The following is a 72,089-nucleotide window of genomic DNA, read 5'->3' as shown; positions in this document are numbered from 1 at the left end:
ACTTGTATTACAGATCGTGTTGGCTGAAAAGAGCCTTGAAATAGAAACTGAGTCCTATTTACTGTCCATGCTGAGTTCAGGGAAACAGGGCTCATGACGTCCTCATTCAATAATCAGCCTTGCACAAAGCACCCAGCTCCAGCACCAGTTTCTTTTCCCAATGCAAACAACCCTCAAGGCATTCAATATTGTCTAACTGCTGCAGTTGCTTTCATAAAAAAAAAAAATAATAAAAAGTACTGCTTTCTCTCAGAAGAAAACAAAGGCAAAGCAGCAGGGTTTTACCTGTTCCCCATTACCACCCAATGACAGACTGCAGTGTCCTGGACTTTGAAAAGTCCTCCCAGAAACTGATGAGAGCAAAAGCAGCCTTGGCCCTTACTTCAACTTACTCCTAATTTACACCAGGGAAAGAAGAAACAGTATGCAAGAGGATGGGGATAGAGCGTGCAAAGAGGAAGAATGTTCACCAGAGGGAGAGTGAAAATACACCAGAAATGGAGACATGGGTGACAACTGGTGACAAGGATCATATTGTCAAGTGCTATATTCACATGGGTTTCTCCCACCAGAACATCTGATTACAGACACTTGAGAATAAGTGTTAGAGCAGGAGGTTTCTGTTCCCCCAGAAACCCAAACAGTGGCCTTGGATTTGTGGCTGTCCTTCCCAGTATGTATTTCCTCACGTTTGTGACATTGATTTACATAACCACAGTGTGCCAGTCAGCTTATGAATTTATTTCTAATAGAATGCTTACTGATAAACCAGTTTCAGGCAATCAGGAAAATCACATCTGTGTCTTAGCAACAGAAAATATTGCTAACCTGAAAAACAGTCACCAACAACTTCATGCTGTTGTCCTTCCACTATCACAGGAAAAGTGAATTATTTTAAAATAAGTTCAGATTTGTGAAATGGCATAATTTTTTTTTTGAAATGCCGTAAGTCTAGTAACTGTTGACCCAACTTGATTTTTTTTTAACTTTTTTTTTTTTTAAATCGTCTTCCTTCTTTCCATGCTTTTTTACAGCCTTTCTTCTCAACTTGTAGCTATACGCCTGGCTTTCTGAGTGCGGTCTTCAGTATCATTCCCAAGAGATGTATTTTCTGGTGTTTGAGTCTGCTGCTTTTCTTCTATTGCAATTACAGGGTGCATTTTACAGAATTCCCTGGTATTTATATGCTTTGCCTGCAAGTCACCCAGATTTCCTCAGCTCTTTTTTTTTTATTATTATTTTTTATTTTTAACAACTCACTTCAGAGCACTCATGTCCCTTTTTGTCTTCTACCACAAAACAACCAACATGTTGATTTTTTCAGTATATTTGTGTTTCCATGGTGAAGAGAATATTATAATCTTTTCTTGTGGCTTACCAGCTTTGAATGGTGTACACTACAGATTTACTTTTTAATCTTTTGGCATAGTTTTCTGCTTTGAACCCTTTGTATTCAAGAGAAACACATTTAAAACCAGGTGATTAGTAGATATCTGCACTTCAAGGCCAAACAAACTGGTAGTCTGACTTCCAGAAAATTTCACCCAGCTACCCTTATCCTGGGTTCAACATCTTGTATTTGTCTAAAGCATGTCTCCCAGAAAGGCACCTGGGCTTGAGTTAAAGGATTCACATCTTCATGTGGTAGTTTGCACAAATAATTAATAATTATCATGAAACGTTGTTCCTTATTTCTCATTTGAATTTCTCCAGATATAACTTCCAGATACTGATTCATGTTTGGCTTCTGCTAGATTAAAGTACATAAGGTACTTATAATAAAATGCTATTCAATCTTCTCTTTGACAGGCTAAACATATGGAGCTCTTCAAGTCTCTCACTTGATGCTCTTCCTGAACTGAATCATGGAAACGAATTACGTTGCACCCAGCATGCCATGGGGGGAAACAAGGGGAATATGTTTTGCACAGAAACATTGTGCTTCAGCAGGGCTTGGGAGAGAAAGAAGAAGAGGAGGAGAGGGAAGACTAGGAAGGGCAGGAGACAGATAGCTCCTTAGGCAAACTGCAAAGAAAATCATCTGGGGATGAAAACAGGACTGTGTGTGTCCCATAGCTCTGTAGTTACTTAACTGTTGTTTTGAAAAAAAAAGACATGGGGCAGAGACTGCTTAGAACATAATTAATCTCCAACTGCATCTGCTGGTGGTTTGACCCTAGCAGATCCAGAAACTTACCTGGCATGGACAGGCAGCATGGTTCTCTGCGACTTGCCCAAGTTATCAGACAGAGGCATTTGGTCATCATCATAACGTTCTGGAACAAAGAGGCTGTGCTGGGAAGAAAAATAAAATAGTTTTTATTTCATTCTCTGGAAAGGAATATCCTGTCAGTCATGTATCAAAAAGCATAAAACTTATCTGGAAGAGCATTAAAATTGTACCTGTACTCTCATACCAATACAGTGTCATCAAATAAATAAATTGATAATAATAAAAAATCCTCAAATGAAAGTATTATTTCATTTCTATATAGGTTGGCGTTTTTCATCTGCTTGGACATTTTGCTTCATTTTTTTAATACATAATTGGGTTATATATTATGCATAAACAAGTAGAAATATCACTTATTTTTAGCTTTTTAAAAATTGTATAGAAAACACAAGGTTAAGGACAAGATTTGTGCACAGCAAAAAAGCAGTTCCCAAAGATTATTATAAAAGATGGCTCCAAGAAAACAGTATTAGGGTGAGCAGGCCCAGGTTACAGGTTTAAGATTACAATATTAAACTTTTAAATACCACGTTGCCTCGTCTGAAATAGCTAGTGTGTGGTTAGTTCTGCATCCTTGTAGAATTTTAAAGCAAAACCAAAAATGAGCATGGTGAGCCTAGACAAATACCTTGAAGCATATGAGATTTTTCCAAGCTAGGCCAACTTGTTTTTTCTGGGTTGTATAGTAAGTTGTTTGCACACACGAAAAGTTTAAATTCTTGGAAAATTGTAAGTATTGCCGAGACTGTTTGATGTGATAATCTATCCCTCTTGACTGTTTCGAACACTTCTTATGTCTTCTATTTTACTAAAGTGGCGTTTGATACTTATTATCGTAAACTCAGTGACTCAGAGATTGAGAGGCAGAGAGCTCTTTATGACAGAATCATAGAATCATGGAGCGGTTTGGGTCAGAAGGCACCTTAAGGACCACCTGGCTCCACCCCCCTGCCACGGGCAGGGACACCTCCCACCAGACCAGGTTGCCCAAAGCCCCATCCAGCCTGGCCTTGAGCACCTCCAGGGATGGGGCATCCACAGCTTCTCTGGGCAACCTGGGTCAGTGCCTCACCTCCCTCTGAGTAAAGAATTTCTCTTTTTCTCTTTTCACTCCCATCCCTAGGAAAAAAGGTAAAAAAAAAAAAAAAAAAAGAAAGAACAATTGTAGCACCCCTTTTCATCTAACTGTCAGCAAAAAGATGCTTTCTCCTAAGAAGGCTTTCAAAAAGGGGAGGAGGAGACAAGGAAAACTCAGCAGCTTCACCAAGGGTCCTCCATGTACGGTATCTGATAAAATGCCTCAGAGCAGGCTTGGCCCTGGGGGCTCAGAGGATAGCACAGTACCTTAGGTGTCAAAGGATCTGGATGCCAAATGAGGAAGAAATCCCAGACAGATCCCAGACTGCTTGTAAGTCCTGCAGCCAAGAGCTCCAGGGAGAAAGGTGTCCTTTCCTCCCTTAACTGGTGAATGAAAGGAAAGCCCCAACACAGACTTCACACAGGCATATGGCAGCAAACTTCAGGCTGACTGGGAAATCCTCAACAGCTAGAAGTGAGACCCTGATGGATGGCAGTGGGGTCCAAAATACCTGCCAGAATGGAAGAGTTTATTTCTAAGCAACAGGGAGTCCGTGCAACATGCTCTGGGGCCTGTCCCTGGGTGACACGGAGAGCACACGACTCTTGAAGCTGAGGAGCAGCAGCAGCAAAAGGGACCCTCCAGCTACTGCTGAGCTAAAGGCTGCAGACCGGAGACTCAGCAGCACTTCCCAAAGGTACCTGGGGCTTGTGCTGCTGGCTGGCACCAGGGCACTGGGACAAATGACCACCGGGAAGGTGGACCCGAGCAGTGAAGGGCCTGCCGAGCACTGATGTGTGGAAGGTAGGAAGATGCGCATGAACGATGTGTGGAAGATGGGCACCCACACATGGGAAGTGTGAAATTAAGTTAACAGACTGCTATACAGACAGTGGCTACACTTGAGATGATGCTATGTTCCTTTTCTCCCCCTCTTAAAGCTTTATTCCTTGTTTCATGCTCAGACTTATGAGAGGAAAAGTGCTGCCTCTTCAGGACACAGTAGGAGGAGTATCTTCTGCTTGCAAGGTTCAACTGCAAATATTGTTTTTAGAAGGGACCGCCATATCTTACACGGCCAGGTGCTGCCTCTCACGATTTTCTGTACCTTCATATCCTCCTAGGCATGTGGGACCTTACAGATGGTCTTCGCATTTATGAACTTATTTTGCATTACAGTGTGCTGAGTTTAACAAGACCTTAAATAGATACTTTATTGCTGAGTATTTTTGATACCAGATCAGATAGATGTCTTTTAGACAGAGAGAAAGAATTATGTCCCCAGGAAAATAATAGACCCACGATTTCTGAGAAACCATCCAGCCTTCTTTTCTGCCTTTCTTTGCCAGCCTCTTCAGACAGCAAAATATAGAAATGGTGGTAGTATTTAATTTTGCACAACAAATGTTTGATACAGTGCTTTACACACATTGCACAACATTTCAGGACTGCTAGCTAATCTACTACTGCTATCTGAGGAAATTTAGGGTTACCTCATTATCTCAGGCTTCTTTTATGTAATACCTCATATATTCTGTTGAAATAAAACTGAATGCATGTATACCAAAGAGCAGAAATCAGGCTGTTGTCATTCATTCATTCATTCATTCATTCATTCAGTTCTCAGTGTCAACTGACTCTTGTGATGAAAGCCCAGATTTGATGCTTTGGTCTTTTCATTACCTCAAATGACATGGAGTCTGGTCTCTCTCCTAGTTCATTAAGAAACATGCAAAATTCCCTCTAATTAATTTTCTTTTTCTCCCTTTTCTTTCCCCTTACTTCAACCCTGAAAAAGGGCTGAAATCTAACAAACAGAAACAGCATAATATTAAATTTTTAAAATGTGCATACCAATACCATTAGAAATAATTTGTGTACCCAAAGGCACCCATAATTTGCAGTCTTCTGGCGAGTTCTCATTATCAATTTCAAAGACTGGCCCCACTTCTTTTGGCCTGGACTTGAAAAGATGTGGTCTGGGCACAAATTTCTGGCATTAACTATGCTACTGTAACTAAACAGGACATCTTGAGTCCTTTATATCTCATTGTTGAAGTCAGTGGATGGCACAAGGTCTTTGTTTTTCTTTGCAATTAGGATTACAGATGGCTGTCTTCCACATGAGGCAATTAGAGCAGTCCTCCTCAAAATACCCATTATCGGGTATCAAAAGGCCAGGTGATAAATTCATGCCCACCAACATGACAGTTAAAGCGGAATGTGTAATGCTCCTTTGGATATGACATATGTGTAGTCACTAAATTCAACAGCTCAGACACCTTCTCCCAGCACTAGCTCTGCTCTGTTCCAGTTGGCTCCTTCCGTACAGTTTTGCAATACGCCAGATACTTCATTTACAGCACAGAGGTGTATGCCTGAACATATTCACAGGCCAGGAGGGGTTTTTGGCTGGAGATATTTTTTTTGGATCAGGGAGTTAGAAAAATTCTGTGTGGAGCTGGCAGCAGTGGCTTTGTACGGGTTAAGGTGCCAATTCAGCCACGCTCAGCCCCTGCTGGGTGGCAGGCAAATGCTTTGCTGAGCAGATCCCTGGGTCACCTCTGAAGGCAGCCCTGATTGTCAGGTCTGTCCAGGACTGTGCAGGTCTGGAGTACGCATACAGGCTATAAATGTATAAAACAAAGCATCTGATCGAGGTGGAAGTGCCAGCATGTGAAAGGACTATGTTTGTCAGAAACAATTTTTTAAGCTGTCCTGTATATTCCCATTTTTTCCCCTTAAATAGTATAGGAAGTGAGAGAAGAGAACAAACTCTTTTTTACTGATGTTAAGCTCAGCTTGTGGATGAAAAGCTGGCCCAGGTTTCAGCTTTCACAGCAGGTTTGAGAAGTCTGTATCCCATGCTATTAAAAGTGACTGAATCTTGGAAGTTTATCTCAATTTCACGTAAATTTGAATAACCCAGAACTTTAACTCAAGTTACAACAAAAATTTAAAGAGATTTTGGATTCACGGATAGTTCTGTTTCTAGAATCTCTTCCAGACTGATAGCACATGCATTTAGGAAACAGTTTAAGTTGTTCCACTGTCATTTTTTAAGTACATGAACAGAGATTGTCCTTCCCTTGCTCCCTGGATAATAATTGTATTTTCGATGCAGAGAGGCCCCAGCCTAGGATATGTGGACCCACAAGTCAAGCACTAGTATTTGAGGGCACGCAGATCTAGATTTTTGTTCTGGCTCACACACAGAACAGAGATCAGGATTCAGATTTCAAGCAATCCAGAATTCCTGAGGTGCCCATATTTATGGTTTGGATTTGGGCTGAAGTACAGTTGTACGGGAGCAATAAGTGAACTAAAGCACGGAATTACAAAGCACTCCCAAAATCAACTTATGATAGGCCATTATTAACTTCTTCATTGAACAGATTAAAAAAAAAAAAAAAAAGATTTAATTTAAACTACCACTACTTTCCTCCCTACTTTTCTCCATCACATTCCAATATTACTCCCTTATAATCTCCCTGAACTTACAGAAGACTTGAAAAATAATGTTTGGTAAGCATAGTCATATGCTTTTCATCAATATTTTATTTTGAAACATGGTGAAGAGTTGTGTTGTAGTATGAAAAATGTCTCTCTCTAAACATCATTTTCTAATGGACTTTTTTATGTCCCATAAAATGTGCTAATTTTTACTTGTCCTCTGCTGTCAATGAAACAAACTATTATTTCCTTCCACAGAACCAAACTCAAAACAAGAATGTCTGGAATATCAAGAGTAATGACATACAAAGTCCCTTCTGGCCCCAGCTTCTATTGAAAAATAATTGGATGAATTGGTGATGCTTACATTTCATCTAGCCTGCCACTATGAGTAATTCCATGGTGCCTTCTTGGCCAAAGCTCAGCCATTTAAGCACTTGGTGAAAATCTATTTGGATGGACTTGGTGTAGGAATATGTCAAGCAGCAGCAGAGTAAGAATGAAAGCCCTTCGGAATAGTGTTGCATATGTTGTTACAGCATCTAACACTCTGCAGACTACATCCTGACTGTGACTTCAAGTTTCTGCTGCAGTATAAATAATAAATGATGAGGATGCTAACAATAAAAGTTAAGCTGACTTGGATACAAACTGTAATGTGATGGGCAAAAGAATTCAGACAGTGGAATAGGCCCTTGTGTGGTGTAAATTATCACAGTACCATGTGATGTCATTGAAGCTGTGATGTCATTGAAGCTATGATTTACCCAGAGAACTGCCTTTTGGACGTTGCCTTGCCAAGAAATCACGATATGGCTTGTCACATCTCAGAACGGATTAATGAACCAGAACAAAATAGATGCCAGCTTGCCAATGCTGTTATTGGGATCAGAATTTGTTACACATTTTTAACAGGAAGCAATTCATAGGAAAAAAAATAAATATATTTTTTTCTTCCAAATTCTCAAAAAGTCAATTTGAAACACGTATATGATTATTTTTTTTCTTTCTTTTATTTTTTTTCTTTTTTTCCTGTATTTTGGTTAATTTGTTTTCCAATGACTTTTCTTTCTTTTCCTTTTTTCCTGCCTTATTTTCAGATTTTGCCAGACTTTTGGAGCATCAGAGGAGAAGGGATTTGGGAGAGGACTGCAAGACAGATATGCCACAAACAGAGGATGGTTGAGATGAGCTTAGGGAGTAGGGCAGGCTGGTGCTGCAGGAAGTCCCTGGCATGGTCGCTGCCTTGAGCCACTTCACTCAGCCAGCTTTTGTACTGATTTTACCTGAGTTTTGAGATTTCAAGATGCAATCTGTGAGGGAGAGAATCAAAAACAAGGAGGGAGAAAAGGTAGAGATTTTGCCAAAGTCAACACTCAAGCAGCAGTTCCCTAGACCTCCCCACTGCTTAATGAAGTGAGAAGGTGAACTTGAGGCGTAGGAGGTGGCCTCTTCCTCCTGCTGTTTTGGAGGTGAAAGTAAAGAACAACGTGTTAAGTGCAACCAGCTCATTGCTACCTCTTATCTTCTTGAATAGGCATTTACTTCCATGTGAATAGTTGCATTTGAAAAGTTCATTTTTTTCTCTCTTTTTTTTTTTTTTTTTGGTAGCTCAAAAGTTGTTTATTTTTTAACAAACCCTCCTGTAATGAAGTATCACAGGGTGACACGTACATCTGTCAGCCAGCGAACTCACCCGTTAAAGGCTGTGAGGCATGAAGCTTTGCCTGTTCATGCCTAAGGTGTGCATTTATAGGCTGATAGACACAGAGTGTGGTATGTGCTATTGCTTATTCAGGGCAGTCTGAAAAGGTGCTGTCTTGATTTCTCTTTGGCAGCAGGGTAACTGCTGAGAGGGGGGCAGGAGGATCAGAAAGGATGTGTCGTCTAGAGTGAAGCATTCTCAGACAGCCCCATGACTTCATATGAACTTGTCACACACAGAGTCATTCTTTTGGACAGAAATACAGCAAAGGCAAAGTTGTGGTCTAAGCTCTAGACACTACTCAAACACATGCAAATAGAAATATGAACTTAATTCTCTACCCAGTTAAATGAATGCAAAAAGACAAAACACACACTCAAACTATAAAACCCAACGACTGAGATCAATTAGTGCAGGAACTGGAAGGATCTCAGACCAGTTTATGGTTCTTCTCATCATGCACATGAGTTCAAAAGATCTTCTTCCAATAATGAAGAACTTTTAACATAGAAGAGTCTCATATTCCATGTGACTTTAAGTGCTGCTACAGTACTTCATGGGTGCTGTCCTTTGGTAATACACTGGATGTTGACTGCCTGAGACTCTACCCTTTCTTCATTAAGCATCTCTTATTTCCTCCACTTTGTTGTAAAAATGCTTCCCAGCAAAGGCTCTTTCCATCCAAGAGATCTATGGACACCTTCCAGACACTAATCTGGGAAGTTGTTCTGCATGGGATTTCCCCAGGATCTCATGAGTAGTTGTGCTTCTGCAATGGCTTGAAGGACCCTGGATGGTCTTTTCATCGGTGGACAAGACCTTTATCAAAACAGGACAGCTGCCACAGACAGATCTTCTACTTGATGCTGAGGAGACCCCGGAGGAGGAGACAGTCCCACTGTGAGAAGACAAGGTGCAGAAGGTCATGGAAAGGTAGCAACCAGGTGGCTGAAGTTGCTGTTTACTCTTCATGAGAGCTGTAAAGAAATGGGGTAGTGCCTCTTGGCATGGAATGAATAAGGAAGCTGAAAAATGTGACTTTGGGGTGGAGGGGAGAGCTCACAACAATGACAATGTAAAAACAAAACCACTAAAATGTATCTGTGAAATTTGGTTCTGCTTTTCATGAAACTGGAGAGAGCTAATCTTACAAAAACAAGTGCTTGTTGAGGTTGCTGTTGTATGGAACTGGCGTGTGATGTTTTTCTAGCAGCCTCTCTTCACTGTCATCAGAGTGCAATTTCTCTAGAGTCACTGTGGGATGCAACAGATTTCTTGGAAAAGAAGGCTGTGTTGACACCCACAGGCTAGTAATGTTTTCACAAGAAGGAACATGACTTTACATTTGACTCTCTTGAAAAGAGATTAGCAACACTGTGATTTATAAGAATTGCCAGGGTTTGAGGTTGTGTTTTTTTTTTCCTCTCTCTCCGAATCTAAGCTCCAGCAGGTAGGTGTTAAGTGAGTGAAGCATTTCTGGCAAGATTTATGTGCCCATACAGTAGATGGGAGTGAAATCTGACAGTCTAAAGGAGGGGGAGCAACTGACAAATAGAGGGGGTGGAAAAGGCAGATTGGCTTGGATTTTTTCTTTCCTGTTCCTTTGCAGTCAAAACCCTTTGAGACTCTTCACTCTTGGGTTGAAATTTTCATTTGCACAGACATTTCTCTTCCTTGTCCTTTTGTTCCAGCAGTAAACATGGGAACACAGCATACATGTGGAAAGCAGACATAGCCAAGACTCCCTGAAAGAATGCATTTTCTAGAAATAGACGACGAGCCATTCCCCTAGAAATGAGATCTGCTCAATGATGAGGTTATCTTAGAAGAAAGAAGCCCTTTCTCACTATGGAGTCTCACCATTAAGTAAACGGTACTGGAAGAAAGCGTGTACTACAAAAGTGTAGTATATTGGAAGAAAGTGTATACTACTCCACGTATACTACAGTATTTTCAGCCTTTATAGGAACCGAAGCCTTTGCTCTCCAGACAGATATAAACCATCCTGCTTGGTGTTTTTGATCAAATGGGTGCTTGTAGCCATACTGAACAGCAGCTTGCTTGCCCTTGTAGGACCATGGTAGTAAGCAGTGCAAGAACTTCTTGGACATTAAATAGGAGGCAATCTATAGTCTCTTAAGACGCCCAGCAAAAGGTAAGGAACAGAAGCTGAACACTTGATGAATAACACATTATAAAACCAAAATGAGTAGAAATAATTCCATTAGTCTCGTGATTCCTAATGACCAATAATATAGGAATAAAAAATAGAGATATAGTTAGGCTGATAATGGCATTCCACTTACTGCACTAAGTTACATTTTCAAAGAGACAGAAATATAGAAGCAGAGTAAACTTCTGAATACATATTTAAATATCAGAATTTGATCTTAAGTAAGTATCTCAAGCCCCTTCAGAAATACATTAATTCTGAGCCACGGATGGAAAATAAAGAAAAAAGATCCACACTTTTCAATTGAGTCTTACTTCTTTAGTCCATCAAAAAAAAAACCAAAAACATAAACAGATGGGTAATGATACAGGTTTTATCTGTAGCAAAGTCTCAATTGTGATTGTATCTAAGTTCTAACAAATTGGGAGGGCCCTTCAGCTGTGGAAACCCATTGCCTCACTCATAGAAATTTAATAAATATGAGGCATTTCAGAGGAAACATTTTGACTGAAGTGGTGTATTTTTTGTTGGAGGTGTGTCACCAAGAAATTTCCCTCCAGTCCCAAGGAAAACACAGGAAATTTGTTAAACCCAGTGTCTTTGTAAGGTGGAGGGAGTGACCTGTGGCTTTGTACAGTAGCATTGGTAAATATAATGAATAAAACTGATCCAGAATCTTTGTTAATTCTCCTAATCTGTGACTACTTTTAAGGTTTTAAAACATCCTGCTCTTCAGTGGGAAGAACCTAACATGTTTTGAAGTTTCTCAGGAAAAGTGAACCTGTTCTAGTGGACTTGATCCAGTGAAAGATAGCCCTGCCTATGGCAGGGTGATGAAGGTCCCTTCCAACCCAAACCAACAACTCCATGATTTTATGAAAATGAGAAAAAGATGGTGAATTTTCAGAATTACTGGTTGCCTAGGGGTTAATCACTGAAGTGAAGCAGAGAAGTTTCTAGGATCAAGTCCTTGTACCACAGACTGTTTACTTAATAAAACAATGTCAATGGGAGGCCACAAACTTGCTTTGTCTTAAGAGATCATGATTGTTATGGCAGTGTGTAGGTTAGGAAAACTAAATTTGGGTCCCTGTTCTGCCAAAAAGTCCACTTCTCCTATGTCAGTGACCTGAATGCTAGTGCCTTGCTAAGCTGAGCTGTTCTCTTTCTTTCTTTGCAACAAGAAATTCCACTCTGGATGCAAACAATTTTTTCTGATGAAAGCCTAAGCAAAATTGGTGTGTTTCTAAAAAAGATTTATGTTTTGACAAATCAACATCTTCCAATAAAAAATGTGTATCACTGGAAAATTCCCAGCTAGCTCTACCGATGAGTAAAGTTTTGCTTTACAGATGGAGTTAATAATAGTTTATAAACTAAAGTGAAAAGGATTTTGGGTGAGCTTCCTAAAGAGGAAGTGAGTCAGTGTCTCGGCAGGAAAGTGTTCCAGATAGGCAGGGTTGGAAAAGTTACAAAACAACCCCCAACTGTGTGGAGTCACAGGGAGTGGACAAGGGATTATTGTGTCCCAGGTTGCAGAAAGATGGAAATTAGTAGGGGGTCTTGAATACCTCTCAGCCCATGTGTCTCAAGGTATGGTCTCCTATCTCACAAGCTAAGCGCAGCTCAACTGAGTCATCCCAAGGAAGGCGTAATAGCCAAGGAAGAAGCAGGTGTTGCAGATGGGTGGGTGATTCAGTGGATGGTGTTATTCCTACTGAGTCAATGCTGAAACAGTTTGTAAGCAGGAAGTTGGGGACACTGTGTGGCTAGAAGATCTGCTTTCTAAATGCAGTGACATTCAAGGAGTCTGAGGTTCTTCAGTACTCTTTCCACAGGGTGAGTTGCCTTTAATTTTTCTTTGGACACTGTATTTTCAAAAGCAAAAGCCAGAGAGGTGTTTCTAAGGTGACTTTCAGTGAGATTTTCAATCCTGACAGCCTGGGTCATTTTTGATCATGAACTGGTGAAGTGGTTTTACTCAGTTGGGCAGCTGAACTCCACCACAACCTCTTTCTCACTCCCCCTACTCAAAGGAAAAGGGGGAGGAAATATGATGAAAAGAGCTCAAGGGCTGACATAAGGACAGGAAGATAACAATTATCATCATTGGCAAAACAGACCCAACACAGGGAGATTAATACAATTTATTGCCTATCACTAGCAGACTAGAGCAGTGAGAAACTAAAAGCAAACCAAAACACCTTCCCCCATCCACCCTCTTCCACTTTCTCCCCCTGAACAGCACAGGGGAATGGGGGAATGGGGGAATGGGGGCTGCAGTCACCCCCTGATGCTTTGTCTCTGCTGCTCCCTCACGGTCACTCCCTGCCCCTGCTCCATGTGGGTCCCTCCGACGGGATGCCGTCCTTCCCGAACTGAGCCTGCTGGGGCTGCCCACAGGCAGCAGCTCTTCAAGCACTGCTCCCACACGGCTCCGTACCACGGGGTCCATCCATCCCCCAGGAGCAAACTGCTCCAGCACGGGTCCCCCACGGGCGGGCGGCAGCTCCCCCCAGACCCCCTGCTCCTGCGTGGGCTCCTCTCCACGGGCTGCAGCTCCGGCCCGGGGCCTGCTCCTGCGGGGGCTCTCCATGGGCCGCAGCCTCCTCCAGGCCACATCCACTTGCTCCACGTGGGCTCCTCCACAGGGGGGCTGCAGCGTGGAGATCTGCTCCGTGTGGGACCCATGGGCTGCAGGGGGACAGCCTGCTCCACCAGGGGCCTCTCCCTGCACAGGCCGCGGGGGAACTGCTGCTGCCTGCCTGGAGCACCTCCTGCCCTCCTGCTGCACTCACCTTGGGGGCTGCAGGGCTGCCTCCCTCACATGTTCTCACTTCTCTCTCCCAGCTGCTGTTTCATGGCTTTTTTTCCCTTCCTTAACTTTGCTCTCCCAGAGGCCCACCCAGCGTCACTCCCTGGCTCGGCTCTGGACAGCGGCAGGTCCCTTTTGGAGCCAGCTGGAGCTGGCTCTGGTCTGACATGGGGCAGCTGCTGGGCTCTGCTCACAGAGGCCACCCCTGCAGCCCCCCACTGCCAAAACCTTGCCATGTAAACCCAATACAACTGGTATTTCTACATTAGGAAGACATTTTTGAAAAACAGAAATACTGTATTCTTGACTGTCTTCAAAGCCCTTCTGCTGGTTCATGGAAACTCTGGGTTGGACCTTCATATGAAATTTCTTTTTAGTGAGAGCTACATATGTTTTGTATTCTTCAGGGCACTAGGAATGGTGCTGGTATTCCACACTTAATGAAACAGATGTTCTCTATGTCCATCCTGTCCTTTGAGATACCAATGTTGTCTTATAGAAGAAATATGGAGCTGTTACTTCTCCTCTGACTTACTTAATTCATCACAAAAATAGGAGCAAATATTACAAAAAATGTTTTGTAATAATCACTACCAATTATGCAATTACAGGAACCATATTACTTGCTTTCTGCTGTCCCAAAGCTCTCTTGTAATTTAACTTTTCTGAGCAGAAATGATTTTCCTCTCTCGTTGTTTCTCTCTGTATATGTATAGACACACACACACACCAATGTATACTCAAAAAATGTATACATCGTACAGCACAGAGGAAGAGGTTTTGACCTTAGAAATTGTTGTTTTTCTACCTGTGCTTTTCACATTTGGGTATATCTTTCCTCTTGCTGGAAGTATTAGGGGTTTAGAAGGTGGGTTATTTTTCCTTCCACACTTCAGCACTCAAAGCCTCTTCCTTTTCCTTTCATTCCATTGCTTTCTCACTTGGTCCTTTCAATTTCACAGCATCTTTCCCTCCAGTGAAAAAGAGGAAGAATGACAACAACATTTATGAATCTTGTGAAAGGAGCCACAGACTTTGGTCCACATGATGCCTGGGAGGGTGGAAAATACTTCTACATATCTATGCAACGTGAGTAAATGGTCCTAAGATTTGGACTGGCAGAGGTGGCCTTCCTACTTCTGGTGCATGGAGCGCTTTCTGGGGAGAACACACTTTCTGAACCCTCACATGAATGGGTAACCAGCAATCCCCTCCCGACCGAGGAAAATTAACTTGTTGTCTTTTCCTAACCCATGTTTGACATTTGCACTTACTGTTTCCCACACATTTTATTGAGCACTGCTCTTGGGTTTTATCTGCTGAGGCTCTCATTCATTTTTCCTCTGCCTCCTCTTCTTCTTCACTGAGGGTCTGTGTGCTCACACTAGGTCAGTGGACTAAGATTCAGAGAACAGATTGCAGATGGGCTTCATTTCTGAAGTGCTGTAATGGCATACACATATTGTTTTATTTCTAAATAGCTATTTTTGCAATTAAAGTATTCATTTATTTATTTATTTACCAGGAACAAAATAATCCAAACCATTATCTGGGGAAAACTTTCATTTCAAGATAAGAGGGGAAATTTTGATGTTTCATTTAAAAATTACATAGTTTCTAAAAGCACGCTGTTGCTAAAGTTAGAATGCTATATTCCACACTTTTTGAGCACTGACCACAGTCAATTTGTCTTACCACCTTTCTGCTTTCTCTTTGTGCAGGTGATTTATTCAGTGTCACAGAGAAAGTTTGTGTCAGAGCCTGAAATGGAACAGGTGCCTGTTGAATACTGGGCTGGTACTTTAGACACAGCACCATCCTCTTGCTAAATCACAAAAACCAGCCACATCTAAGGCCAGCTGAGTCTCCACAGGGGAAAGACATGTGTCATGACAGCAGCTAGAAAAGAGAGGCCATCAGGATCCAGAGTCTTCCTGCTATGGCCTCTATCTCTTGCTTCATCATTTTTATCACAGTCTTTTTAAAATAAGTATAGACCATATTTTGCTTTCTAGAGAGGAGATGAAACAAAATCCACCATGTTCAATATCAATTAAGTTCTGTTGCATTTTCCTCATCCCTTTAGTGGAACAGATTTTGAGATGCAGGCTGAACCTCAGATAGGATGCTGTTTCCTTTACTCCTTGAATCCTTTCCAAACAAATTCAGAGTTGAGTGACATGGCTTGAATTCATCTCAGTTATTATTAAGAGAATAGAGTGAAGAGTAACAGCATGTATCAATTAATTTTTCCTCATCCACATCCCAGCACTGTTTTTCCACAGTGAAAACATCGAATACAGTCTCTGCTTTCACAAAGCTGCTCTATCATGATAATATTCAACAACTGCTTCCTATTGAGTTTAGCCCCAGTTTCTCTACTGAATACCTTTACCAGTCAGGCATGGCTAGTGGAGCTGACTGAGAATTAGACAGGAAAGTAAATTCTAATGAACTGCTAAATCATTATTTTTAATACTTGTAGAAAGCTCCTGGACCACTCCATTTTACTTTTATCAATATTTGCATTTTTCTTTTTAATATAGGTCAGGAATGAAAAGATTCAGGAAAAGAAAGAGAAGTGTTTACTATCAGCTTTTACTACATACAAGTCAGCTAGACTTGACAACTGCTTTTTGATGTCTTGGCCTAAGAGCACCTCGAACCACTGGAAACAATCCTGGACAGCAGGAAGAAAGGAAATAAGGTGCTGATCAAAAAAGTACAGAACAAAGTTGATCATTACTGTAATTTTTACTTTGAATCACAGTGAAACAAACAGCATGCAAAAGCCCTATTAGCACTTCGACTCTGGAGGAAAAAAAATATATAATAATAATAAAAAAATGTTGTTCACAGGACAGGGAAGAACTTTAGGTTTTGGATCTGTAATGTCAAGCACAGTGGGGCCCTGACCCTGAACTGCAGCGCCTTAATGCTGTGACAATGTACGTAGAAAACCCTATCTCCTAAGCAGATAACTTTGTCAGGTCTGGTGAGAAAGAAATGTCCTCAAAAGCAGGCTCTCCCCCGTCTTCCCATCCCTAAAGCTTGGATTCCTCATGGAGGTTCAAAGAAGAGATGCACAACTCCCAGTCCCTAAAGCAGCTCCTTATGGGTAGCACAGGAATGTTCTGCTACACATTTCCAGAGAGGTTTGGCCCTTAGGATAGCCTCAGCAATAGACACCTGTATTTCAGATACCCGGACTGAGCCAGACCCAAAGACCTTTGCTGGAGCACGGTGTCTGCTCTGGCATTGTCTTCAAGGTGAACATGACCAACCAGGGAGAGTTCAAGGAGGATGCACAAAAAAACTTGGACATGTGGGAAAATAAGCTTCACAAAAACAGAGCTGAAGCTCCATTTATTTAGCTTACTGATGGAGTCCACAGATGTCTTGACCATAGTTTATTAGCTCTTAAGTAAAGAGAAGGTATTTGATATTGAAAGGTGATGTAAGTAAGGCTGAATTTTTTATTTTATTTTTATTTTTTTTTCTGAAGGAATATTTTTACTTTAAACAGAAGCTACTTGGCTCAGGAGAGCTCATTCACACAAGAGGGAACAGTAATTCCCTTAGGGGCATTAGGGGATTTAGTGGATGAAATACTGCAGATGTTTGCAGGAGGCTGGAGTAGATGATCACAGTGGTAACTCCTGGCCTTGCAACTTGACTGTTTCATAAAACTTGTGGGTGAAGGGATCATAACAGAACATAGCACGGGATTTCAGAGATGCTTATAAAATCCTACCTCGGCAGTCACTGGACGTGTCTGGAACAAGTACTAGGCTGTCCCCCCCATTCAAATTTGGATAAAAAATGTTAAACTGAGCATAAAGCTAAATGACAACCTGGCAGAGAACTGGAGGGGTGGCTAGAGCTATGTCACGGGTATTTAAGATCTTTACAAGTGATTGTGAAGAAAAGATAACACACTTCTTAATCATGGCGTGCCACCTCGGAGAGAAGGCAAATATCGTTGCTGAATAACATGTCATCTGACGGCAGAAAATAACCCTCTTGTACTACTTCCAAAGGTTATTTCAAAGCTTGCAGTCGGCATGTTATCGGGACCTTGGATTTCAATGTTTGTGTTAAGCAATGTTGTTAGAAAACTATTTTTAAGGTGGTTTTTAATCTGGGATTTAAAAATCTTTATAGGATATAGGTAGGAGGGGGATAGCAATAGGCATTCAAGATTTTTTTTTCCCATTCCACGCCTTAAAAATAGCTAAAAAGAAGGATTGCTATGCCAGGGGGCAGCCAGCAGATACAAAAGTGTGCTGGAATGAAAGCAGGAGCTGTAGCTAATGCGTGTTCCTGTGTTTTCTCCATGTCCGTGCAACTTTCGGTGACAACTTGTACGCAGAGCAGCACGACGCTTTCACAGTGCCCCCTAGTCGAAAGCAGCTCGGAAGGACAGACCTGTCCGCAGAGCAATGCTGACACCCTGCCCTGCCTCCTGGCTGCCCGCCGGGTGTGTTGTTGATGGTTCTCGCCCTACAGAGATGACTGTAACACACCTGCACTGAAATATGTAACTGTAAGCGAGCTGTTTCAGAGGGGTTGCTAGTGGGCTCTCCATGGTCGTGTAGCTGACTGCTGCTACTGTTGCTGGGCCTGTAATCGATCAAAAAATGAAAGCCTGTGCATCAAGATATAACATTTTGAATGAAGTCTCAGAATACTGCGCTAATTATTTTCCATTACTGCCATAGTTATGAAATTTCCGCCTAGTAGGAAATATGAAAGTCTTTTTTGTTTGAAATGTAAACAGTTTCAAATGGCAAAATTCCCTTCGGTTTCCAGCCAGCTCACTTGGGCAGCAGTGCTGGCCCAGGGAAAGGATGTTACCTTGCAAAGTGAGCCTGACCTTATGCTACTCTCTCTCGCAGTGGCGTTTTCTTATTTAGACCTGCGGATTTTTGCAAATGAAGGAGAGGCAGGTCTGTGCTGCAATGTCCCAGCTACCCAGCTCTGTGTTCCTAAGTCCATGTGCTGTCTAGTGGCTGCACGTAGTATTTCCCACATCCCAGAAGAAGAGACATCTTGCCAGTATGTTTCCAGGAGGATGCTGGTTTGACGCTGATATTCAGAGACAAATATTTATTTGGGGCTGTCCTGTTTATTTATCCTGTGTTGTTTTTCTTCCTGGACCAGTGGGAACAAACAACAAGTTCATTTCCGTGTTGGGAAATGAAGGTTGGACTTTTCAATAAGCTCTCTGCCCAAAAGAAGTTTGGGGTCCTGGTTTCTACCCAGGGCCACACTCTTTTTCTGCCTTATGACTGCTTTCTCCTTACTTTCACTCTGATCTTCAGTAGCTCTGCAGCCAAGCAGCATTCCAATGTCTTGGTCTGCGACTCATCTCCAAGGGAATCCCAATGGGCGCATCTCAAGACGTGGTCAGTGGCTTGGGGAATGGTTTTGATTGTTTTAGGCATCACTAAATGGGAGGTATGCTGGGAGGGTACAAACAAAGAAAACTGTTTCCTTATTTATGTTGAATGCGGGGTGCTTAGTCCACCATCAGCTTTTACCAAGTCTGTGATTTATAGCCGCCGTTACCAGCATCTCTTATGAAAATGTGCAATGTTTACATATTGCCTAACCTTTGCCTAAATTCTGTGTACCTTTCAGTTATAAAGACCATTGGTCAAAATGCAAGGAGGAATGCACTATTACCATAAAACAGCAGAACTTTGCTTCATGCTAGGCAGCTGCGATGCTCATCAGTTTAGACAGAGCACATATGTATGCACAGCAAAGAAAGGTATAATATTTTTTTTTAATGTAAAGCCTAAATTGTTCAAGAATCAAAGAGAAAAAAGTCCAGCAAAACAACAGTTACCATGTAAATAGTGCTGAGAGGAAAAAAAAAAAAAAAAAAAAAAAAAGGAAGCCGTCTTGACCTTGAAAAAAGCATGACGTTTACATAGCACATTTTGGAGAAGTTCTGTGAAATTTCCAGGTGGTTTTAGTTGTAATGGGACACCTGGTTGTTAAGCTGTACGTCTGGAAGGTGCTTGCAAGGTAGAAAGATCACAGGTTCGCAGGTTATGGCTTTGGCTACTGTTCAGCATGTGAAATCAAGGAGAGAACGAATTTACTGGGTGAGGGAGTGTTGTCAAAGCTATCCCAAGCACTGGTTGCAACACTGCTGGGAGAACCAGTGCTGGGAGAGCACTGCTGGGGCTGCTGCACTTGTCTTTGCTACGGCAGCAGTACCTTGATGAGAGCAGATGTGACTGTGCTTCGCCTGCCCAGAGCACATCCGCACACCGCAGTGGGAAAGGGCACTGGAAGAAGCGGGGTGTGTGGGTGCTCGGGGTATTGCAAACACTCAGAGGATTTTTGGATTTAAGCGTTGCAGTGCCTCGGTGCTTCAGGGAGTGGATTTGGCTGTAGACAGAAAGTAGCAAAAGAAGAGCCAAGACCCAGACAGGGAGAAAGTGCAAAGCAGAATTTCTCAAAAACACAGTTTTACCCCGCCTTTGTTAAAAATTCAAACAAATACCCACCAGCTGAAAAAGTATATTGAATAATTGGACTTCAGATACTGTGCCAACAAAACACACATGGGCCGTGGTGATAAAAGGTTTTCTCCCAGTGGAACAAATCACTTATCAGGCTATGATACAAAGTAAGGAAACATTTCAGTACAAGTGAACTTTAGCTTCACAATAGCTGCAATAAGGGAACGCTGATTTTCAGCTGCCTTATTTGGAGGAGAACTATCCAGACCTACCCACAGCCTTCACTTATCTGCTATTGTGTAATTTTTAATGTCATATTTGCTTGTACGTGCCCCATAATGACCGTTTTCCACTAGAGACATGTACAACTACTATTTTGCAGCCTCACACGTTTCCTTCAAAATTTCTTCTCCCCCTTTTCTCAGCCATTTTGCTTCTCACTTTCTTTTCATATCTTGGCCATTTCCTCCCTTTATTCATTTTCTTATTATTTCTTCCCTTTCTTTTGTCTCTTTCTTTCCTTTCTCATCTTTCATATTCAGAGCCTGACACAAAGCCCATATACTGTCATTTGCTCTTTTAGACCCTTTTTGCTCTTTGATACATTTTCATCAAACACTTGAGAAGAAAGAGAAAAATTTGGAAAAGCTTTTTCTTTTGTCTTGGGATATTAATTCTTCTTCATATCCTTTCTCTACCCAAGGAGGCTAGCAGCTTGCCCAGGAGAGGTTATTAGAGCTGCATCCATACTGTGATTTGGGATGCCAGGGACTGGAACAAGACAGAGTTGTGTGATGTAGTGGCCCACAGTGGCACATACATTTTTTGTTATCCTAATATGACAAGAAATTTGAGATTCCCCTAAGAATCACAGTTGATTTGAAAAGCATTAAAAATCAAACTTGAACTTAACAGGGAGGGAGAGAGAAGTGCTGAGAAGTGCTGCATCAGTGTCCTGTGCCACCATCAGAGGTGCCAAACTGGGATCCAGGACTTAGTGCCCTGACCATGGCTGGTGCAGAGGCCCCTGAGAAGCCTCTGCCTGGTGAGCCCAGGGGCCAGGCAGGCTGGCCAGGTTGCTGCAGGTGCCAGCTGACCTGCTTCATCTTCTGTTATCCTTTCTCTCTCAATGTGATGTTGAGACATTTATTCCCAGTGCATTACTCCGAGAACCGTTTCTTGCAGCTGTTTCTGCCTATTGCTGATGACACCATTGTTTTATTTTTCCTGGATAGATAGTCTTGAAAGACCAATATTTAATTCTCATGAATGTGAACAATCTAGTCAGTTTGTTTGAAAAACAAAACAGCCCTCCAAGCACAGCAGGTGGTACCACACTGACATTATTTAGAGCCACTCCTCACTTCTAATCTGGTTTTGTTTGTTTGTTTTCACAAATACTGGAGAAATGAAGGGAATCTCCAAATTCCACCTGAGGAGGACATACTCCTCATGTTCAACACATGTTTGGATGACATCCATGACTTAACAGGAGTTAAAGTGATCCCAAATGCATGACCCCACACTTGTATGAGAGAGGCTAAGGGACACTACATAGCCTAAGCTAAGACTATTTCACTTTTCTTTCCTCGTCTTAGCCAAGAAAAGAGGTAATAAAATGCTTGGCTACTCCCCCCGGATGGAGGCAGCAAGTAGTGCCACGTATGACCTTTTGTTCCTTTGACATGCTATCTTATAAGCTGGTAGCTTTAAGAAATGCAAGGCAGAAAATTTTAATCTCCTGGAACATGATGTAAAGCCGTTTAATTATTTTTAAGACATTCTTTGAGAATGACTGGATTGCTGCTTAAGGTGGGGTGTGTGCGTGTGAGTAAAGGTTTGCACTTAACCAAAAAAGGCCTCCCGGGTGTCCCAGAGCTGTTAAAGCAGGCTGTTTCCTGGGCTGGCCTGTAAACTCTGGGCACTTGGAGATCCTGGATGCTCTCCAGACATGCTGCCAACTTGCAGGCAAGCACGAGTAATTCTCAGGCTCACCCACTCCTAGCCACTAGCCAAAGTTTCTACTGCCCTGACAGCACAGTGCTTTCCTTTGGTTATTCTCCCCTCAAACACCCGAAGCTCAGCTACAGCTGACCATAGGAAAAGATGCAGGCTTCTGAGAATTAGGGATGGGTGAGAGTTTTTGGTCTAGAGGGAAAGCAATGGGTTTGAAAAATTGTTCTTTCTCAGAATGGAACAAAGACACTCCATTTTTCTTCCAAATTTTCTGAGCCCAAAATAAATTCCCCCAAACCACCTGTAAAAAAAACAGCATTCACTGAACTGTTCTCAGTGTTTCATTTTGATAAAAATGCAATACCTCTTTCTTACTCCACCTTGAAAACATGATTTTTTAATGTATTATTGAAGTAGGAGTCCACCGTAGTAAAAAGTCTTTCAAAATGAAAAACTGAAACATTTGCTTCCAGAAAATTCAGATGAGACTTTCTTGGAAGTATTCCTCTCAAAATTTGCTTTTCAAAATTATCTGTCTTTGATAAAACCCTTTGTTTTTTACAAACTGACATTTTTATTTCTATCTATTTATTTATTTATTTCTGGTGGGAAATAAGTTACCATGGAAGATTTCCATGCAGCTCTGTAGCAGGCAGGCCCATGAAAAGACCACGTCTGGGGCTTTGGGCAGCCAGATCTAGTGGGAGGTGTCCCTGCCCATGGCAGGAGGGGAGGAACCAGATGATCTTTAAGGTCTTTTCCAGCCTAAACTATTCTATGATTCTATGATTTACCTTTCAGTGGTGGTAAAGAGAAGTGTTTGGACCAAAAATTTAAACGAGGGCCTCCTTGGCCTTCTCCTCTCACGAGGATGTCCCTACTTCTGGGCCCCATCTCTGAGCCCAAGCCTGTCATAGCACTCCCCTAATATAGGATATATAGCACTCCCCTAATATATACAACTGGATATTAGAGAATAAGGATTTCAGTAGTTAAAAGAAGCTGAAATGTTATCCTAATTGAGTGTATAGACCTCCACAGGAGTGCAGCAAGATCTAATTCTGCTGTACAGCGGCTATGAGATTCAGTGCTCTTCTTGCTTGTTATTATATTTTGCTCTAAAAGTGTTCTCTCCAAGGACGGGATCCAAAGATTATTGAAGCCAACAGAGAAAATCCCTCGGGCTGAATTTTCCTGGAATTTTGAAAATCCTGGCATTTATTGGTTTTAATTTCAAAGGAGGAAAAAATGCTAGCTTATTTATCCTCTTTTCCTTACCAATGCCAGTTGTGGAGCTACTGGCTTTTGAACTGAGCTCTAAACTTAAATTGCAGTACAATTTAAGTTGTAGAGCTATAAGTGGAGCTAAAAGAAAGCAGTTCTAATTCTGATAATACAGATATTCAGCTGTCTCTCAAAGTCTCAGCAAGGATAACATTCCTGACCTGCATATCTTTTAAAACCAACTCCTCTGCTCTGCTTTTCACCACCTCCTCCAATGGCTACTAAGCTTCATTGCTTTCGTTCTTACACAAAAGCTGACCTAAAAGAGAAACTAAGCAGGCTTGAGGGAATGGAGATGTTTCTCCTCCTGAGAGAGGCAAAAGAGCACATGGGGCTGCTTTGTTAGGGAGAAATGGATGGCTTTCCATCCATTCCCAGCCAACGGACTGTGTTCACATTTCAGCTGACCTGACAAGGCTGTATAGCTCTCAGAGAGTTTCTGTGGCAATGGATGAAAATATTTGTATCTGGATTTGTCTTCTGCTGTATTTGTCAACACCAGTAAAGGTCAATATTTTTCCTTGCTGAGGGAAAGATGTTGTCTAGCTTTACAGCAGCATGAAAGCTGAGAGGAGAAAAGCAAGCAGAAGTTTTGGCAAGGGGTAGGTCCTTCAGGATCCAGGAACCATTAACCTCTTAAAACGAGATTGTTTCTTTTTCTGTCCTCAGGACACTTCAGTCATTCCCATAAGTGCAGATCCTTCCAAGCAGTGCGGAGGAAGCTGAGTCTTGTTGTCAAAGAGTTAGCAAAACTCCCCAAAACTTCCTGTTCATCTCTTCAAACAAATATTGCAGAGGCAAAACAATAGCCTCATTAAGACAAGGGAAAGAAAAGAGGTGAAGTACAATAATTCTCCTCTTCCTAACCCCAGCATTTCATTTCTGGCTTTTAGACTCCTCTGTATGTCTAAACACAGCAACATGGCACAGAAAGAGAGACTTTCTAAATCTGGGACAATCTCAAGCCTTGTATTTAATAAAGTCTCAAGGAAATATAATGTCTATTCTGAATATCTTCAAAATAAATCAACAACCAAAGCATGATTCCTATCCTAGTGTTGTTGGAATGAGAAGCTAGATTCATAAAATATTACGCTATGGAAATCTAGAGTAAGTGTGCGTTAAATCAGAGTTGTGCCCAGTACATGGATATTTTTCTGTCAGTTCCCAGTCTCTACAACCTCTTTTTACAGTATTTTGTTCAAATGTAGCTCCTCTACATCTTTTGACTAGAAAATGTATCCAAGATACAGCCTGTTTGGCAGAATGAAGCAGCAGACATTTAAGAACCTATTTATCATTTCAAGTAAGCCATTCCAGGCTACTTTTTCGGTGTATGATTGGAAGTAAATTTTCAAAATGTAGAACACTAAAATAAGAGAAATATGGAGACAAGACTATCTGCAGGCTCTCAGTTTTGTTCAAGGAGATCAGGATACTTGAGAAAAATAACAAGGATATTTACTAAGAGTAGTTTCAAACAAAAATTCTTGGTTTTCCTCAACTAATGGAGAAAAAAAGTTGTCAAATGGCACATTTTAGGGTTAAAAAAGCAATGGCTGTTACTCATGCCCAATATTACATGTAAGTGAATACAGAAATAACTCAGCAATGGTTTGAATTGGCATTGGATTTTTAAATCTGGTGGTTCTGATTTTAATTTAACATATCCTGTGGTGCAGTGTGTGAAATATGTACTTAACCCAGATTGTTGTGAGATGAAAGCACACTTGTGTTTATTTTACATTATTTGCTGTAGTTTGTTGAAAGCCAACATTCCTGGGCAGTGAATGCAGTAGGGATGAATCATTTGAACTAGGTGAGGGGTTAGCAGCTGGAAGAAAATGAAAGTTAAATGACTGCATTAAATTTGAGTAAAATGGGTTAAAAATGTAACACTAGAGAAACCAACATCTTCATCCTGAGATAAGGAATTATGGGACTTATTTCTGTTGGTTATCTACCGGTGTTTTCAGTGGCAGCCATGATTACAGCTAACTAGCATCACGCATTTTCTACCTTCATTGCCGAGGTGCTGAAGCATAGTTAAAGACAAATTACTACCGGGAGCTGTAGCGAATGCCTGGAGTGATAGTACAACACCAGGGAGTCGATCCTAATGATTTACTATTCATATCACCATAGTTCATAGGAATCTTAATCAAGAACCAGGACACCTCCAGACTGAGTATTGAATGGCTAAGTAAAAAGGATGGGCCCTGTCCTACAGAGCTCAGCACTGAAGCAGAGGCCAAGGAAGATGACAGAGTAGGCAAAGAGAAGGGAAAGTACGAGGAAATGATGGAACAGCAGTGTCTGGCAGATCAAAAATGAGCTCAGCACATGGGCAGTCTGCAGTAAAGATTTTCCAAGAGCATCCCAGAGGCTTGTAATGATGATTTTGACAGAAGACAAGGGAGCAGTCTTGCAGGTGTTAGTGGTGTGCCCATCTCACGCCTGAGGAGCTGTGGGAGGGAATGAGCAAAGGTCCTTGTTGGAAAATCTATCAAGTAGGCATTCAAGGATTATGTTAAGGGCTAGCTGAAGACAGGAAATTATATCTGGTTAGTGAAGAGGGTGTACGGGGGGCTTTGAGAACAGAGGAGGGGAAGGGACTTCTGCTGCAGGTGGCTGAGAAGGCAGTACTGGGGAAGGGGGCAGAGGTGGTGGCAGCAGAGCCATGGCCACCTGAAAGCAAAGGATGCTCGTGGCAGTGCTCGGGCTGAGTACTACTTGGATGAGACAGTGTTTGTTGAGGCCAGAAAGGAAAGGAGGTGGGAGTAGCTGCAATTTGAAATGCCGGAAATTTGTACAGAAATTTCAGCTGAAGGGAGATGAAAAGCCACGTTATAAAGATGGTATTTGGGGGAGTGAGGGGCACAGAAGCCAATAGACCACCAAGCGATGATGGGCTTCACGTATGCCTGGCCAGCAAGAGTCCAGTGCTTTCCTCAGGGCTGTGCACTGCTTCGTGTGATTTCACAAGCCGGTCTACAGAGGTTTGTTGCTGGTCTCTGACTTTCTTCTGTCTCTCAGGTGTGAGTGAACACCAAGGGGGCTAAGGACAGGTTGGGATGTCCAGCATTCCAAAAGAAACAGAGGTGCTGAAAGCTGCCCATGTCAGCAAATCATTCAGGCAGAGACTGTGGAGTACAAAAGCTGGGGTAGAAGAAGCAGAATAGCAACAGAGGGTTTCCTTGGGCTGGCTAACATGTGGATAGCACAGATACAAGGCTCACCATCACCCAATTCCCCCGATTTCAATTTTCAGAGGCAGCATAGTTAGCCCTTCATCATCATGTAGGGCTGATCCAGATGGCAGAGACTTAGAGCAAAGCAGTTATTCACCCTGAGGTGGACTGGAAAAGGACAGTGCCTCTCTACAAGCAACAGAGTTACCTTCCATGGGGAGTGTGAAGTGTAGGAGCAGTTAGGCAAGGATGGTCCTGTGATTTGGCGCCTTCTTATGTCTGGGTTTAGTGTACAGCTTCCATAGGTGACATTCATGCAATTTTTCATCCACCATAGGCTCTTGTCCTTCAAAACGGGGATGCTTTGTGCGGACGATGCCCTCGCTAAACCAAATGGAAGTGTGAACACACAGCACGTTCCCTGCTCACTCTTTGCGGTACTCCTCTCAGCCTTCAAGCTGGGAGACGGCGAAACCCAGCCGCTGAAAACCGACCCGCACCTCCGCCGCTGCCCGGGCCGGCAGAGGTCGGGGCTGCACCGCGGAGCGGCGGCAGCCCGGGGGAGCGCGGAGCCGAGCAGCTCGGGCTGGAGCGGGTGCTTTCGGTCTCCATTCAGAATAAAAACACTTCTTCTCCCCCCCTTCTCCCCGCCATCCCGTTACATAAATTTAAACTTTTCCATTATCGAAGCTCTGAAGTATTCCGAGAGAGGTTACAAAATGTGTTTACTTACAAATTTGGAAGTAGCGACAAGACGCAATGCAGTGAATTTGTCATCTGCTCATGACTAGCAGATGGTCCTCCTTCGTTGCAAGCGAGCTGCGTGAGTCACGTCTTGCCTGGATGGTAGAGTGGATCCGAGAAGCTCCCTGGCACCAGGGTGGACGGTGTCGCCCGTCGCTAATCATGCCGCCTGCCTACACGGCGGATGGGCTCTCTTGCACGGGAGGATTTCACGGGGCCTTTTACAAAGGTTTCTTGTTCCTCTTTCTTCCACACTAGCTTAATTTGGGCGCTGCTCCTGTCTATAGAGACTGCTTCACATGGCTCTTGCAATGCAAAGGGATCTTTAAATGGGAACACTTTACATTAACATTTTGCAGATGATCTGAAAGAGATAACTGTGAGTTATGTATGCTTAAACAGACTCATTCGTTAGCAATGGATGAAGCCGAAGTGGGAATGCAAAAGAGCCTGTTGAGACCCCTTTGCCTGGAATCAGCACTGCTGTAGACGGTGCTGTGGTAGCTCAATTCCCTGCACCAAGGCATAGCATGCCGAAGGTTGCTCTAAACTGTGCTGTTAGTCAGTAACAAAAAAATTAAAATAGCATAAAATAAAAATTAGGGCAACAACGACTGCATCAGTTCAGGGGTCTGTGTGCAACTTGCAAGATCTGAGTGGCTAGTCCTGGTAAACAAATGAGGCTCTATTTTATTGTAGTTGTGATGCTTTATAAGGACAACATTATCTAACACCCTCTCCTGCCTTCTCTCTCCAGTTCTTGAAATAATTATTTGACCAGCTATAATCATGTTGATTTCTTTTGTTAGTATCTTTCCTCAGTCATGACACGTTCCTTGCTTTGTCTTATCGTGTATATTTGCACAGATGACTGGTTTTCCTCTGCATTTTTTTTTCCTTTTTGGTGGATTCTTCACAGGGAGCAAGTTTAAATAAATGATACAAAAATGAGATGCTAAAAGTGATGGGGGAAAATTCAGGGAAGACATCAACCTGAAAATGTTTTGAAATGCTTTTTTTTTTTTTTTTTTTTTCAAAGTGGCTAGGTTTCAAGCTGACAGGCTCTCTTAAAACGAATTCATTTCCAAAGCTGTCACTTATTTATATGGCATAATACTTGTTGGTCTTTGCTGGATGCAAGAGTTCTGCTCACTTGCACCCATGCCGTGTAAGTTATGCGCTTCTGCCAGATGCTCACACATTTGCACAAAGTGAGACACTTGAGTTGAGCTCGACTGCCTTTAGGTAGCAGAGTGCATGTAAATAATGTAAGGAAGCAATTCTGTATTTTCTTGCTTTTTTCTTTTTTCTTTTTTTTTTTCTGAAATGTTTTCTTGACCAGCTTTCATAGAAGAACCCTGCAGATCAATGCACTGCTTCATTTCATAGTTACAGACGAACAATGCTCTTGTTTCTCAAAGAAATGCTAAAATGCATGGAAGACAGGGAGGAAATCCTCATTTAATCATAAGCCGTACACTGTGTGATCTGAAGAGCCAGGGGGTGGAACAAATGTGTGAGCACCACCGTTACCTGCTGGCTTCCCACGGTGCTTTAGACTCCTGTCACAGCAGAAGGAGTTGGATGCCAAAACCTCTTCCCATGCCCCAGGAGGAGCTTGGGGTGTGGAGGTTTGTCTCTGAAGTCAGCAGAGGCGCAGACTCATCCCAGGGCTCCTGTCTTGCTCCAGTGAAATCCCCGGTACCTGAAACTGGGGGCAAGGAGGTACAGCTTGGGCTGGTGGCTCTGCCTGAGCTCCTCAGCAGCAGCGGTGAGGGTGCTGCTGCTGGATTGCCACTCAGTATGTGCATATGGCAAAGGGAGGAAAACTGAGGGCAGTGGGTTTTATTGGAAACTTAGGGGGTTGCTTGTGGTGGTTTGGGAAGGGTGACATTCCTGGGAGCCTGTGGGGACCCCGCTGCACGTAACTACCAATGGGAGAGTCCTCCAAAGTGCCAAGAAGATTCTTGTCCTCTTGGTTCCTGACAAGAGCCTTCTCTCTCCTCTCATCACTGCCAATAAATCCAGGATTAGGAAGCTGACAGCCGCCTACACACTCTGGAAGAGTACAGTGACCACATGCAAAATTTATAGCCTACAATATTGCCGTAGGTGGGGATGCAAAATAGTTTTGCGGGGTTTTTAGGCTTGGGATTCCCCATGGATGCTGGCGGTGACATACATATCCTGATACATTATGCCCCCACAGCCAGGCATGCTGACAGGGAGGGCTGGCAGGCCACCACGCTCCGTGCCACTGCCAGGTCTCAGGGATGGATGCTTCCCTGCCCTAAGTCCCAAGTGCTCTGGCAAGGTGCGGGTTACCTATGCACATCTTGAGCCTGGCTTTTGCAGCACAGTCAGACCAATTTGTCTCAGGTCAGCGAGGCGCTTCTTTTGCTCTGTCAAAACCCTAAAGCCCTGGCTTGTTGCCCACTGGAGCAAACTCATTCTCCAGCTAGGATCCTTCCCTTAGGGCCTCAGGAACTCACTGTATAGAAGGTCCTGCACAGACAGACTCAGCCTTCTGCTAAGCTTTCCCACAGAGCCCTGATTGCCTGCTGGACCCCACGCTGTGTCTGTGAGACCAGGAGGAGTAAGATGCTGGCAGCAAGAGACTGGGTCACTTGTGGGTGCAGCTTCACCTCTATCCCTGCTGCAGCACCCTCACTTGCTCAGAAAAAGGAACAGCCCAGGGGAGAGTCCTACCTGGCTGGCACTGAAAAGGTGCAGGTGCCACTATGGACTCCATTTGTAGGCATCTATGCAAGTTGAAAACAAACACCCTGCTTTCCCCCTGTGCATCCATGCACTGACACAACCCCAACCTTTGCAGCCTTTGGGACCTCTACACTGTGCACAAGTCCCATGGACCATGCAGCCCCTCTCCTCCCTGCTCCAAACCCTGTGCTGAAAATTTAAGGACTCAGAGAAATCAAATGTGCAAGAATTCAACAGGAATGAATGACAGGGTATCAGCCTGGTGGCTCATCCCCTGCGCTGTCCTTCTGACAACATGCACCGCTTGCTGCTGATCACTGTTGCTTCACCAGGCTTGGTGACCTGGCTCACAGAGGGGAAGGAGGCAGTAAAAGGTCTGTGGGAGGCCCAGGAAAGCTGGTAAGAGGTCTGCAGGGGGGAAATTAATTTGATGGAAGTTCTGAATAAAAGGAAGTGGCATAGTGAGCTTACACAGCCTTGACATTTTTCATTCCCACAGTGTTTGAGATCCAGGTCGTGAAATGCTAAGTAAAAGCGTAACTTGGGAGGATGAAGTGCTAGAGGTGTACCAGTCTCACCTGTGTCTCCACTGATGCTGTTGGAAATGGTGAATTACAGAAGTGAAATTTAGGTGCTGTGAAGGCATCTATCGCACAGTAGGACCTCACTTCCAAACTGAAACTCTGGTGCAGTGGGACAGTTTCTAGTTGCTTTGATTCCCCTTTCGAGTATACTGGGATGCATATAAAATATTGTTTATTTCTGAGAAAGAACCATTTATTTCTCCCTTGAAGATGCTTAGGGTAAAAGGGAAGCTCTGAGTTATATAGTCTGCAGCTCACAATGAAAATCTAAATAATATACTTGGGAAACTGAAAAATCAGCAAATGCTGGAAAACCCATGATCCCAGTGCTGGATATTTGGGAAAGAGGAGAAACCTAACTTCAAAGCCAGTACAACTACCTCTCTTCTAAGCTATTTAATTTAAAGCTAGCTCAGTGAGAGCCACACTGAAGCTGTGCACTGAAACCAGACAAACCTATAGATGGAATATTAAAGAACAGCTTACTGATAGATAACTGTAATGAAGAAGACAGATCTCTTCATTCTGTTAGAGAACTAATATATGACAGCAGTCAGTCCACATAGCTTCCCCGTGCACCAGCTCCCGGCATAAAAGTATGAGTGATATTCATCTATCTCAAAATGACCTTGTCAAGATCAGCTATTTCATGTTTAATAACTGCTTTTTATATCACAGATGAGGAAACCACAATAGAAGGGCAAATCTTATCAGAAACAGAATTATATTTCTTGATTTCCAAATCTATCTTAGCCTCAAGCAAGTGAGAAGTTTGTACAGCAGTGAATATGATTATCCATGACTGAAGCTACAGGTTTCCTGGACTGGAAGGACTGCTAAATCTCCAGATTTTGTCTCATCATGTCACTGAAAGTGATAGTGTACACCTGAGGAAGATTGCTACACCCAAATGTTTATTTTTCTGACTATAGCATCTGACCTACTTTTACCTACTGAAGGAGGTACATGCTGTTCTTATTCAAATGTCCTGAGACCATCTCAGAGATGGGAGCTCTCCTTCTTTCAGACCTCCTCAGAATGAAGATCTGCCTCCCACAGGGCTCAGACCTGGGCTGGAAACATCACACTCCCCTTCCCTGCGGTGTTTGCACGCCTGGCTGAGATTCTCAACAGAGACGACCTCTCCCAACAGATACAACAAGCATGTGCCTTTCTCTGGGAAGAAGATGCGACAAGCACGTGGATGTCATCCAGGTCACATAAGGGAGAGCTGCTGACCCCTGCTGCATCACCATCCTGCTGATGAGAAGTCCTGCAGGAGGCGGGAGTGTGGGGCTGTGGGACCAGTGCTCAGGACTGACTCTGGATCAGCTGCTGCATCCAACTGCAAAATAGATGCTTGCAGCTCAACCCAGCTCTTCTTCTTGGCATGTTAAATTAAAAAAGAAAAAAAAAAAGAAAAAAAAATAGAAAAACACTGAAGTTTTGCTAAAGAAAGCCAAACCTCTCATCTCAAGGGATATAAGATACGCCTTTATTATTAATTTGTGTATTTGCCTTGCTGCGGATGTCTTCTGAAGCTGCATAGCAGGAATGTAGCTGGAGGCTTTTTCCAAATTTGTATTATTTGGGGTAGACTGGCTCTGAAATAAACCTGAAACCTGAGGGGAATGGGAGGGTGGAGGGTGTGCTTGAGCACTAATCCCATGAGTGTGCTTCCCAGCTGCTTGTGCTCTGACTGGCAGCCCAGCAAGCATGCCCTGTGCTCCCCACATTGCCACGTAGAGAAGCAGCATGTGGCTAGCTCCAGGACACGGTGATATGGGTCTATGGGGCTGCTAACTTCTTCCTTCACTTTCTGGTTATTGATGTCTTCTAACAGGAAAACCAAACTGTGGCAAAGCAAGCATACAGAGAAAGGCCTTCTGAAAGAGGAGCGAAATGGGAGCCAGTTCAAGCATCTGTAATTAGCTGATGGCTGGGAGCATTTATGAAATCTCCAGGCAGTGGTGGCAAAGGGCTGGATTTAGAGAAGTGGCAGCCCTCTTGCTTGATGTCTTTTATCCTGGCAATGTCGACTGCCATGGTTTGAATCATGGAAAGCTCCACCCTCTTTCTGGCCTCTGATCAAAATCAGTATTTTAGAGAGAAATGCAGAAGAGTAAAGGAGTTAAACAAAAGTTCAGATAAGCACAGCAAATACTGGGAAGATGAGGTCCTCAAAGGGGAGTGCTCTAGAAAGCACCCACATTAATCTGGGCAAGGTTCTCATCAATTGCTGTGTGCAGAACTAGCTATTCTTGGACTTGTAAGGAGGTAAGGGATTTATTTCCTCAGCTACATGGAGTCATGCTGTGAGATATCACTAAGTAAGAATAATTAGGATTTGAGCTTTCAACATACAAGATTTTTATCTTTCCCTGTGTTTCAAGTCCTTTCCAAAAAGACCTTTCCTAAGTGGAAGCCTAGATTTCTGTATCATTTGACTATATAATCCTTACATGCAATCTCTTTATGTCTATGCAGTAGTGGCTGCATTGCTTTCCATTTCAGCATCTCTAGAAGGGCTTGGTAATTAATACTTTGGTGTGATAACAGAATAAAATACTGAAAAATATTTTAATTTGAGCCGTTCAGTGGTGATCCACCAATGCAGATTTAATTTACCTGGTGATACCTTGACTACAGTTAAGATGAATCACAGGAATAATTATAGTAAAATCTAAGTGGGGGCAGAGCAGTCACTTCAGGGTATTTGGTTTCATGGTTGCAATGGCAACATGGGGAACTTGCACTAACATCACAGAACAGAATTTTTGGAGTGTGGGAAGCAAGTGTGCAAAGGCTCTGATGATTAACTTTCTGGCACTAGCTGCTTCCCTGCGACACTGCAATCATTACTTCAGGCAAAAACAAATTGTTCCATGACGTTTTGTTGCTTCATCAGCAGAAAAAAAAGATGTTCAGCTCGATTTTCTGCCAAGGTTGATCTTTCTCTTCCTTTGTGTGCATATGGAGGGTCCCCAGGAGATGTACGGAGGGTCTATGATGGTATAGTGTGAGAAAACAGAATTAACGTGGGAGAAGTGTAGAGATCCCTCACAGGCAGCTGAAGTTATGGGGATGGAGAGAAGCCCAGTGATAGCCCGTGTTACTGAGGCATTTGGGATCTACTGAGGTGTTTAGAGTAATGAATAGAGTAAAGAATATTTTTGTTTGTTTGTTTTCAGAGTTTCAGTCTTGATGTCTTGTAAAACCGAGTGTTATTCAGATCTGGACCACAGCCTATCACTGCTAATTCTGCTCAGGTTTTATACTCAATGCTTTTTCTTTAAAGGTAATACAGATACCTAATTTAGTGACCCAGTGTCAGAGATCCCAGGAAACTTTAACTAAAATTAAAGATTAACTCCAGGACTTAGAGGATCAAACTGCCTGACTCCTCAGAGGCAAAGCCAAGTTAGAACATAGACACTATCCCTATGAGAGTGGGAACGAACTTGACAGGGATCTGAGAACTTCTATCCCCACCCACCTTTTTACCCAATAATGACAGGGATGACACTCATTTTGGGCTATAGTTGAGACTACTGCTACAAAACTTGTTACCCCATTGATAGAACAATTGTCATACACTTGGCATCATTTTTTTTCAGTTCAAAAAGACATAATCATTAATGGAAATGATTTATACAGAACTACCTATTCTTTTCTGAAGAGTGACTTGAAACAGATCATGTCAGAAAGGAGAAATGATGTCACTGTTGTGAGATAACTTTTAATCGTGGTTGCTTTATTATCATTCATGAGGAAGGTATCTTGCGCTAATGTAGCTCCATTAAATTCTAATTCCCCAACACAGTTTGAAGAGTTTTGCTGCTGACTATAATGGGACAGGGGTTTGGATCGGACTGCTAATGAGCTGAATATTTGCATATGCTTGAAAGCAATAACTCATGATCAGGATAGGATGTGCTCTGTTGCTAGCATGCTGTGCGCACCTCTGCTAAGATCTCCTGCTGCTTATGCTCTCAAGCTCAACCTTAGGCATAGCAGAAGCTTTTTTATCTTTGTGTCTTACCTGAGATTGTGGATGGCCCTGCTACCATTCTCCAAAGCATCTGGCAGGTTGAGCCTGCTGCTCCTGCATACAGACAGCACTGACTACGAGCTTGGGAGCGTGGAGGGAGTAAAGAGTGTCCTGCCCTGAAAGGGAGCAAAGATCTGGTATGGCCCTGGTAGTGGAGGACAGAAGAAAGGAGCCTTGTAGGAAGACAGAGGTGGCAGAGTGTGACAGGCAATGTGGTGGGAAGGAACCATGGAAGCCCAGGAAACCATGGAAATGAGAATATGTAGGAGGAAAAGGGAAGGACAGATACTCGCTTTAGGTACACAAGGATGCTGAAGCAGCTTGCCCTTTACCTGAATAATTTCATGCCAAGACACTCACCCAGCTATGCATCTTGGGTATGCTGCATAAACATAACTACACATTTTTTCCCAGACATGCCCTCTGTTGCAGTGATTGAAATGATCCAGGATAATTGATTGCAGTTATTATAAAAATAATATGATTCTATAACACATCTGTATCTCTTAAATTGAAGTCATTCCAAATTATTGCTGGTTTCATCAGTCACGTGCTTAGAAATGCTTTCAACACACTAAGGAGAATGATAAAAACTATAAATCAGGTGTTTAAATCCCCACAACCATTGTAGCTTGAAAGAAATTCAACATCCCAAGCAGAGAAAAAGGTTTTGTTATTTAAAGATGGTTTTGATGTTCTGCATGTTCTAGGTACGTGCACTGTGGCTTTTACAATGGTGGTAAAATGCAAATTTCACCCATAAGTCTTCTTGGTGACATGGTGGATAACAACAAACACATATGTGTGTATGCATTTAAAAAATATTGTTTTGAAACTGCTGGAGAAGGGAGTGTAGAACATTGTGACTTCTCCAGATTTTTTGGAGATAAATATATTGGATTGCTTTAGAAACAACACTCATTTTTAAGTTAGTTAAAATTGCAGTATTTAATATGCAGCACGGACATGTAGCCTGTAGCTCAACTAAGTACATTCAGCACATCAACATATTCAGTGTTAAATAAAGAGAGAAATTTTGCAGGATCAGAAAAAGAAGCATGACACAAACAAAATAAAGAATGAAAGTCCGATAACAGGAAAGGAGGAGCATCTGCAATATTTATGGTTGATTTTCCATTGCCCTACATCCTTGGTAACAATTACATCAGAGTTCATATGGAGATTGCTATAAAATATTTTTAAAAGGACAGGCTAAATGGAGTAGTTAGTCACTTTTTGCTGACATGGCTGAATCTGCTTTGGGTTTGAGTTGCTCATGTGGGTTAAGCTCTGGAGTCCCAGTCCTCACAAACTATTCTAGTGGATAAAGTTACAAAAGCAATCAGATTTTAGTGGATCAATGCAAGTAACTCACTTTTACAAGTCAGTATTCCAAAAGCATCACAGTCCTCCAACATACGACATCTAGGGGTACCCTGACATTAAATAGCCTGCACCTGAATCATCTTTCGGAGGAGACACTACTGGTTTTGCAGTAGGGTTTCCATCTTTGCTGACAAGTGCTTTTTGAGCAGCTTAGCCCTGAGTATTCTGGAAGGTGACATTCAGACAAAATCAGACCCCTTGCAGCAGATTTGGGTCACTCCAATCACACATGGCTTTATCAAAAGCTAACCAGGGCATTTAAAATACATTTTGGACTTGTGTCAGAGAACCAGTTCAGTACAAGAGCTCTGAGAGCACTTTGCCCATCCGGCTGCAATCCCAGTTTGGTTCCACATGGCAAACCCCACCCTGACACGAATAGCCGAGACTCTCTTTGCCTCAGAGAGATGGTGTTCACCTGCTTCACATGGGGATTGAGCCCACTTCAGTTAGACGGTCCCTGCCGTGATGCTAGCTGGGGGGAAATCCAAAACAGAAGCGTTTCTCATAGATAGATTCTTCACTTTATGCAAAATGTGTTGTGACACATTATCTCTTCAACATGTAGCAAAGTGTACTTTGCAGCGATTGAAGAAATTCAGTTAAATCTAGCCTGTACTTGTGTTCTGCCTTGTTATTTATAGCAAGTGTGGGAGTGTGTTGGCCTCTCCTGACAGCATATCATGGCCATCTTACATTCTGAAAGCACTTTTTTGCTGCCACAGTAAATGTTTAAGAAGTTTAATCTTGAATTTGAGAGAGCTTTTGAGATGGGTCTGTATGAGACACATTAACAGAGTTAGACCAGGAAATGTGCATGGAACAAACTCCCATGCTGTTATGACAAGCCGGGTTGCTGGGAGTTGGCTACCCCTGTGCTCGCAGCTAAGGCATGGCTTCGATGAGCTCTCAGCAATGCCGTGTGGATGTGTTTGTCCATGGCATTTCAAGAAAGAGGTGTTTTCTGAAACACTCAGCCTAAGTGGTTTAGGAAAAACATTCCCAAGCTGTTGTGGAGAGCTCTTTGCATGGCATGAACTGGAGTCCTAACAGCAAGCATAGTCAGAGACAAAAGAGTTAATTTTGCTTCGAGAAGACATGGAAATAAATTTTTCTCACTAATTAAATATGAAACTGACTAACTGTATGCAAGTGTAATTTTCTTATCTTATTAGCCATGTTCATTTTTGAAGTGAATAACTACCTGCACTGGTACAGTATATGGGCAGAATAATAGTCGTACTGATTTTTACTTTAATCTCTGAATACAATTAGCATAATTTAAACCATTATAAGCTCCAGCAGATAGAAATCACATTATGGAGACTGTAGGTGGAGAAGTGGGTGGTCACATGCAGAGGGAAAACTGGAAGAGCACTTAAAATACAACCGAATAATAAGCATGCAGGGGAATGTAAAGCTACATGAAATTCAAAGGCATATTATTTCTGGTGATGGGGGAGAGAAGTGGATAATAGGGAGCAAGGTTCAAGGACTTCTACTACTGCAAGGGCTGATCCCAAGAAGTGCAGTATACCCCACCATGTGTGCACCGCTGTTGAATCCAATCCTGTTTATACAAACAGGGCTTTCAGACAGGTGCCCGGCACCCTTCAGGTGATCACAGGAGATGTTTGGGACAGCAACAAGAGGCCAATTAAGTGCAGAACATGGCACAGACATTTACACATAGACAGAAGGAACAATGACCTTCCTTGTGGGCATTCTTTAGTTATTTGTCTTTGGGAAATAACACCAAGGTTTGTCTTTTAAGACATCTTGTGTGGTGAGATTATTTTTTGTACAGTTAGCAAAGGGCAGCACCACTTCCCTTTTCCTTTCTATCAGGGTGTAGGTGTGATAGTTTATACAACTGTTTTATGGGGCATAAATCACAAGTTCCATTTTCTCTCAGAGCAAAGGAGAAAGATCCCAATGGAGACTTACAGATCACATCTTGTCTGACCAGGTGAAGAGATGAGGAAGCCAAGATATGGTGGGGGAAAGCAAGAGGCAGGTCAGATGAGAAACTGGAGAGAGGGAACTGGGGTCATGGGTGTGAAGAGCAGGTTGTGTGTGAGATGGGGAATAGAAGAAGGAAGAAGAAGAGGGAAAGGATAGGCTGAATGAGGGGGCTGGATCTGGAAATCCTGGGTTGAAGGCTAGAACTGAGTGAATGGGCAAAGGCAACCAGTGAGGGAAGAAGGCAACAGGAACAAGAAGGAGAGAGAGGGACAAGTTGGTGCAGAGATGCCCAAGCCTGAGGGTACTGGGAAGAACGTGCTCCTGCCACAGCCTGAACCTGAGCTCAGGACACTCACATCTTCCTACTCTTCTGCTCTCAGCCAAAATTGGTAAAGCCATTGGCAAGCCAATAGATCTCACCTGTCACCTCAGCTGCATCATGGAAAGGAAGCAGGGAATGCAGTTTAAAACCCATGAAAAGAGCACTTTTTCGTCATTTGATGACATACCTGCCTTCTTCATTTACATCCTGTGCCAGTTTCTGCTTATGCAAGGAATCACCACCACGGTGTTTTCCAAGCAAGTAATAAAATGAAACCCAGGAATCTACCTGTTTAACCAGCAATAATTTGAAGCTGGCCATAATTAAATTTCTTTCTGTGTCCCCTTTTTGATAGCTGCAAGGAATTCTGTACGATTTGATTCCTTAGAACAAACCCATCTGAAAAGTTACCAAAACAACAACTGAAAAGCTGTACTGAGCTGGGCTTACATATATTAATCATTAGGCAAATCTTAGTTATATCCTGACAATTTAGCCAGAGCATGCATTTGAAATGAACTAGAAATGTTCATCATCTCATGACTGTGAGTACACTTCAGACAGGCTTTACTGCTGAAAACCATTACATGACTTTGACATATTTTCCACATCAAATATATTGGTTTCCTATCAGCAAGACATTTCTGACATATGGACCACGGACCTCACTCCTAAGGGGCTATTTTGTCATTGCAGTACCCTCTGCTCTTTGAAACTTCTTCCTATGTAGAAAAAAGTTCTCTGAACTAAATTCTCTGCTACATGATACACTTTGCTGTGACCAAATAGCACTTGCCTAATCAGCCTTCCAGATGGAAAAACATCAGATTTGAAGTCCAGGGACTTGGACAGTGGACCCAGGTGCCTCAGAGAAGTGGGATCATCTGAGGCCCTGGAGTTCTTCAAAACCCTTCTGGACAAGGCCAAGGGTGACCCCTTCAGCCATGAAGTCTGTCCAGCCTTGAGTAGGAACATGGTCTGAAGACCTCCAGACCTGCTTTCCCACTGAAATAATTCTCTGATGCCCAGCCTACCATGGCCTTCAGGCTGGAATTAGCTTCATCCCTCTATTTTCATCTGCTTCCAATTTTTAGCTGTCAAATGGGGAGGGGAGAAGAGGAGACATCTTTAGCCTTGTTCCTACAAAGCTTCCATAGAGATTAAAATATTCTGCCTTTTGGATCAGTCCCACTTGCATTTTTATGCTGAATTAAGCAAAGCTACACGGAGGTATGCAGTGTTCTCTGTGTTGGGGGGGAGGAGATTGGACAGAAGATCTGTAGAATCATGACTCAGATAAATGTATATCACCTCTAGAAGTACGGGCACTGTGTAATAGCTTTAGATGAGCAGTGTGCATAAAATAAATATATATACATACTGTATGATTTTGCTTTTAGCAAGGATGACAGATCATTTTAACAAAGATGACATTCCAAGAGAATATTTTCAAGATCTGATTTTTGTTTATTCAATTAATACTATCTGTATTTAACAGATCAAGATTGGCAATTGCACACAAGCACCCTGCTGCAATAATTTCATCAAAGCCAGTTCAGTAATTGAGGAGTAGAGGAGCAGACTTGTTCCATTTTTTTTTTCCTATAAGTTCTATGCTTTATAGGCTTTTTAATGAGGTTAACCTCTTTAATGCAAGTAACTATAAAACAGGTAGTGGTATCCATCTCCGAAAAAGAGACACACAAATACAATATGTTTGTATTTCTGAAGGTGAAAATGAAGAGAGCGAGTAAAGCATATTAATCTTTGCTTAACACTCTTTAGTTCTGCTATTTGAATTAGAAAAAAGTTACAAAACAATATGATATGGAGGACACCCCTTGCCCAGCCCAAACTCTTAAGAAATAGCAGCAGTCCTGCAGCTTTACACTTGTATCTCAGTGCCAGGACTCTATATTTAACAAGCTTTCCCTGGCTCCCACACCCAGATGAATTCATTGGAATGCAGAAGGAAAGCAAGAGCTCATCTGACTCTTTAGGAGGCTGACACACAATTACCATCAATTAAAAATGCCTTCTAGAGCCACTGTGTGAATTTGGGCGTGCTTAAATAAATTAAACCATCAGGATCTCTGTAAGCAGAACTTAAGTTTAGTGTTGCACTCAGGAGTAATGCAGGTATGATTAATCTGCAAAAAATAATTTGTTGATGCGCTGACATGTGAAGGGATCCTCAGAGAAGCAAGGCCTGCTGAAGTTTTCCATCTTCCACTTCACTTGTTTGTGACTTGCAAGCAATATACTCAAAGAAAAGCTTCTCTATATGGGGAATGTATAGAAAAAATACCTGTTGTAACCAAAATATTTTGTTGATGCCAGGTGGTTTTATATCTTTCCTTTCGCTAGTCACTAGTGAGGAAAAAGGTTAGAAGGTAGAAGTGTGATAACAAATGATTTACAGATTGCTTCTGTTTTCACTGTATCAAGGTTAAGATGGTTTGTAAGCCTTTCTTAATCCAAGACCCTATTTAGGCTTAACGTGTTAGACTTAGAATAAGGCATTCAGGAGAACTTAAGGAGCTTTTGTGCCAAACCAAGAGATTAAGTTGCTTCTGTCATAAATGTTCCTTGAAAAAATTTATCTCAACATGAATTATTCTGATTTATCTAACATTTTTGACTTGCACTTTTGAAAGCTGAAGTACTGTTGATTAAGTTTTTTATTACAATTAAAAAAAAAGTATACACAGAATCACAGGTTGGATGAGGTAGGAAGGGACCTCTGAAGATCATCTAGTCCAACCGCAAATACAAAGTATCAATTAAATGAACATGTATGCACAATTACACAAGTATATTTAAAGTATATACAATAAAATAAGTATGTACCTATGCTACAGTTATTTTTATTCACGAGTCATAAGAAGCAGCCAATCCTACCTCTGCCTGTAGAAAGGGTAATAACTCATTATCTAGGATTATTGTACTGTTTCTTCATTAAAAAATATATAATTATTGTAGCTATAGGCACTTTGGGGCATGAACTGTCATTTCTGCTACTATTTATATTCTGGTGGTGCCCAAAGGATCCTTATGTTTAGCCCTTTATATGCTTATGCTCTTTATAAGCTTATAACGAAACACAACTAGTCCCACCGGTGGAAAGCACCCAGACCTCCACCAAAGCCTTTAGGAGGTGGCACAGCAGAAATAATGAATAACTCTACAGTGCAGACATAGATCTTGATATAAACTTTCACAGATATTTTTAGTTCACTCACAGGTACATTTTAGGACAAATAAGAAAGTTCATATCCTGTTTGTTTTATGTGTTGTTGTTTGTTTATTTTTTCATAAATGCAAAGTAGTTAAAAAACCTAGATCTGTTTTGCACATTGGGTCTACTTCTAGCTGGAACACTGTGTAGAAATTTGTAATGGGAGAAAAAAAGCTGCATACATGTTCATTTCTATGAACATTGTAGTATATTTACTCTCCTATCTGCAGTAGGCAGTTATTCTGTGGAGGCAAGTGTGGTCAGAATCCTCAAAAAGTCTTAATGCTCTTTGCTGACATTTTAGACATATACACATACTCAGTGCACTGAGGCCAGACAATTACTAAACATAAAGAAGTTCTCAAGGAGAACATCTGCAGTTATCACAATACAGAAGTATTCTTATACGACCAAGTGGATGTTGAACTTTTTCACAATACAGGGTTTTGTTCAATAAAATAAACAGGTGTTGATTTTGTTTTTGTATAAAAATCCCTCCAGATATCAGGAGAAACCCAATTGTCAAGCAGAAGTCAAAAATCTTGTTTTACTTATAGAAACTAAAATGTAGAATGATTTTTTGGGGGGCGGAGGGGAGGCAGTTTCTTATTGTTTCTCAAAGACAGGACTGCTGTGCTAGGAAACATAAGTGTCAGTAAAATATAGAGGTGGTTTTATTACCAATATAGATGCTGCTTTTTTTTGGAAATATGTCTATAAGATTTAACGCTTACTATCTCCCCTGTAGTTGTATGAATCACGGAAGAAGGTGGAGCTGAGGAATGGGACAGGTGCTATTTATCAGGAATATTTGAAAAAAGCTACCAAGCTGAAATGAGCAGAAATCACAAGATCCATTTATTTAATGATCTTTGATCATTTTCAGTCTTTGTTTAAGCATATTTATATTTATACTTGCAAAACTGGAGAGTGTGCAAATTTGGTGCCAGGCAGAAAGATTCCTTCCTCTCAGGTCAGTTAGACTGAATTCATGATGGGAGAAATAAGTGTTTAAAGCCAGAAGCAACGTGACACCGCTTATGTTCCAGTGGAAACTGAAATTTGTCTTGCTACACACATAAACTGAGTGTGTCCTGGGGCTCACAGACCCAACAAGTGAGTTATTTGTAGCCACTATAGAAAAGACCTTCAGAGCACTGTAAGAAATGGTAACTTCCATGAGGATGCCCAGCACCACCTTGTAGAACTGAATAGCAAATAATTTCACAGACTTCACGTAATATCATTTCCATCAGTGCTTCAGTGGAGTGTTTCAGAAAGGAGAAACCTCTAGAAAATTGCTTATTTTCTGGTAGATTCTGTAGGCTTTTGAGCAGCTCTTGTACAAAGCTGTTGGTTTAAATTATGTTAATCTTCTTCACAGGGCAGTGATAAGCAACTTTCTGATTATGAGAACAAAACAAGGAAATAATGGGACAAATTCTCTGTGGACATAAATCAGTGCAATACCCTTGAAAGCAACACACAGCAGACTATTTCATTTGCTATCCAGCATGTTCTAAACAGGGAAAGAATGTTAAAATTCTTCTTTTTGAGCTGAGATTAAATCCTGCAGATTTGCCATGGAAACCGTTTCTTTCCTTTTTTTTTTTTTTCTATCTTTTTTTTCTATTTTTTCTTCTCTCTCTACACCTCCCCCCCCTCCTAATTTTGCAGTTGAATTATAGTGGCTCTTTAGAGACAGGAGGTGTGAGCATTGCATTTTTGGGGTGGGGCGGGGTGGGGTCTTGGGAGGGGATAAGAGGGAGAAATCAGGAGTTGTGGAGAGGGAGGAATACATCCGTCTTCAGAAAGTGCGTTCATGTCCCTGAGCTCCCGGTGTCGAGAGATAGCAAAGGGCAAATGCTTCTAACAGTTGGAGAATCGAAGTACGGAGGAGGCAATCCTTCTCCAGAAGCCGAGAAAACGCTCCGCAAAGCGGGGCGGCCTGGGCTGACCCACTTAGCGCGAGTGCCTGCGCGGGTGCAGATGGAGAGGGTAGGACAGGCAGGAGGGGAAGCTCCTGCAGCCACGTGAGCTGACTCACTTGGCAGCACAGACCTGGTTGCCACAGCCTCAAAGGAGGCAGCAGCTTGGAAGAAACCCCCCCCAGAGTGTAAATAAGGCTGACACTGCCTGGTGAGGAGGAAAGGCTGGGACCTGGGGCACAGCCAAGGTGCCTGGTGTTCCCACCACGGTGCCTGGTGCTCCCACCACCCTGGTCCAGTAGCACTAGCACCCACACCAAGTCATGCCCACCCTGGCTTGACCACACCACTGTGGGACACTTGGGCAGCCCGAGGGGTCCTCAGATGCATGGGTAGGGTCTGCGTGTGCCTTTGTTTTGGAGGAAAAACTGATTTTTGCATTGTGCCTGGGTTGTTCTTTTGACACCACGGGTTGTTGTTTTTTCCTATGTTTGAATTCGCTCTTTGCAGAGCATGTCAAGGGGAATTCAAAGGTTATCTCAAACTCTCAAATTAAAAAAGCAAAGAGAAGAGCATGGGGTGGAGGCAGAAGGAGAAGTAGCCAACGTGGGCTCGGTTCCCCATTGCTTCACCCCATATGTGCTTTTGCTTATATTTTGCTCACAAACCGTCCTTCCATTTTGCATTGCATGCAAAATTTGTACTGGTCCCTCCCTTTTTAATAGTCAGGACTTGTAAATTTTATCTGGCTGACAATATTGCTGGAGCTAGGCTAGTTCTGCCTCTTACCAGTCCCCCAACAGGATTTTTGGGTCCGTCTGTCTCTGTTCCCCATTTATTGGTGATTCCAGTTTTTTTGTCTATTTCTCTCAGATGGACTTTCTTTGTCATTTTCTCCTGATAGAGCATTTCATCATCCTTCTGTTGGCATCATGTCATGTCTGTTTGCTTATACTAAACGTGAGGAATTTTTTATGATGCCTCATCAACCACATTGAATTTTTAGAATGATTTGTTCCTTCCTACTTCTTTTACTCACTCATACAGTAGACTTGTTCACAACAGAAATGAGACATTTCAAGGATGATTAGATGCTATAGCAGCCTAGCACAAAATTACATCTTTCTGCCTTGCTGTGTTTTTAATGTGGTACCTCACTGACTTCCACAGTCCTCAGCTGTTCACCATTTTTTCTTGAAGTTGTCCACAAAATAGCTTGAAATTTAGAGAAAATTCATACTCTGACACGAACTTCAACAAACCTTCAGGGACTGAAAGATCTAATTAGGGTGGACAAGACTTACAAAATTCAGGTTTTATGTGTTAGTATGTCCATGGTTATTTTTCACATTATTTGTAACCCTTTGTTGTCCTGGAGTCAGAGTTGTTGTAGGCCTGGATGACAGCTGCTATGTACACCTGCTGTACGTAGACATAGCTGTACCCAAGGGATCATCTAGTTTCATCTAGCTTCAAAGCTCAAAATCTCTGTGTAGGAACATGCTGTAGTCTCCTTTCATTAATACAGGTGCTTCTAGACCACAGGTTGGACACAACATATTGCCTTGACACCAAAGATCAGAATTTTAGATCCTGTCTTTTTTTTCACATATTCATTGTTTTGAAACACATTCTTAGGGTGACCTGCATTTAGCTGTTTCTTTTTGTTGATTGTTTGTGTGCGTGTGTGTGTACTGCTTTACATTTGTTGTACTTGCACAAGTGACTGTACAATACATAAATGAATGTGTCATTTTTCCACAGTGAAATCCAAAACAAATAAAAGCCTCTATACAAACCTCCCAGAAAATCAGCTCTGAAGTTTTGGGCAGTTCTCCCACTTGCAGATGGACTGTCAGTATTCTTCCAGCAGAGCTTTCAGGTTCATCAGACTGTTTGTTCCAGTCCTTCATCTCTCTGATTGCTACTCATGTGCTTTGCGCTGGTGTTAAATTCTGTATATCCACTTCTGTGAGTTCTGCACAGCATTGAAATGACTGCTGATTCAGAAGGTAATGGGGATTTTTTTTCCAGGTCAGTAAATATAAACTTAGGATTCAGCATGCAGACTGGTGATGTTGAAAGACCGGCTTCATGCTTTCAGACCTAAGCAGGAAAGTCAGGCTGTTATCTAAAAGGTTTAGAAAATAGGGAACTGTGAGGCAAAGCAGAGTCCAGGCTTTCCTCCAGTAAACATTTGAAAGACTCACTTACATTTGTAGTCTTGTAATTGAAATTTGGGACACTCAGGATTTCTGCTTTGTCCACATTCTTGCTGTGATGAACTTTGGAGTCAAAATTATTGATATTTCCCATAAATGAAGATGCATTTTTTTTCTCCTTCTGAAAATTTAAAAAAGTTTCTTGCACCCAGGGAAGCCTTATATGAATCATAGAATGAATCATAGAATGGCTTGGGTTGGAAGGGACCTTAAAGATCACCCGGTTCCAACCCCCTGCCATGGGCAGGGACACCTCCCACCAGACCAGGTTGCCCAAGGCCCCATCCAGCCTGGCCTTGAGCACCTCCAGGGATGGGGCATCCACAGCTTCTCTGGGCAGCCTGTGCCAGTGCCTCACCACCCTCATAGTGAAGAATTTCTTCCTAACCTCTAATCTAAATCTCCCCTATTTTAGTTTAAAACCTTTCCCCCTCATCCTGTCATTATCTGATTGAGCAAAGAGTTGCTCTCCATCTTTTTTATAAGTCCCCTTCAAGTACTGAATGAGGTCACACCGGAGCCTTCTCTTCTTGAGGCTGAACATCCCCAGCTCTCTCAGCCTTTCTTCACAGGAGAGGTGCTCCAGCCCTCTGAGCATCTTTGTGGCCCTCCTCTGGACCCGCTCTAACAGAACAACATCCTTTTGCTGGGGGCCAGTGGGAAGATGGAATATATTTTCATATATAGACACAAGTGAAGCTTGGAGCAAAACAGAAGTACATTCATGTCTCTGAAGGCCTAGACTACCATCCTAACTACCAGAACAGCCTTCTTCTGCATAAATAAGGGGATTTTGCTTGAATAAAGCTTCATGAGAAATGCAAATTTGACAGAAACTGCCTGAATCCTGTGCTGCTGAGGCTTTCTGTGCAGGAGCACCAGATGCCAAAAAAGAAGCGAGAGCAAAGTGTGAACCCAAACCCACTTCTCAACAGCAAAGAATGAGAGAGAACCTATTCCTGTCACTGTCTCATGTGCAGGGGCAGCTTCAGTACCAGGGCAGTTGCAAGTCAAATTAATGTATATGAATAAAAAATGTGTGACATCTTCGTTTTCTGCCACGCTATCTAAATCTTCCCAGAAACTAAGAGAGACCACTTATAACCATGAAGCAGAAAAAGGGTATTCCAAGCCTCTTTGGTTAATATGGAAATTAAAAACACCCATGGCTCCTTCCTTGCTTCCCTTTTGTTGTGAAAGATGTGAGGATAGAGGAAAACCGAAGTAAGAAAGCTGGAGGTCTCCAGGCTGATGCATTTGTTAGGCAGCACTTGCTGCTGCTGCTCTGAGTGGCCATTTCTGAGCTATTAGCTCCCTAATTTGGCCATTCATTTTGTTGACAGTGTTCCTGCTGGCACACTTAGGCACAACGTGCTGTAACAACACTCAGAATCAGGAAACAGGTGGATGAAACTGAGCAAGGTATGAACAGGGGAAGACAGCACAGTCTCCTCTAGGGTGATAACTGCTGTAGCTGGCTGTGTTTGGAGGAGGAAAAATTAACATGAATAGACTGGAAGCTTTCCTTTCCATATATGCAAGGATCAGCATTGGAATATATACAGGAACCAGGCAGAGGAGTTGGAGCTGAGGTGGGACCTGACCCTGAGCTCCTGCCTGGTTTTCGGGGTCAGCACTGAGCAGCCAAGCTCCATGAAAGTAAGGAAAGAAAGCTGGATGTGGGGGAAGAAGGTGAGCCAAGAGCACCAAGAGGTGAACTAAATCAATACCATTATCTCACCGGCTTCCTTCTGAACCAGAGGAAGGGCAGCTTGCAAGCACTGAAGGTAGAGAAGATCAGGGCAGACAGGAGGGAGGCCAGAAAATCCATAACACCCTGCCAGTGCTACTGGAGAAAGACATCCTTGGAAATTTTATGCAGTAAATGTATTAGTCAATTTGTTTATAGACACAAAAGGAATTTATTTATTTATTTTTTAAAATCTCTTTGCATCCTCATTATCATTGATAATTGGCTGCAATTTAGAATTAGAAAGAAGAGAAGAGTGAAAACTGAGATTTTGGTGTGCTTGAGAGCACCTATTTTAAAATAGTTTGCTTAAAATCCTGTAAAAGTGTTTGAAAATCAGGTTTTCACATTTTCAGGAGTGTGATTTTTTTTTTTTCTTTCATGTATTTTAACAGATTCTAACAAAATCTATGTGGACAGTATGGGTGCATGATATGGTGTTTCTCACCTTGCATTAACAGGATTTGAAATCAATAGCTTCAGGGCTAAAAGATGAGCATCTTCCAAAAACAAAGGACTAACTCCTGTTATTAGCAGCTGTAGTAAAACATTCATGTTGGCTACTTCCTTGAGCATGATAAAGATCGATACAGAGCTAAGTAGGTTACAGTAGGGCAGCAGATATTTCCCTGATTGCTTTATGTTGCAGAGTAATGGATGCAAGGCTGGCATCCTTGCAAAATAAGAAGCTTAAGATAATTATTAATGAATTATTATTCAGAAATATTTTTATTATAGTGACTCTATAATAGTCATTAGTAATAATGAATCAATATTGCCTCAAGGTGCGTGCTCACTATGAGGCACTTCTCTGTGCTCACCTTCTCATCTGATAGAAACAGACTTTCCTGCAACAGATAAAGATGTTTGGTTACCTGAACTGCAGGCTTCACCCATAGATGTGGCACCCCAAATTAATGTCGAGACTGATATGAAGATATGAAACCTCTTAATTCCCCATCCCTTGTGTAACTTTTTTCTTTAATTGTAGTCCAAAATCAGATGGGATTACTAACTGTATGCTTTTATTTATTTATTTCCCCCCCTACATGTGCAAAGGAAATCCTTTCCATTAATCTTTTCTTCCTGTACACTAGGGGTCTTGCAGCTCAGGGCTGACTCAGGATCATGTCCTCAAATTCCATGTACTAACACCATGCACGGAAGCATACTTTTACTTATTTTGATGCACTGAAATTACATGATTTGCTATATATATATATATATATTTTTTTTTTTTTGCATAGGGAATGCAGAATTTCCCCAACTTTCCTGAGAGTCTGCGAACTGTCCCCAGATAGCTGAGACAGGGGGAGGACCTTGTTGAAGTACAAGGGGTTTCACATAGATGACCTGTTCTGATTTGAAGCGATTTAAGATCCCATTCAGACTCTTTTCTATTTAAAGTATAAGGGAAAGAGCAGATCAAAGAGCACCAGACAGAGATCTGAAAATGGATATGCATTCAGTCGAAGGAAAAAATGGCTTACATTTCCTACACTTTCTATTTTCATCCTGTGCGAAACACTTCCTAATCCAGAAATATCTCTCTTTTTTAAAAAGTGCTCAAAATTCAGGATTTCTAACATTGAAAACCATGTAAGATTGTTGGCAGTTTGCATATCTTAATGTTACAGGACTTTTATCTGGAGGTTAGAATATATGAATCAAATAAGGGAGATGTTACTGAGTATGGATTAATTTTGAAAGGAAAGATATAACAAAAGGTTATAAAGGTTTTTTTTTTTTTTTTTTTTCCAGAAGGTAAGATTTTAAATTTCACTTTGAACTGTTGAATAGTTTTTAATTTGAGTATGAAATCAATTTTGGGAAAACTATTCCACAATGAAATGCTATTATGTGATAACATGTATGATAACATACATTATGATAAATTATAATGCATTTTCTGAGCATCTGAGATTCTACTTCTTTATAAAATAATTGTCTTTATACTTTCTCTATTGCACAGAGACAAAAACTTGCTTATTTAAATGTTGTTTGTTTTTTCAAAAACATACACATATTTTTGACTTTTTATACTGACTAGTCTATGTGATAAAAGTGTGTGATTTATATCAATAGAAAAACTGGCCATTAAAGATGTGTTGGTACCTTATGGCATTTACTAAATTGTTTAAAAAATGTTTTGATTGCAATAAAACTATAATAAAAAATATCCTGAAAGAGATAAGTAATTAAACTAAACCATAGAACTACATAAATTATTTTTTCATTTTATTATGTAGTGATATTAAGACCAATGTTTTCCTATCAACATAGATAGGATATTTCTCCCTATCAGTTATACCTTACTGCCTTGGAGGAAATAGAAATAAAGCTGGTATTCCAACAAACTATTAATGCATTTATAAAATGCCTTAAAAAGGTAGGAAAAAAAACACATACTTTTTATTGGTAATTTAAATAATATTTTACATTTTGAATTTTTCTCAGCCACTATTTCATTGTCACATTGACAATGTTTTACACAGTTTTACAAGCTATAAAGAAGTCAAGGAATATGGCTGAAGTCATAATTTCTTTATCTTATATTCTGAAATATTCTTAAAGTAAGGAGAACTAAGCTTTTGTTTTATCAAAGTTCTGACAAAAAGTACTTTAGTGCTGGGATTTTCAGGCAAAATTCTAAAAAGAACTTTAATGACTGCACTATTTTCTCTTGTTGGCTAGAGGGAAATGTTGTGTGCTACCAAAAACAGCACTCTTGGAAATTGTTCTGCAGTTGTAGTTTAAATATGTTTTTCCTCACAGGTTACCAATTCATCCTTTTTCAGAAGTATATTAAGCTCCAATTCTGTAAACACTTAAACCAGTACTGCCAATAATTTCAGATTTAGGGCTTTAAACACTTCTGAAAAAGAATTAATGGTTGAGTCTGGCCTGCAAGCAGAAATGTGAGGGTGCAAAATCCAGGATCAAATGCTTCATTCTTTCTTGATTGTAAATTGAATTCAGGTTATACAGATTTGGCTAAAATTAGGCCCTCGGGTAGTTATTTGGTTCAGTTAATGCTATTAGAAAAATTGTTTTAGAGGAAAGATGGAGGTTATTTCAATTCCATGTGTTCAGTTTTTTAACAAGGCTGTACATTAGAAAAAAAATACCACATAGTAATAGGCAAAATCACTTCTTGCAAATCCATTCTTTAATGAAAATTCTTCTAGCAATCCCTCTTCTGTAAGTTGGAAATAAATTTTGGTGCCATATTTTTACAGAAGTTTGTTAGATGTCATCGTAGATATAATTGTTAAAAAGAACTCATATAGAAGAAAGAGCCCATCCAACGCACAGTAACAGATTAACAAATATCTAAATGATGAAAAAAAAAATCTGATATGGCAAACATCCAAAAAAATACTAAGTATTTTAAAAAGAAAAAAAAAACACTTTTCACATGTTCAATCATTTTTTAGGCATCTGTTCTCCATAGGGTTTGTTGTATGGACTTCTTCATTTTTGCCTTTTTTTAATAAAATTTGTTCTGCTTCTTTTGAGGAGGGTAGTTCTTTTATTCCTCAGTCAGCTTTCCCAGATCTTCAGATTTTTGTTTTGTTGGTTTGCTTGTATGTTGTTTTTGTTGTTGTTTTTAATTTTTAAGTTTCTGTAAATTCTGAGGCTTTATATCTTATGGGCATTTTTCACATACCAAGAAAGTGTTGAAGCAAATCGAAAATATTTCCAAACTTTTTCCTGAACTCTCAGTGAAGCTCTACTGCTTTCAAGAACAGCAGTAATAACAATCTCCTGCTTTCTGTAGTGCTTTCAGTCCCTGTTTGCCCAGGTCTCAGACCTCTGACCCCAGAAGGCAACGGTATGTCCCATCTTCCATCCTTAGGGCCAGGGTTCTTGGCATTTGGCTTTGTTGTTCCACAGACATTTAATGGTGGTGCATTTGTGTTGCCATCCTGGTACAAACCCAGTGTTAGCCTCATTTGCACTTCTTCACATCACAATATGACTATATATATATATATATTTTATATATATTGAAAAATGGCTAAAAGCCCTTCCTGACCTTTTTATCTTGCTGGCAATGCCACTGCCTCTCTATTAATAACAGGCTTTGAGGAGTGTTTTGTCTGCACTGGCAGCATATTTCTTACTCAGTTTGGTATCTGCAATAACAGTACTTTTTTGAAGTGCAAAAGACATCTATAAAAATCAAGCCCATTTCCCTGCTTAAAATCAGCCACAGTCATTGCTGCTTCCAGCTCGCATTATGCTTTACATCTTTTTGTTGAAATTCCATCTGCGATGATTGTCGGTGAGCAGTTGCCATCAGTGAAGGTGAAGGCCCCTCACTGAAGTGGCATGAATAATGTGCTTCGTCAAAGAGTGTGTTATGCTTGTTTGGCTTCAATGTTTAGTGATTTCTTGGGCAAGATCTTCAGTTCCTAACAATGTCCTGTGGAGCCAAAGCATCTGTCTAGAGTGGCATTGTCCTTGAAGGCAATGCTAGCAGGAAGCTGGGGAAGAGAAGAGCTATTTTTCATTTCCCAGGAGACCTTAATTTGTCCCTTTCAGATAGATAGTGCCAGTGAGGCTGTTTTCATGTACCTGCTCTCCACATGGTCTGCACAGCTTCCGAGAGGTCACTTGAAATCCTCAACTTTCCTAGACAGAAATCATAGTATCACAGAATCATAGAATCATTCAGGTTTGAAAAGAGCCTTAAGATCATTAACTCCAGACATAAACCTAACGCTTCAACTCCGACACTAAACCATGTCTCTCAGCACCACATCTACATGTCTCTTAAATACCTCCAGGGATGGCAACTCCACTGCTTCGCTGGGTAGCCCGTTCCATCGCCTAACCACCCTTTCCATGAAGAAATTCTTCCTAATATCCTATATAAACCTCCCCTGGTGCAACTTGAGGCTGTTTCCTTACATTCTATCACTTGTCACCTGAGAAATAAATACTAGTGGAGTGGCTTAAAAAGGTGCAAGCTCATATTGGTGCATCCACGTGCAAAATTTACACAGTCCTTGCTGGGCCTTTACGGATTGGTTTTGTATGTGTAGGCCTACAGTGGTTTCCACAGGAGCACAGAGGTCCCAGCCAGCCAGCTGGTCCCCTGGGGATGAGTGGGGCACATTAGCAGGTCTCCAAGCATCCCTGGTTATTCCTGGCCCAGCACTTGATCCAGGCTCCTCCTCCCACCCTCAGGCCCCCCACCAGCCCTGTCAGTAACCCACTCACCCTGAGCCATGCCACCGGTGGGCCTCTCTGCCAGCTCAGAGCTAATCCTGGGACCGGTCCCCCCCACCAGGGTGGTGTCCATCTGCAACCCCCCTGGCTGTCCAGGAGCCACATCTGCAGATGTTTTCCTGCAGGTGGTCAGCCAGGTGATAATCGGCATGGATGGTTTGTATTTTCCCCACTGGCCTCGTGTTTTCTTCCATGAGTCCTGCATCGCCTCTTGTATTTTACCTTGCCTGGTGAGGCTGTTTCTCCCCATGACGCGTACCTCTCCCCATGGGCCAGTTATGTAAGGTATTGCTGCTCAGTGTTTATCCAGCCCTACATCTCGATCCCCTGTAGAGAGCACATTGTGTATCCTACTGGCAGCAAACAAAAGCAGCTTCCTATACAAAATACACAAGCCCTGCTTCTGTGCCTGCATGTTTAGGCAAACACACTTCTGTGTTTCGGGACGCAAAGGAAGAACGCTATCCGTGCCTGCTTTCCTGGTGATGCGTGGCTCCGAACAGCAGAAAAAAAGAAAATAATCCCCCTAATAAGGAGAAAAGAACCTGCTTCACTACCGTGTGCTGTATACACATCGTTCCCACTTCACGCAGTCACACCGTTTTAAATGCAGACAGCTCTTCCAGCCAGCAGCGTCACAGTCACAGTCGTTTCAAAGGCAAACGCATTTGTTTTGTCTTTACAGCTGAGGGGCTCCCCCTTTCTCAGGAGGTTCTTTAGGTTTCAGCTGTTGAGATAGAGTAACACTTTCTCTAAAAGGGCAAAAAAACAGTCAAAAATCCCACCACCCCAGGCCCCAGGTTCTAGCTGATACAAGTGTTTGACACTCCTCTTGTTGTGGGCAAGGTGTAGGTGTTCCTGAAGAGAAAAAAAAAATGTATATATATAAATACCTCCTTTTCTCATTATCTCTTCCTCTCCATGCCTGGATGATTTGTGTCTTCCCCTCTTTTGCCTCCAGCCTGCCACTACTCACAAGCTGTATTTTATGTAGTTGCAGCTTGTTCATTGCAGGCATCAGACTGAGCCCCCGCAACCAAGCCTGATCTGTAGCAATCCAGACTCTCGCCATCGGGGTGGCCTGGGCTGGGGGCTGTCTTCATAGCTGCTGTGGCTCAGCGCTGGGGGCCACCTGCAAGGCCACCAGCTCTGAGGCAGCTTGGCTGCATCCTCCAGGTAGGAGCATTCCTGTGGGCCGCCCCTGCTCAGGGTGCATCAGCTTCTGGGTGGATCAGACTGACCTGATAAAACCTGGGCATAGGGTTTCCTGCTGCTTCCTCCAATTTTCCAGGGCCAGCACAAGAAATAAAAGGGTTTCCAAGCTTGGGTGCAGTGGATGGTCGGGATGGAAGGCTTGCTGGGCAATGGGGCAGTACACACTCAGTGTCACTGTCAAGGGAAGGCACAGCTCTGAAGCTGGGCTGGCAGATTACCCTGGGAAAGGGAAGAAAGAAATGGTCTAGGCAGGTTGGATAGAGGTCTGTGTGCTCTCAAACAGGGGATTTTTAAACGAGCAGAAGCTGGGTTGCACAGAGGTGAAGGAGCTTGGGAAAGCTCTGAGCACAGGGGGAAGGCCAGGGCTGGCAAGGATGAGTGTAAAGGAAATAATTAATCTTTAATGAAAGTGTGAGTGGGAGGCATAAGGGGATGGCTGAGGAAGGATGGAGCAATACTGGAGAGGGAGAGGTTGGGGATTGAATGAAACAGCAATTGTTGCAGAGTGTTTGTACAACAGAAAACAAAGCAAACAAAACAAAACTTTCTCTTGCTGTTAGTGCAAGCTGCTCCATTTTTTCCTACCCTAACAAACTAAAACACTCCCTGTATCAGCCTCCAGCTCCTCACCTACCTTTCAGTTTCTACCCTAAAGCAATCTTTCCTAAACTGAGAGGAGCACCCCTCCTGAGGAGGAAGGGAAGCAGAGCCCACGGAGGGAACAAGAGATACACAAAGTGCACAAGTGCTCAGGTGGTTTCTGTGGCCCCATTCAGGCTCCCTGTCCCTGAAAACATGTCCCTTGCAGAAAAAATTTCCAAGAATTCCCTTTTATTCCCTAGCTGAATCTGACAGCATAACAAACCATAAGTATGGTTTTAATATAGGCAGTTAGAGACCCTTATGGCCAGCCCAGCCACTACACCTACTGACAGCCTGTGCTGTGCTGAGGACCATCTGACGCTGAGCTGCCTTTGAGCCCTGCAGCCGGGGGGGTGTCATGGCTCCTCGAGCAAGGTTCTGTCAGCAGAGCACCGTCCCTCCCCATCTGTGGTCTGCAGCAGCTCCACAGCTGAACACCCTTTCTTAAGGGTGACGTTGGCTCTCCCAGACACTCCTGAAGTCTCATTTTTACATGTTGAAATTGCAGTCCCCTCTCCAGCCTGTGTTACCATCAGTAACCTCTTCTTCATTTTCGTACCTTCGTGTTCCAAGCATCTTACATATTTCTTTGTGATGAGAGCATGGGATCGCTAAATTTCTGTGAAGCACTGTAAAGCTGTCTTCCTCTGCCTGAGAAAACTGGAAACTGTTAAACACATCAAAGGTATTAGACCCCGTTACTGTCAGGAGCAAGATCTGTGTCCTTTTTCACTAGCACTCATTGCTTACAGACACAGAGTGAAGTATGGTTTACATTTCTCCCAGTTGTCTCCCATATTTGTAGAGTGTCAGATCTGATAGAGCTTTTAGTCACTCTGTTTTTCCACTTATATAATTTTTTTTCTCTCTTCTTTAAATTCTATGCTTTCCTGGTGCTGTGAGACGTTCAATGGCTTAGAGGGACCACAGCCCTTCAGAATCATCCTCTCCTGTCAGAGTCTGCTTCCAGCTGCCTCTGCTCAAAATAAAACAGACTTCCGCAGACCCTCCATACATTGTACATCCCCAGCCCTAAACCCACATGAAGGGCTGGCTCCCCTTGCTACAGATTTTTTTTTTTTCTTGCCCCCAGGAGGAGCAGGACCTGCAGACCAGGAGCTGGAGGCAGGTGGCTGCTGCTGTTTCACTGTGCACTCCAGAGAAAGTTGTGATGCTTCACACAAATAAAATCTGCATGGAGGAGGAAAAAAAACCATACACACACACACACACAGCTTTGCAAAAGCACTACTGGGAACAAACCCAGAATAGGAATCAACTAGCTCTGTTCCGTTGCTGATTTTTTAAAAATACATATAAAACTTCCACAGAACCGTGTGTGATCTCCCACCTGCTAATTACAGATTTCTTATGTGGGCGGGATGCAGATTTCAGTTATATCAGCATTAATCTAGAGCAACTGTATTGATGAGCTTACAGCAAAGGTTGATTTGCTTTCCTTTTTTTTTTTTTTTTTCCCATCCATCTTAAATGTCATTTTAAAGGGACAATTTCTTTGTGGATTTAGAATTTTTTCAATAAGTTTAAGAGAATGATGACTACCCTCTAGCAAATAACTGGAATGATGTCCAGGAGCTGAGCTGCAAAATGGTCTGTCAGATTGGCAAAGAGGCTTCTCTGACGTTTTCTACAGGTCACAGGTAAACTGCTAACACAGGGAGCCCTTGGAGGTGTGAAGTGTCATAACACCTTGAGGATCACTTTGCCCAAGGATGGCCCCAGTGCTCTTCGTCTGGTGGGGATCCCTCCATTTGCTAGGGATGCACAGCACCCTCTTACTTGGATGTGTTTCATTGCCGGTGCTGGTGCTGGCACATGCACAGCCAGGCTGAGCACAGGAGGGGAGCAGGGTGCAGAAAAGAGACAGAGGGTTATAAAGCTCTGGAGTGATGGGCTCCGCCGTCCCCAGGGTGCTTCTCCTGGTCTAGCTTTTCCACTGAGATTAAATAAAATCATATTTTAAGGAGCCAATTTTACTATGGGAATTTATTGTCTGGTAGATGAAGGATAATTTTTCAATAAGTAATTTTTTCAAAGGTCTTGAATGTTTAAGACCTGAAGTAGTTAACCTGTCTTACAATGTTACTAGTGGATACTTAAGTCATTCTTGAGTTCCTTTCATATTCAAGTTCAACTCAGTGTTAAAATGTATCTTTCAGAATTATTAAATTGAAAAGCAGAAATTTTATTTCTTGGTAAACTCTGTGAATTAATTCTTTAGAAGAAGAGCATTTTTTTTTTTTTTTTTTTTGAGACAGAGGTGAGGTTTTGGTCTAGAACAGTGTTTGTGGCCAACCTCATCCCAAGCCCATACAGTGGGTTAGTAGACTCATCCAGTCATGGAAACCTACATGGATGTAGATCTGGGCTATAGGTACACCTCTGGTCTTAACATTACGTCTGGTATCATAAAATGAGAACCATAAATTCCCTCCTTCCCCATTAGCATTAGTCACCACCAGCTGGGCACCTCTGAGTTACATTCAGGTGTCTGAGACATCCTCCTTCCACCAGCCTTGCTTCTGGCACATTTCTGCACTTCTCGTGGATATGTGGAAGCGGGGTATCACTTTTCCTTCCCCATGCACTGGCAGTTCTGGCAGGGGTCACAGAAGATCAGAAGAGAACTTCTCTCCTGCGACCATCCTAAATAGGCAGCAATAAACAGGCACACTGCTTTCTCACCTCTGGCTGAGGTTTCCAATAGTTATTGGTTTCCTCTGACAGTAGTGGTGGATGGGAAGCTGTGGACCTCATGATGAACTGTGGAAGCATTTCACTGATGTTCTTAGAGAATAACTGCTTTCTCTAAGTTATAGCCCCCTTTTTTTCTCTTTCCTTTATTTTTTTTTTCCAGGTGTGCAATAACGAGCAGCCAAGTGGAAAGAAAAGGGTTCTCAAAGCCAAAACTGAAGGCCTATGGTATTTTCTCGCAGTCCTGAGTGCATCTCAGATAATTTGTATGACTGTAGGAAGCCCCATGGGCCACAGGTTCCCTCTTTTTACAACGGGCATTGTGATACTTAACTGGGTCAAAACACCATGAGGCACTTGTGTGGAAAGTGCTTTAAGATGTGCACAATGGACAGCTATTATATTTGCCTGAGGTAGTGTCCCTGTGTTGTCCTCTGACTATGTCTCAGCACTGTGCAGCTCCAGACTAAGAAAAAAATATATATATGTGTCTGATTTTGATTGACCCAGGATTACTCCTGGTATTTTGAATGACCTTAAGTGAAGTTCTAGTCTGAGTGACTCCATAAGCAAGGGACACTCTGAGATGGAGATTTCTAATGCATCAGTAATGAAAAAAATAAAGTGGAATGAAAGAAATATAAACTAAAATACCAGTGGAAATCCCTCTCCTCTCACCTGTCTGCAGAGGAGTTATTAGCGCGACTGCCATGTGCAAATGGGTAGATACATGGGAATTTCATTTGCCTCATCAGCTGCAGAAATACAAATTCAAATTTCTGGGCTAGCTCATGGGCAGAACCACTGGCCTCAGGCGTCCCAGTGTCTGGAGGTAAACTCAGAATCACAAAAACAAAACAAACAAAAAAGCCCCACTGATTTTCTAAATTATAACCAGGCCGTATTTTCTTGGTTTTCTTTGTGTGGAAGCTAAACACTTAACAGTTTCAAAAGGGAGGTATGGGGAGAGATGCTCTCCAAGCCTGAGGCTGGGGCTGTGAGACCTCCCCAGCATCTGCAAGGCTCACGTTAAACCCGAGAGGTGGCAGGAGCATCTCTTTGACGTGACATCCAAGCAGAGGGGAAAATGGTTGCCAGGGTGACATGGAAAATGGAACTTGGCCTGCTCTGCTCCCACCATAAGGGAGGTCCTCGTGGGATGGATGCCATGGGAGAGGAGCCGTGCTGCATACAGTGGGAATTCATGCACTGCTGTTGCATTGGTGCTATCATGTGTGGGAGAGCCCATGAAGGAGACATGAAGGAGAATGGTTTTGGGGTTTTGATCCTAAATGCAGAATCCTGAATTTCAGATTTGGAAAGTAAATGGTAGATAAGCTCTTGTCCTCTCCTGCCACTCAGCACCCACTTGCATCCCACACACACTTTTGGTCTCTGAGCAATTGAAACATTTGGGTTCAAATGTAGAAATGTGTTTCAAACTTTAAATCTGCGGAAACATTTGGTTAATCATGTGCAATCTTAAGCAATTTAGTTAGTTTAAATATATCCCATGAAGATTTTCTTTGGAGTTTTTCTCTTGGACAGCCACATTACTAAGCCTTTTAATACTTTGAGTGAAATTAAAATGAAGGCTTTTGGCTTGTTTTCTTCTTTTTTTTTTTTCTTTTAGTGAAAAATCTTGAGCTGGTTTTTCTCCTTAAAATATATTTCTCCAACTCCGTGTCTTTTAACTCTGCATTTGTTGAAATTCCTTAGAAAAGGGGCTGCCCTGCCTCCGAGGTGATTTGCACTGAGAAGAATGTTAAAGAATTACAGATGACTTCTGGTAACATACCTGTGTAACATTAAAATCAGGTTAATTGCTTACATTTCACTGTAAGTTATGGATTGCTGCAGAGCTTAGTACTTCAGCAGATACTGGTACAGCAGGGGGGAGGGGGTTTATTGATAGTTAAATAGCAGTAGAAGTTGTCTGTGCTCAGAAGGGACCTCTTTGAGGGAGGACAGAACATTTCTCAAAGCTTCATATTTTCCCAAAGGGATTTTTCTAGCAGAACATGCCTGCTGTTCAAAGGAAATATTCACTGTATGAGCAAATGAATGAAAAAGTTAGCTTTACAATAGACACCCTATTAAACTTTAAGGGGGCTGAAGTCAAGGAGCCCAGATCCATGTGTTTTTGGAAAGCTAATAAAAACCAGAAAATTATCTGTGGTGCTTTGCAAGGCAGCATAAGTATTGGAGGCTGCTGCAAAACCTGCAGAAGTGAGCAGGACAGAGGCACTGAAAGCACATAACTGACAAGTGATACAGCAAAAATCCACGGCAGTGAGTCTTTGCGGATTTAATTGAGAGATCTAAATGCCACTTTGCAATATTGTCTCTCCCTCTCTCTCCCACTCATTTTCTTTTCAAGTGAGATCTCAAGTGGTGAAGAGGCTGGCCCTCCTCCCAGTCAGAAAACCAGGGGATGGAAATACTGTGTACATGCACGGAGAGGAGGTTGTTGCTATCGAAGCTCTTTGTGCAAAGTGCTGCAGTGGCATTGAGGGCTCGGGGCCAGGCGGCAGCTCCCTGTTCACAGCCTGGGGTGGCCATTCAGTGGGAATCTGTTCCTTGGGTCCTGTTTCTATTTCTCCCACGAAACCAGCTGCCTCCATCCTTGTGGTGCGTGCTTAGGGAAAACAGGAAGAATGCCTTCAGCTGGGCTGGGGGTGCTGTTTTGGAGCTTCCTCCCAGCCCTCGTGTCTGCTCAAGTGTGCGTGTGGAGAAGGGTGGTTTTCTTGGCATGATCTGTCAGCACCACAGATATTCCTATAATAAAGACTCATGCTAATTACACAAGACATGTTGAGTAGTTTATTGTACCATAACTGCTGCTCTTGCAGGACAGCCACCCACTTGACTGTGAGCAGAGGCTCCAGGTTTTTCTCAAAATGCCTGAATTTATAGGAAGTTTTAGCACCTGATTTTTGCAATATTCATTAGTACAGACCAAAGGGAGGACAGATTGCCCTGCCCTGCCCCAAACTCAGCCTGATTCTGTTAAGGACTGCAGAAAACAGTAAAGGAACCCATGAATACAAACCTGAACACTGATATCAGAAAGAGGGGCAAGCTCTCCTAACGATGCTTTATTTAACCAGTGATCACGGGCTGAGAAAACGAGAAGAAATAGGTCAGCTAAAAAAAACTGTACTACAAACACCTGCTGTAATTTTTCCTGGCTAAAATGGATCTCCCCCTGAAAAGGCTGATTCAGGAATGGTCCTCTGAAGCCTGCAGCTAATTTGCAAGCAGCAGATAAGACAACTGGACAACTGGCCCTGAAGACAGCTTATGTGACAGATCCACAATGAGATGGATTCACCCAACAGAGTTTAATGAGGAAACACCTGAGCTGGATTAGCAATCAGCAGGGTCAGTACCCCTACCTATTTCAGCATTCACAGGCTAGTTAACCCTTCTTTGATGCCACAATTGCATGATCCCTTAAACCAGGAATTAGCCAGGGCTGCTGTCAGGAGGAGGGATGATCTACAGTCCCAGCTGTGAGTTTTCTCTGTTTGCTTCTCCAAACTGTTTTGACACAAGGGTTCATGTCAGCTCAAGCAAAATGAAAGAGTGGAGGAGGGAGAGGTCCTTGGGGCTGGTGGGACTGCTTCATTAGTAGCCCTGCTGGAGTGTGTAGGCAGAAGGCAACAGGTGAAATCATGGCCTGAGGAAGGACTTCTCACATCAGTCCCAATCCTGTACAAGCACAGTGCTGTACAGACATGGCTATACACTTTCCAAGACCTGATCCTGGCATCTTCTTGTAGATGTGCATTAAATCTCTCTCAGAGAAAGATCTATGGACCAGGTCACTTAAAGTCCTGTTACCACCTCAAAATTATTAACTGTTCTTGTGTCTGGTCTCAGGTAGAGCTGAGTTATGAGCTCACACCCATGGATCTCTTTACATGTTTACATAAAGAAGGGCTGTTAATGTACATGTTCTTACACAATGTAAAGACTGCGTTAAAGGAAGGTTATGCTCTGAGTTCAGATACTGTTTTCCAAGTACAGAGAGAATCTACATTATCATAGGGCATACCCACGGATGAGAAATCACAGTAATCATTTATTATCTGAACCAATAGAAACTGCATCAGATCATGCCCAAGAAATATTTGTATTGTTAAGATGGAGAGGACAACAAGGGTCTGGTAAAAGAAAGACCTACATTTTCTCCCTAATAAAAGGAAAAAGGAATAAAATCCCTAATAAAGGAATCCTTCCAGACAAAGGAAGAAATACATATCTTCAAAGACAAATCTCAGCTATGCAGAAAAAATAAAAAATAAAAAAAAATCAGAAAACAGAGTCCCCAAGACCTAGGCTTCCTGTAGTGCAGAGAGGATGAAAACCTGGCAGGTCCCTCTGGATGGCATCCCTTCCCTCCAGCGTGTCCACCACACCACACAGCTTGGTGTCATCAGCAGACTTGCTGAGGGTGCTCTCAGCCCCAGTGTCTGTGTCACCCACAAAGATGTTAAACAGTGCCAGTCCCAGTACTGACCCCTGAGGAACACCACTCATTTCTGATCTCCACCTGGACATTGAGCCATTGACCTCAAACTCTTTGAGTGTGACCATCCAGTCAGTTCCTCATCCACCGAGTGGTCCATCTATCAAATCTATGTCTTCAATTTAGAGATGACAATATCATGGGGGACAGCACCAAATGCTTTACACAAGTCCAGGTAGATGATGTCATTTGTTCTTCCCCTATCCACCAATGTTGTAACTCCACTGGAGGAGGCCACCAGATTTGTCAGGTACAATCTGCCCTTAGTGAAGCCCTGTTGACTGTCACCAGTCACCTCCTTATTTTCCACGTGCCTTAGCATAGTTTCCAGGAGGATGTGCTCCATGATCTTTCCAGGCACAGAGGCTACACTGACTGGTTTGTAGTTCCCCAGGTCTTCCTTTTTTCCCTTATTAAAAATGGGGCTTATGTTTCCCCTCTTCCAGTCAGTGAGAACTTCTCTGGACTGCCATGATTTCTCAGATATGATGGACAGTGGCTTAGCAACTACATCCATCAGCTCCCTCAGGACCAGTGGATACATCTCATCAAGCCCCATGGACTTGTGCATCTTTAGGTTCCTCAGCTGGTCTCAAACCTGATCTCCTAGAGTGGGTGTTTCATCATTATTTCAGTCCCTGCCTTTGCCTTCTGGGGCCTGGGCTATGTTGCTAGAGCTCTGGCCATTGAAGACTGAGGAAAAAATTTAAGTACCTCAGCCTTCTCCATATTCCAGGTGACCAGGTCTCCTATTTTCTTCTGGAGAGGGCCCACAATTTCCCTAGTCTTCTAGGGTTACTGAGGGATACTGAGGTTCGCATCCTTTAAGTAGAGTGCTTGCCCTCTCACAGGAAGAAATGTCTCCCATTGACCACATTCTGCCAGAAAATTTGTCTGGCATATTGCAAAGGCACAGGCAGGTTCCCAGGGTCCACAGGTCCCCAAGGAGCCAGTAAGATCAAATGGAGTGGCCTGGCTTGACACATAGCTGGGGATCTCACTTGTGGTCTCCATCCTGCCCAGCAGTCATGTCCTGACCAGTTGTGTGCTGGCACTGGCTGAGCTGCTGAACCACAGCACAAGAAATGCCCTTCCCATCAGGTATCACCAAAACAAGGAGCTTAGCAATCAGGGAGTTGTGAAAAGACAAACAATCTCTTTTGAAATGTGAACCTGACCCAAGTCACTGCACACATCGGATGGCCAAGCTCAAGGATTCTCTGTTTATTTATTCTGGTTAATTCTCCCTAAGAAGCTATAGATTAAAGAGTGCAGCAGCAGCAACAGATGCTTAGGTACCATGGTGATGGGTGCTATAGAAAACCTTGCATAGCTATGGAAACCACAGTTGCGTTTATCCATCAGAACTGAATATCTGGCAGCCCATGTCTATCCCGCATGTTCTGGAAGATCACAGAAGAAAAATACTTGTACATGGCATTATATTTCACAGCTTTCTTTTTACTTGGCAACGCACACTTATCTCTATTTGATAATAATAATGGTACATGTATTTTTAGACTAACATTATGTGATGGTAATTCTACTGTTATCCAATGTAATACAGGCTGGAAAGGAAACCTTTACAAAGAAGAATTGAGGGAATCAAATCAGATTTAATCTGGTGGCAGGTAGACAGGATTTATCTCAGAGTTTAAATAAACACTTTTTTCATTAAAAAATAAAGAAAACAGCAGAAAGTATGTCTGGATTTTTCAACCCTCACTTTTCATGATCAAAGAGTCTTCCTAATTGTCTGATTTTGCTATGCAGAGTGTAAGAACAGAATACACACTATATCTGTCACGTCTTTGTAACCCAGAGGAGTGAGAACAAGACTAAGAGCAAGGCATTTCAGAGCCCCCCTCGTGAATCTGACAATGGCTGTATCATCAGGGAAAAGTGACATTCCTTCTCTGTTCTGCTTTCTCATTGCAAAAATTAAGGTGGTAACACAAAGCTGTAGATATCTGCATTAGAAGATAAAAAGTTGAATGGAGGTGATAAAGTTACTTTTCACCAGCAGTAATTGGCTATATTCAAAGCTGTGGGCAAATGTGACATAAACTGTGTTAGCATCTCAGAACCTTTTCATTTAACCTGTCCTGTTTGATATGGGACAGCAGCTAAGCCTGCATTCCCAGGCAGTCACCACAGCTGAGCTGGTGGCAGCATATTCCTGACTGGGCAAAACATGGGCAAAAATGCTCCAAAAACACCAAGTCCATAAGCTGAGGAAAACTTGATGGACTGTGGGTAAAATCCTGCCTCCAAGTGAAATCTGTGAAAAACTTGCTGTAGATTGGTGCAGATTCCTTACTGCTCTGCAGGCTTTCTGGGTTAGCAGGGAGCCACCAGGAAATACTTCTTCCTCTCCTGTTCCTACACTGTCAGCTCTGAAATTCACCTGGGAAGCAGAAGCATACAAAGCGGAGACCTTGGGCACTGCAGAGGAACATGCAGAGGTGTTGGCTGTTTGTATTGGTGCTACAGAAACACAGTGAGGATTTCTACATGAAACGCTTTTGTTAGCTACTTATGTGGAAATTAACTCTGATCTGAAGTTCAGTAAAGATATATATTTGAAAAAAAAAAAAAGAATAGGTAACAAGAATTGCAAAGGTTTACAAAGACATGGGTGACAGACAAAGAAAAGCAAATTACACTTTGTTTTCTTTCAAGGAGATCAAACTCATAAAGCCTTCTAGGCAAAGCATGCTAACTTTTATTTGCACTGTGTTCCTTTGGTGCCTCCTACAGTTTTCTTTCAAATTTAAATCTTCTTACCCCTTCCCCAATGGCTGTTGATCCATAATTTTATTTAAGAAGTGGTTTTGACTGCACACACCCCCTTCCCACAGATTATTGATAGCTCTTTTCTCTGTAAATGGCAATAGCTCTTCAGCTAAGCCAGAAACCTCTGATGGACTTGGCTGGGCGGTTAGCAAATCGTTTGTGTAGCAAGGAGCAGAGCTTCTCCTTTCTCCATCTCGTCTACTTCTGACAAACCAGCAAGTCTCAGCATGAAGCTGCTCAGCACTTAAACTTTGTTAGCTCTCGACACGAAAATGGACGCAGCTCTTGCAACAGGAATAAAAGAGAGATTCACAGGATTCTTTTTTCTGGCCCCTGACTGAGGCTGCATGCAACAGTAAGGGGGCTGAGCCCACTGCACCTCAGCCCCTGGTTTCAAGGGATACTATGACAATGTGAATGGCAGAAAAGGAGCCAGAATTCTAATTCTTTGTATTTTTTCTCTAAAAGTGATCATAATCCACATCAGTTCTTGAGGATGAGGAGTAATGGATTCCTTTTGATAAACCCCATCTGAGGTTATTGCTTCCAAATACTGCCCCTAATAATGATTTAACTCAGAATCCACCATGGCTTCTGGCAGAGATAGAAAAAAAAAGTGCTAAAATAAAATTGCACAGCTAACTATTCATCTTTGTTGGGGAAAATCCTCAGTTATAGGCTGGAGCAGTGGAGATCATGTGTCTTTCACAGCTTGAAACCCTGGCAAAAAGGAACTTGAGGAATTTCAGCTATTCCGCATGACACTGGGCTTGCCTTGCTACTTCCTTCAGAGTAACCTGCCCCCCAAAAGGAAAACCTGAAGTAGCGAGGCGTTTGTACAGAGAGCACTTTTTGCAGCCAATTGCTGCTCCTTTCTTACAGGACAATGCAATTTTCCATGCAAGCAGGACAAGGTACAGCCTGCAGGAGAAAAGGAATTACCTAGCATTATTGTTTTTGCTGGGAAAACAGCACACCCTGAATCTTCCCTACTTTTGTTCCCTCCACAGATATATCTGCCTCCACTAAAGTGGCCACTCTGGTCCAAATCCAACAGGCTTGGCCTGCAACGTGGACAGAAAATGCTTCAGAGCTTGAAGCATTTAATTTTGCTGCTCCCCCCCTGCACACACCAGAGACCCGGCTGGGAGGGAGTGCAGCCAGAGGTGAGAGGGCCCTGGCTCAGGGCCTGCGGCTGTTTTCTCCTGAAAAGTTCAGAAATTCACCTGCCCTGAATTGCTGGTGCCAAGCAGCAGTCAAGGAAGAAACCTGCAGATAGAATGAGGGAGAAAAGGGGAAAAGCGAGCCAGAAGCGGGACCGATGGGGTGCAGGGATGAGCTGGGGCAAAGAAATGGGAGAAAACCTGTCCAAACCAGGGAGACTGCAGGGCCAGTGGAATGAAAGGGTTCAGTGGTGGCGATGGCTCCCAGAGGATGTGGCATCCCACCAGGTACAGACCCAGTTTCAACACAGGTTGCACACCCAGGCTGCTGCTTTCCACCTCAGCCACCGCAGTCTGGTTTTCCCTTTGGTGATTTTGGCTGCCCATTGAGAGTGGAGAGAGACATCTGCTCATTTCTGCAACCTCACCTTTGCAGCTCCTCACCTTTTTGGTCAAGCACTTGCCCAGGCTGTGAGGTGCTAGGTACTCCCTAATACTGGTTTTCAAAACACGGAGGTGAGATACTTCTGCTGAAAAATGACTTTTCCTCCTTTCTCCTTAAGGTTTTCTTCATCTTCATGGAAAGACTTTCTATTACTATTTCCATCTCCAGGGAAATTGAGACACTTATTATTTTGCCAAGGTGCAAAACAAGAGCCGTTGAGGTTTTATTGAACTCTTCACCCAGCACTGAACAATTTGTCTTGGATACGGCTGCTATCAGGGCTGAGCTGTTCCCCGTGTCTAGGAAGATGCCTGGGTAAATATAACACAGCATGAAAGCAAACTCTTGAGAAAGAAAGAAGTGCTTGACCCCACTGCAGGACTAGTTCAAGGATCCTGAAGCTGCAAAAGCTTCATCCTCGATCCCTGCCCTCCCCTCTCCCCCTCCAAACACCCAAAAGGATTTCTCAGCCTTCCGGTTTTCAAATGGAAGACGCACATCCAAAAAAATGTGTCCAGGTGTAACATGAGTGAAGTTTCGTATATGGCGGTGCCCTCAGTGGACATTTAAGGCACATGAAGATCTCAACTTTTGGTGTCCAGGCTCCCTCTAAGCCAGTGGAGGATCCTCTGGAGGGCAAAGGAAACATGAGCCAGTCTGGGTGCACAGATTGCATGGGGCTCAGAGATGATTTCCCCAAACCACTGAGGATGTATGGAGCTGAATGTGGAGTTTCTCTGTGATCTCATCAGCACAGTGCAGAAAGCTTTTCTTTCTCTTTCTTCCCACTAGTTCCTTTGCTATACATAAGCCAAATTAATTCCTGTATGACCTGATCATTTGAACTAATTTCGAAAACTATGCTGTAAATGATGCTCCTTCAGTCACAGGCCTTTGGGTTTCAGGAAATGTCATCTGCTTGAGTCCTGCCACATTCACCTGCTGATACCTAGAATACTGAATTAAAGGATTTTTTTTAAAACTTTTGGGGGTGGTAAGAACAAAAAGCTCTATCTTTTCAATGTTTTGGGAAGGCAAGTTCCATGAATAGGACTAGATTTTAGGGATCAGGGTCCTGTTTTGCTCTGCATTTCAGAGCTTTGGTGATCTATTTACCTAAGCCCCCTTTCCAAAAGCTATACGTACCTGCAGGAGCAATCTCAAGGAAAATTGCTTTGCCTTTCCTCGGTTGAGTCAAGCACTTCCAAACTACTTCCAGAATACTGAGCTTTTACTCATCAAGACACACAATTACATACTTATCTCCAAGATATGTACAGCCCTTCTGAGGCCACACGTGAAACGAAGTGTCTGCTTTGGTCTTTTGCTGAGCTGCCATTGAGGCACAGCTGCAGCTCCCGTGCCAGCAGTCAAAGCAAGTACGAACTGACAGTCTCAGGTAATGACTATCTGAAACAGTCCTTTAGCCTGCTGAAAGTAAGAGAAAAAATTAACAGTGAAACTATTCCCTTCTTTAAAAAGAACAAACACACAAGAAATACATTTTTGAAAGAATGCTGGATGACCCTGTGAGCCTCTTATAGCCAATTTTCCTCCCCTTGCACTGTTTGGTGTCTTAATCGCCTCTTTTGGGAGGTTCTAGTAGCTGCCGGAAAGTGCAGTCACAATTTAGCAATTTGGCACACGTGACTGCTCCAAATATGGGAGCAATTAGCAAAAAGCGATATGGTGAATGGTAGCGTAAGCACTGGCTCCTGGACAGCATTCAGATGAGAAATCTAAACCAGAGGAGAGTGGAGCAGACGGAAATCCAAACAAGCCTTCCCAGAAATAAAACGTATCGGCTATACTTAGATGATGAGCGTCTCACATGAGAAGGCTGAATTCAGAGCCACCATCGCACTCCAAAATCTCACTGACTGAACGGGCTGCTGCATGCAGTGCGAGGTCAAAAAAGCTGCTTGTGAGAATAAAATATATCCAAAATGCTAAGGTTAAGTAGCTTTAAAGACTTCTGGGAGAATTAAGGGAGCCCATGTTGGGTAAGGATCACACCAGCTCTCAGTGGAGAGGAACAATTTGTGTTCTAAGCATTAGTTACTTATTTGAGACTGTACAGATTTGGGTATACCCAGAGGTTCTAATTCCCTGGATCATTTTTGCTATTGTGCATATAACATTGTTTTCAGCAACCTGCGGGATGCCATAAAACATGAATGGCAGGTTGAAGACTTTATCTGGTGAGCAGCTTCTGTCTTAGGGACAGCAAGTCTCCAAGTCATCAAAACCCTTCCAATTTCAAACAAATACGAGCTGTATTTGTCCAAAATCACCTCTCCCCAGTCCAGCTGCACTTGTCTTAATAACTGGAAATGAACTATTTGCAATCAAAACAGTACTGTATCCAGGCTTCATTACACCTCAGGTAGCTTTTGCCCCATCAGCAATGTCCCCACTCTCTCCAGTGCCCAAACACAGTGCCTAGCCATGGGCACTGCACTGCAGGGTGGCTGCTGCACCCTGACCAGGCTGGAAAGAAAGACAAGGGGAGGAATGAAAATTGGGAATATGTGAAAACGGATGATACAAATAAAGTGGAGGATAAACATGGTGGCCAGAAAAGCAAGAGGGAGCTGCAAGCAGCTGATCAATGAGTTAGCAAGGGATAAATAATTAGTGAGCAAATATGGAGGGCAATGAAATTAAATAGTTAATTATGCAAAGGAACAAACAAACAGAGAATTAATTAAATGTATGTGGATCTGCCAGATGCTCTGATTAGTTAAGGCAGAACATGGTTAGTGAAACTATTTATTCTCTGGTATTTCAATTATTTATGGTATCTCTGGCCATGGAGATTACAGCCTGTTTAAATGCAAGGTCTGACCATGCACCTCTAAAAAGCATTTATCTTGATAGTGCAAGTGAGATGAGCAGGACACTGATGGAAAGCAGTAGGGATCACAACTGTTCTGAATGAGATGCCTTAACACAAGATCTATAACAAAATAGTATGTACTGTGTTACTTTCTTTTTTATTTTTTGGAATAATCAGTTTGAATTGTTACAGCTGAGAATGGAAGACAGCAATGTTAGGTTCTTGCTGCAGGTGACAATGAAAGCTCTACTGTGTCAGAAGTAAGGTAATTCAAATAGGTACAATTGCTTATTCTTTAGCTAACTTTAAACTTCTGGAGGAAGTCAGGATTTTCAAAAATGAATGATGAACAAAGCTCAAATAATTTCTACTGCCTAAAATATTTCCTATTCTGCTTACCTGTAGATAAAATCTTAATAAACCCATTGTACCTTCTCTATTGTCTGAAATAATTTGGGGTTAGTTTGTAACTTCACTTTTCAAGCATGGCAATGTCCTCCTACAAGGAGGAGATCCACTTGTATTGCCCTTTTTTTTTTTTTTTTTTTTTTCCACTGAGAGCTTCCTATTTATTTTTAGAATTTTAATTCTGTAAATATTTTCCAGTTTGCTCTCTGTGAAGTAGACTGATGTCAGGTGTGATGGCATTAAACTGAAGTCATTCCTTTCTTCTCGTTAAGTATTCTTGATGATCACAATCACTGTATGTGATCATTCTTGGGAGTATTAATGTATAAATTTTACTTGCATGAAGACCTGACAGCAAATACTCTGAATACTTTGAGGACTTAACTAGGTGCTCATCACAGTATTTAATGGCAGTTTTCAGAGCTGGAAGTTCATGGGCAGCTGTTGTTTGGATTTGGAAAGCAGTAACAAATGTATCACTGCACAGATCATTCATTTATTTTAGTCACCTGAGCATAAATGTCTTCCTCACCCAATACTGCTCCAGAGGACACATTTATTGTCTTAAATTCAAGAGCTACAGCAGAATAAGGGCTTAAATAACCTACAGGTGTGAAAAATCCCAACTGGCAACTTCAAGCTAAACACCAAGGAGCATAAAGAGACACTTGTCAGAGCTAGAAGGAGCAGTTTGATTAAGTCATTGCTTCAGCCCAGACATGTTGGGCCTAATTCTCCTCTCCCACCAGATGACTCATGTAAAGCGTGGGCAAGTGTACTGCTGTAAGACTGGTGGGGTGGCACTTGGACTCTGGAGCTCTAATTATGCCTGTCTGACACCGCGGAGCTAAAATGTGCAGCTGAACAAATTTATGATGCTGCACTCATTTGAGGTGAATGGCTGCTCCTACTCATGGTCTAGGATTGCTAAACTAAAGCAGAGAGGAGTTCAGTGGCCAATGTTGCTCCAGGGTTGAGAGCAACACAACCTGCCTGAGCTGCTGGTGAGGCAGATGACAAGAGAAGGAGCTTTTTTAAACTGTACTTTTTCTTACCAGTTGCCAGGGATGAGCCAGTGTGGCATATATGTGAAGTACTGCAGTTGGAAGCTCTGCTGCCATCAAATTTTACCGCCCTAGTCTCTGTTCTCTGCCACTTCTGGTGTCTATCCCTACCTAGCATCCCCTCCTGGCTCACAGCAGGGCAGAGGAAGGCATCTTGCAGAGCATGTACCTCCTGCCTGCATCTCCCTCTCCGCTTTTGGCTCCTTTAGGGAAGAGAAGGTACGACAGCTGCATTAAGTATGCCAAGTATGTGACTCAAGTGAGTAGGCTGACCACCTTCTCCTTAGAGACATCTCTCAAAAAACATGGCAAAGAAGGATGACCAATGTATCAGTCCTTTCCATCCCCGGCCTCCATTGCTGGCTGGAGAAAGCAGACGCTGCTTTGCTGCCTTACAGGAACAGCATGCCCAGGAAATGCAGGAAAAGAGGTGTTGGGGTTTTTGCTTTGTTTTGTTTGCTTGGCTCTGTTTTGTTGTAAGTCTGAAATGCACCACTTCGAGACTATTAACATCTCTGGAAAAACATCAGTATGAATATTTAGCATGACATTACTTTGAGTAGTAGTGAGAAAAGTATTAGCCATTGAACTGATCTTTGCTAGTGAAAGTTACACAATCTGTTTTGTTCTTATACTGATATTATTGCAGTTACAACAGGCAATTTGCAAATGTCTCGCTGTTTCATAAAAGCCAATGTACGTGGATTCACAGCAGGTACTAGTATTACATGCATCTGCTGAGCTGTGCATGGCATCAACCTGTTTTTAATTACACCTGCATGTCACACTCAAAATGTGTCTGTGAACAGGAAAGATGAAAGGTAGGCAGAACAGGATGTCATGTATTTCCCATCACCTTTCACTGGCCGGCTGCCCACAGAAGCAAGAAGAAATTCCCTTCTTCCATAGTGAAAATGTAAAGATATGCTAAGCTTTGCACTGCCAACAACAAGGTGTAATCACCACTTCCTTAAGGAAACACACATGTGCTAACAGGGGTGAGTACGGAGCTCCAAATAGCTTTCCACACCTTCCTCATCACTGATCTGCAAAGGGCCGCAGGTTAGCCCTTGCTTTATTGTATTTTATGTGCATTGAAATGTGTAAGTTGGTTGACTTAGTATCCCAACTGCACCGTAAAATAAAATATGTGAAAACTGGAGTGACCAGGGTTTTCTGAAGCCTGGAATAATAAAAAGTTAAACACCAGTCTCTTTTATTATTTCACCCAAGTATAAAGCAAAAAAATTATTTTAAAAATTGTATGGTTATATAAACACGATAACTCAGCTACAGATAGCCATGACACTTGAAATTCTGGACAGGGATTCACAGCTTCTAGATGGTCAGAAGAAATAGTTTTCCTGAGGTACTTCCCTCTGAATGAGAAGTACTGAGCAATCAGTTGTTGTACCTTTAAGCCATTCCTTTAATTTATTCCAGTCATTTGAAATTATTTCTTCTTATTAATTGCATTAAAAATTGTGCACTGTAAAAACCGTGGTGTGTGCCAAGAATCTGTGTGTGTAGTCAGCATATAACACACAAGAATAGGGGCATGTCTACCTGGGAACAACAAAAAAGTAATCTACAAGCCCCTTCTATTTTAGTCCAGGTGAAATCTGTTGAAACATTTTGATCCTTGATATTTCATGGTGTTGTGTATTCTTATAATAGTTCTCAGATTTTGGGGGTCTTTCAGTAGAACCTAGGTGAATTAAACAGTAATAAAAAACACCTGTGAAATTAACC

General features: G+C 42.3%; 1 protein-coding gene and 1 long non-coding RNA gene across 4 annotated transcripts; one reads left to right on the top strand and one right to left on the bottom strand.

Moving 5' to 3' along the window:
- Positions 1 to 12,061: 12,061 nt before the first annotated feature.
- LOC118247802 (uncharacterized) lies at positions 12,062 to 27,158 on the top strand. Its single transcript, XM_050712192.1, has 5 exons — positions 12,062 to 12,481; positions 14,420 to 14,546; positions 15,179 to 15,232; positions 16,004 to 16,164; positions 26,705 to 27,158. The coding sequence occupies exons 2-5, from the start codon at positions 14,502 to 14,504 to the stop codon at positions 27,156 to 27,158; spliced, it is 714 nt and encodes a 237-aa protein (XP_050568149.1). The 5' UTR covers positions 12,062 to 12,481; positions 14,420 to 14,501.
- A 21,383-nt stretch (positions 27,159 to 48,541) lies between these two features.
- Positions 48,542 to 53,942, bottom strand: LOC118247718 (uncharacterized). 3 transcript variants are annotated; one of them, XR_004778527.2, is made up of 4 exons: positions 53,410 to 53,942; positions 53,062 to 53,243; positions 51,860 to 51,916; positions 48,542 to 51,768 (listed from the first exon to the last, which is right to left on the bottom strand). It is a non-coding gene; the product is annotated as an uncharacterized LOC118247718 (long non-coding RNA). The 3 variants fall into 3 exon arrangements; XR_004778528.2 differs by having other exon boundaries at positions 53,074 to 53,243; XR_004778526.2 differs by lacking the exon at positions 53,062 to 53,243.
- Positions 53,943 to 72,089: the final 18,147 nt, after the last annotated feature.

Source organism: Cygnus atratus, chromosome 1 (assembly GCF_013377495.2).
Source record: "Cygnus atratus isolate AKBS03 ecotype Queensland, Australia chromosome 1, CAtr_DNAZoo_HiC_assembly, whole genome shotgun sequence".
NCBI lineage: Eukaryota > Metazoa > Chordata > Aves > Anseriformes > Anatidae > Cygnus > Cygnus atratus.
This window is presented reverse-complemented; position numbering and strand designations above follow the sequence as displayed.

Excerpts from the sequence above, each read along its gene's own strand:
- LOC118247802 (XM_050712192.1), top strand. The coding sequence starts at position 14,502 with ATGATGCCTGGGAGGGTGGAAAATACTTCTACATATCTATGCAAC. Across the intron at positions 14,547-15,178 it reads CTTCTACATATCTATGCAAC|GTGATTTATTCAGTGTCACA; the intron begins GTGAGTAAATGG and ends CTCTTTGTGCAG. Across the intron at positions 16,165-26,704 it reads GCAGGAAGAAAGGAAATAAG|GCTCTTGTCCTTCAAAACGG; the intron begins GTGCTGATCAAA and ends CATCCACCATAG.